This window comes from Apteryx mantelli, chromosome 3, assembly GCF_036417845.1.
Source record: "Apteryx mantelli isolate bAptMan1 chromosome 3, bAptMan1.hap1, whole genome shotgun sequence".
NCBI lineage: Eukaryota > Metazoa > Chordata > Aves > Apterygiformes > Apterygidae > Apteryx > Apteryx mantelli.
The window spans coordinates 84,044,809-84,116,897 of record NC_089980.1 but is presented as its reverse complement, the minus strand read 5'-3'; the positions used below and the strand labels follow the sequence as shown (position 1 = coordinate 84,116,897).

The 72,089-nt window shown below is 39.2% G+C and overlaps 1 protein-coding gene across 1 annotated transcript; it reads left to right on the top strand.

Annotated features, from left to right (window-relative positions):
* Nucleotides 1-11,640: 11,640 nt before the first annotated feature.
* Nucleotides 11,641-52,222, top strand: RFX6 (regulatory factor X6). Its single transcript, XM_067294795.1, has 19 exons — nt 11,641-11,945; nt 12,180-12,339; nt 14,071-14,194; nt 15,694-15,755; nt 23,505-23,582; nt 27,401-27,428; nt 32,367-32,474; nt 35,365-35,442; nt 35,536-35,649; nt 39,042-39,091; nt 39,905-40,064; nt 40,970-41,114; nt 42,383-42,492; nt 44,591-44,708; nt 45,817-45,939; nt 47,328-47,537; nt 47,876-48,385; nt 50,028-50,246; nt 51,432-52,222. The coding sequence occupies exons 1-19, from the start codon at nt 11,747-11,749 to the stop codon at nt 51,596-51,598; spliced, it is 2,763 nt and encodes a 920-aa protein (XP_067150896.1). The 5' UTR covers nt 11,641-11,746; the 3' UTR covers nt 51,599-52,222.
* The last annotated feature ends 19,867 nt before the right edge of the window (nt 52,223-72,089 follow it).

The following is a 72,089-nucleotide window of genomic DNA, read 5'->3' as shown; positions in this document are numbered from 1 at the left end:
AATCTCTTGTGGAGTATTGTGGAGAATAATATGAGGGTTGTATGGAAAAGCCAGGAAAAACTGTGCTTATAAAAAAAGGAAGGACTTCTTTGTCCTGGGCAAAAGAATTGTAATTGCCATTTTCATTGATATCATCATGTATTATTACTGATAATACTTCAATAGTTTGAGATTTTGAGGATAAGGCTATAGCATACTAGGCACTACGCATAATAAGAAACAGCTCTTGCCCCAAAAGATTTACAAGCTAACTGAACTCAAGGAACTATTTAACTTTATTTTTCAGATAGAGCAGGTGACTTTTCCAAGGGCAAATCAGACAAGCTGAAAGTAAGCAATACAACCTGTCTGTTCTAGCACCCTTTGCTGAGTACCATCATCACAACCCATCCTTTCTTGTCAAGCAACAAAATTATCTCTATCAAAGCACTGTCAGAAAGTGTATGGACAGATAAAAGTTTGGGTGAATCACTGCTCATATGCAAACCCATTGTAATTTTGTGCACTTTTGAGACTTGGGTCAAAACAGTTTACAGATCACTGCAATAATTCAAGAGCTGAGGTACAATCAAACTGCTGCAAGTGCCTTGTTTTGTTACGAGGTAGATGCTGAAATGGAAACAGAAAAATACTTTAAATCACAGTATCGTTTCAGATGCCATTAACTGGAGAGTACGTAAGTTCAAATTGCAATGGGATGCACTGCTAAATCCTGCACAAATGTTCTATTCACTTGTTTTGTTGATAAGAGACACAGCAAAGACCTCACCGATGTTTTCAAAACATTTCCCAGGTTGAACAGGTGGCATTGAAGGTGTTCTAGGTAAAGGAAAGGACTAGCTGAGGCTGGCTGAGGCTGAGGAGATATTAAACCTCCTGGTTTGGTGAGTTGAACAGAGTAGGAAGTAAGCAAGATTACCTAGCTGTCATCAGTGAGGTGGCTAGTGGCCTGCCTACCAGGAGTCTGAGCATTACTGAACAGATGCCGTATCCCTTTACCAAGCCACCAATACCAACTCAGACCATTCAGTGAGGCTTCACGCAGAAGAAACTATGAGCTCTCTCTCCCTGGGCACGACCAGCCTCCTGTTAATGCCCCCAGTATCCCAAGGATCTTGTGTTTTGCCTCTATTTATGCTCAGAAGCTCTGGAAGCAATGTGACTTCCTTGTGTTTGAAGATGAGAGATCTCTGACAACAAGCAACATCTCTTTTTTGACATGGATATCAGATTCCATTTTCTTCCTGAAGAGATTCCAGAATCTGTTACTAGTGAGAACCTGTGATTTTACTTAAAGTGCAATACTTCTGTGACTGTGTACCTGAACTGAACTTTTATCTATTATTTACTTAGCAAATAAGGGCCTAATCAAGGACCCATTGAGATCAGTGGGAAAAATAATATTGCCTTTGGATCAGGCATTGAACTGCTCTGACATTACCTATCTGTCATTGAATATAACATATATAATAATCACTTTTTAAAATATTGTCCAAAGTTACCATACAGAAAGACATCATAATTTTCTCTCTTCTGTCCCAGAATTTAGCAATAACTGTCTACTGTACATGCATTTCTGGCAAGCTCCATTGTGTTAGTGACAATCAGTGACAGATGATAACAAACAGTTGGTCCATAACCTGAGAAAAGTCTTGATGGAATTATCACAACTCAGAGACTAGCTACTGCATGAATCTCCTTCCTTCCAGGAAACTGAGATTCAAAGCCCAAGCCCTGCACCAGAATACTGAGCATATGCTACCAATGGGAATATGCAAAAAGGGAAGCAAAGCACGATGGTGCTTGTTTTCAGATTAATCCAGGGCCTGACCAAATAGAAGGCATTGTCTGTCCCTGAGTTCAATAGCCTTTGAGTAGACTTTGGCTAACCAGTTTAAGGAAAAAATTTTTTTTTGAGTAACGAACGTATTATTTAACAGAATTATCCAAAACAACAGGACACCAAACTTAAATATAGCCAGTCATACCACTTAGCAGGTTCCTGATCCAGAATGCTCCTGTTTGTGCCTAGCAGCAAGAACATTGATAATATTCTGTAAAAGAGAGAAAGTCAAGCTCTGGGATAAAAAGAGGTTAGTTACATATTACAGAACTGTAACATGCTGCACAGTATCTGTGTGATGTCATTTGTTCAAAGAAGGCTGCATAAGTCTTATAAGCATCTTTTGCCAGATACACATCACCAATTACAAGTGTGAATGGGTCTGCAGCTGCACAGGCAGGTAAGCAGATCTGACAGTCTGCTGCTGCAAAAGGGAGGAGGACTTGCTTCCCTCCATTCTCGCATGCACACTCCATCCTCTGTCCTATTCAGTCCTCCCTCCCTTTCCCTCAGTTCCAGCTGCATCATCCCACCCTTTCTCTGGCATTCATCACACTCACTGGCTGATTTAACTCATTGAGATGTCACAAAACTGTTCAGTGATTTTCCTGGGTTTGTCTTCTGTAATTTTAGTGAGTTAAACCAGCTCAAAGAGGTATCTGACAAGTGCTGAAGTTGTCACAAGGTTAGTAGCAGGAGCAAGTGGCTAGGAGCAGAGGGAACAGAGAGACATAGAAAGGGAAAGCACAACCTCTATTCTCAGCAGTGGTGGGTTGTCTGTCAAACACAGTGCTTTCAGGGAACTGTACCCAACTGGTGGTAGAGCCCTTAGGACCTGGCTTTACATAAAGAGAAGAATAGTCCCCTCACTTTAGTGGTTTGCTTCTGTAAACACCTATTTAGCAATTATTTGCAGATAGGCTAAATATACAAGAACAAGTGTTGATAATAGAGCTGTTCGGAGTATCTGCAAAAACTCTCAAAACCACTTTTTCAAGGGTGAGCATATCCTCCACCTCAGCTCTATTCTTGGATCATTCACAGGGAAACTAAAGATGTTTGTATAGCTGCCCAGTGAAAAACTCAGCTGGCCTCCTTACTTTTCTTTCCACAAATGCTGTCCACCAAAGCACAATGCAAATACGTGAATAGTGAAGTGGCTGTTCAGTTTTCAAGCTTGTAGGAGCATGTACTTATGCCATGAATGCAAACATTTTCTCATAATTTGGCAAAGGAAAAAGAATACATTTCCCCTGAGAAAGAAAAAAAAAAAGAAAGAAAGAAAGAAATCAAGAGAAATAACCTGAAATAACTGTCTTAACAGAAACTCTTTGGAGAGGTAATCAGAAGCAGTTTTTACTTCCATGTAGATACATAAGATTAGACTACAAGCTCCCTACCTGAAGTTTATCTCGGTTACTTATGGACTGTAGAACCTCCCTATGCTTGTAGAGGATGGAGAAATCTGAACTGTGAAGGGGTAACTGTGATACAAATATATAATAATAGTTTGTTTATTTTGCAGTTTGCTCTTTGAATGGGGAGAAAACCAGAAGTTCCCACTTCTATATAAAACAGAATGGTTTTCCATTTAAAGATTGTAAGAACAGGAGATAAGTAAACTACCCAAGTACAAAAAGAGGCAGACAGACATATCTGGCTTTATCAGCCAGAAACAGAGCAGGAAATACATTATTAAATATCACCATCTACTGGATGTCAGCCTTTATTCCTCACAAATGGGATTCTTAAGCTTCTGTGGTGAGTTAACTTGTCAGACAAGCCTCTACTTCTGCAGATCTGACACTGCTCATATAATAGTTAGCAGGCTAAGGTTTATGGACCTTTTCAGCACCAGGTTGGGAAAAGATTGTCAGCATAATGAAAACAAACACAAAACATTCTGGGTGGTATAATACAGACTATGAAAATGTTGATAAGCCACAATGACAACTTAAAAAAAAAAAAAAGTGGGGGTAGTCAGGCATGGGGGCAGTAGCATTTTTTTGTTAATCAGTTTGCTTGTGGTATGTGTGCGTAGACACACACACACACAACATGAACTTCCCCCACTAGCCACTTGGGTGGCACATACTAACTGTTATTCCATGGCTGTGAATGCTATCTGCTCCCTCTTTTGGCTACATATTTGCATATTTGTGTGATACTACAGCAGCTCTGTTAGCAGCAGGGCTTGCAGAGCTTGCTGATGGCACAGGGCACTGACAGGTTGCACTCCCCTTTGCAGCTGCTGGGCTGGCCCTGCTGGGCAGTGAAGGATGCTCCTTCCCTTCCCTATGGAGGGCAGAGATCCCTGGCCCCCCAGTGAAGGACGGCCCTGTCCTTGCTAGATGCCCACACTTTGCATCTCTCCTCACCTTCTTTTTCCTTCAAGCTTCAGAGGAGCCAGAGTGTAGACAACCATTATGTGGTGGCAAGGGATGATGCGAGTGTCCAGCTCTGCGGTAGTTAGAGACGTGCTAAAATGCTGATGGCCTTCTTCTTCCCTTCCCTTTGCTTTCTATAAGGCTTCATTTGGCTGCATTCACAGAACCAGTGACCCAAGCCACCACAAATAAACAAATTCTTTAGAGAAATTATTTAGAAAAAGTTGCTGAGGTATAAGCATCTTGGGAAAGATTCAAGAAAAAGCTACAATAACTGTGCAAAGGCAAAGAAAATGTCCTTATAGTAAGTGATAATCTAAAGCCATCACTACAATTACTTTATCACAAAGGGAATGATTGAATAACAATTGGAAACAATATATCTAAGTTTATGGAGGATGCTTTAATGCTTTGACCCTTTAATTCATAGACAGATATTTCTCTAAAGAAATTAGTGTGATTAAAAACGTAATTTCTGGCTATATCTCTTCGAAAGGCATTTACAGTGACAATGCTAAATGTGTATGGGTTTTTGGTTAGCACTCTAACATGAGGAAAATACTCTCAAAATGTAAATACTGAGCTGTGGCAAGACAACAAATGGGAAAACTGTCCTGGTTGAAGTGTGGGTAGTTAAAACTGTTCCTTGTAATTTGTTATAGGAAATCAGAAAGGAATGGATCTTGGAAAAAGCTAGACTCATGCTATACTGAGGCAGAGAGAATAATAAAGACTAGTATTTTTAATGAGAAACTACTTTATTTCCTCATGATCTTCATAATGTTGCAACTCTAACAAATATTAGTTATTTTGCCTGTATCAATCAAATGCTGCTTTCTTCCTGAAATGTCTTCAAGCAGTGGAGAGTGAGTTGAAGAGACACTTAATTTGCTCTGAGCACCAGGAACCTGAGACTTTTATTTTAGTTCCAGAATATATCATCTTCCAGCCAAAATATGCCATGCTGGTGGCTTTTCCCCAGCCACCTTTCTACATGAAAGCTGAAAAATGACTAGAGGTGGCTACTGTAGAACTGGTAGCAGTGACTGCTGGCACAGATCAACTGCTCAGTTAATACAGCTCTCTATAAAATGCTTTACTATGTATTGCTGGTTTTGCTTTCTGTGGCTTGGTTTCATTCCCGATATGCTGCACCACATTACAAGTCCCTCCTTTCTTCCTTCCTCCCTCCCTCTCTCCCCTGCTATCTTCCTTCATTTTTTTTATTTCTTTTTTTGAGCAAGGTGATATGGTATCATGAACAAAAGTTCTGGACATGAAGACGGCTATCCATAATTTGCTTTTCTAATACCTTGAATGCCATGTGGCCATTCTCAGGTGCCCCAAGTCTAACCTGCTTTCATTTTAATTCATAGGACATTGCCAAAATAGGATTCAAAGCACAATAATGAGACCCTGTCTCCTGTTCATGTTGATGAATGCTGAAGATGTCTTCACTTTGAGATCTACAAGCTAAACACCACCAACAAAAAATAAGCGTAGCCTTGTGGAAAGACCAACTCTTCCTTAAGCACTCACTCTCTTTGATCAACTGCATCTAAATAACTGGCTAGAACTTCTAGTAGTATAAAATATCAAACATCCATTGACAGCAATGAGTTGCATCAGTTTATGTCATTGAGGATCTGGCCTTTTTCTTTAAACATGCAGTTAACATAACACTCACTAGTATGTACATCAAAAGATCTGTAAGTGCATTTGGAGAGAAATAGGTGTTAGAGTATACCAAATAATCCAGACATCAACACCATATCACAGCCTCTGCGTAGCTGATTTGTTTGGGGAGGATCTGAGATGATACAGTTTCCAACACTTACGTCAACATCATGAAGTTACACAGGAACAGATCAATAATAAATTGTATTTCTATTGCTTCATTTATCTTCAAAATATTTTTCAGTTCAACACGCAGAATCCCTCATGCTATTGTCAAGTCACACTAGTATAAATAAGACTGGAAACATTTGGTTTCTATGTGCTGTTTTGACAAACAATAAAAAAGAACATTGCAGCAAGATGAAATGGTGTAATACCTGACTGCAGATATAAAAGATATTTCACATGTAAATTATGGACAATTATTCTACTATGCAGCAGAGCACATGTATCTGAGTGTTTTATCCAGGTTGTATAAAAAAATCTGATGAATGTTAACGCAATTACACCATTACAAAACTCATCTTAAACCAAGCAAGACTTCCTAGGCTCCCACTACAGACAAGGAAAAGAAACAGATTCTCAAAAGGATGATTTGTTCCGGTTGGGTAATGTAGCTGGTATGATTTATCCCTGCGAGACACCTTTTTATCTCCTCTGATTATAAAGGGAGATTGAGGCAACAAAATTAGTCTCAGAAATCTAATTCTGAGACAAAGTTAGACAAGATATATCCCATGCTTCATGACCAGGGACAAAGCAAATACCATGACTGCTATAAAAAAAAAAAAATGCAATTTTGGATAGGAGAATAAAGAAACAGATTCTGTGGATGGATCTGGTAGAACAGTTCTTTTTCAAATGGCATCTAGATTTCACTCAATAATGAGCAATATGCCAGTATCACGGTAGGCCCTGAGTTCTCAATGCATGCAATGCCAAATGATACTATATTTCCTAGGCACTCACAATACTGGATGTCTTATCCTGTATGGCTCCAACTAGCCGTACTCTGCATCTGCCCCCCTCCCTGACCTCTCTAAAAAGGAGAGCGCAAAAGTCATGCCTCTTGGGTAGACTGTCCACTCCAGCAAGTGGGGGTCCAAAGGGGCAGTAGGATGCCTGCTCATCTCAGGTTTTGTGCCTCTCCCTTGCTTCAGCAAAAGCAGGAACACACAGGGCTGCCACTCAGAGGTGGTACAGGAATCTCATAAATGGAGTGGGTGAGGAAAGGTTTTGTGCTGAGCTAGCCAGTCTGTTAATCCAGAGGATGGGAGAAGAGGAGGAATATGTCCCAGTGCCCTCTGGTTCATTTTATTCTGCAGTGTGCACCAAAGAATAAAGTCACCAAGACCTCAATGTGGAGTTAGTGATGAGAAAGACAAAAATAATACCCTAGTCCAACACAAAGCACCCTGAGCCTCTCTGGCCTCATCTCCAAACAGTAGAAAAACAAAAATAATACCCTAGTCCAGCGCAAAGCACCCTGAGCCTCTCTGGCCTCATCTCCAAACAGTTTAGCAGCATACAGTACTTTCTGGTAGTAGTGTCAGGAAATGTTCAAATAGTGTTTCCCATCACTATGCCTCAGGCATTGTTCATCAGAAACTAACATCTTGACTAATGTAGGGTGTGAGATCTCTATGATCCCAGCTACCTGGAAAACTTAAAACCTAGCTCTTCTCAGCTATGTCAGTAAATGTTTGAAACACAGATGAAATAGTCTGGTTTAGCCTTTGGGAAAAGATTTTCTTTCTTATTACATCACTTGCATAAATATCTACATTTATGCAAAATATGAACTCACATGCTCTGAAATTCCTGCCTCCTTTGGTTTCTAAGTCACGTATAGAACATCTACCTGTAATCAGCTAAATAAAATAGGATATTCCCTTCCCACCTGTTGCATTATTTGTTGAATGCTGCTGTGCTCAAATTTGTCCACAGTGCAGGAAGAGATGCAGTCCCTGCTGCAGAAGTCCTGGAGTCTGTTCTTTTAACCATGTTGAGGCTATAGGTGGACAATAGCTTAAAACTTGAGTTAGATTCTGAAGATTTGTTTCTAGCATGAAATTCATTTTGAAAATTTTGGTTTATCAGTTCAGAGATGCATTTGCTATAAAGGACTCAGAGCACTTTTCTAGACACAATATGAGCCTTGGAAGAGAGTACTAGGGTAAGAATGGTAAGCGACAATGAATGCAGTATGTTTTGTTTATGTGAAATATGACCTTTCCATCAGGATGAATGCTTCTGAGATTACATCAAACAAAAGAGAACTAGTAGTTAACTCCTGGAGGTAAAAAGAATAGCACACGTGTTAGTCATTTTGTAAGAGACCTCTTGAGTTGTCTCAAATCAACACTTCTCAACAGGCAGGCGCGACCACTTCTCATGTTTAAGGTCCAGTAAATGGAAAGTGGATCTGAGATGTTTTGCTTCTGTTGGAATAAGTGCTTCAGAATGCATTAGAAAGGGAAGCTTGCTGCAGGGAAGTGAGGGAAATGAACAAAAATGATAACAAAGATGCCATAGAAAGCGGTGTTAAAGCAAGAGATCTCTGGCTCAACAGACTCTGGTAAATGGACTTGAAAATGTAAGCAGTGTGGAGGAGTGGTTTCTAGAGTGCTAGGAACTGGATGGATGCAGGAATGGTCCGAGAAAAGGCAATGAGGGTTGGGATAAGTAAGATAAAGTTGAAGGCCAAACAAAGGCAACTGTTTTAGTTCAAAAATGTAAAGGTATCCATTTTTTTTAGGAAGTTTACAAAATCTTGGCAGCCCCCCAAGAATGGAAAAAAGCAAAGAAAATTAGTTGGAGACTGCAAACTTGTGGACAACTACCTGAGCTTCTTGGCTGGGGTTGGCAGTCCATGTTGGCAGTTCCATGATGCCACTAAAACACCACAGATTCACCATGCAGGTACCAGAAATAGGAAATTTAAAGCTACTCTGAGAACTATGGCTGCCGAGAAGATATACTCTGAGGAATGAAAAAGAAATCTTCAGCAGTGATACAAAATGGCAAAGAGGAAAGGTAAGCTCAGGTTCCACTCTGCTGATTAAAGCACTATCAGAAAAAAGGTCTAACCTGTTGGGAGAGAAGAAAAGGATATTGAAAGGTCCTTTCACCATCAGCAAAGTAATGGCAACAGAAACAATGAGATTACTGCCAAAACTATCAAAAGTATTAGGAGGCAGGAGTAACACTGGAAAATGCAATGAGATGGGAGGAACTGGTACAGTCAATTTAATTTTACTGGTCATTTTTTATTAATGAAACAACAGGAAACCAGAGAGGAGATGTGATAACTGTCCTCAAATGCCTAAAAGCTGATGAAAATAGAACAAGAGTAATCTTTTCTCCATGTTCTCAGGTAGACAGAAAAGAGAAGCAATGGACTCAAACTGAAGGGAGATTGTTAGACACTAGCAAACCTATTTTGCAGATAGACTAATAGATGATCTGAGTATGATGGCACTCTCCATCACTGGAAATCCTTAAAAACAGGTGAGATGCACAGCTTTGGAAATAATATGGGTATAATTATACCTATACATAATCCTGCCTTTGTTCTGTGGGAATGGAGTGGATGGACAAGATGATCTCTTCCAGACTTTTAAGTCTTTCAGCACTGTATTCCATGATTCTGAAAATGAGACTGAGTGAGAGAATGGGAGAATAAGGACAAGAAAAAATTCAGGAATGCCAGCAGAAATGAAGTAGCAGATGATAAGATACAGTGCAGGCTAACCTGAACTGGAAGAAAATGTGTGCACACTGCCAAAAGGTTTTGCATACTGTAAAACTATGAGTAGGGAGAGACACCTATCCCTCCTACCTATCAGTAGGAGAGACAGGACCATAATGACAAGAATTATAGACTCAGCTGAACAGCAATCCCTGTGAGTTTGCAAAGAGATCCAGTACCAATCTCAAACTTCACAAAAAGTAGACTATATAGCAAAAGGATTTGCTTTATTGCCACAAGTAAACAGTTCAAACTACCAGAATTTCCCTTCACTTGCCAGGATTATCTTTTCCTTTTATTACTTTCATTGTCAATGATTTCATACAGAACCTTGTTGAAACATTTTGAGTTTATTAAAGAGCACTATCATCAGAGGAGAATAATTTACATTTAATTTGTTGTATGTTACTTATAAAAACTCTCACTTACATCTATTAGTTATAGAACAGATATGTTTGCTCCCATACTGTGGCACTGGATGAGGTACCTGTTCTCATGCACGCTTTGAACATTGTGTGTTTACTTAGGAGCACTGGCCTATCTGCTTTTCTTTCTTTACAACTGCAAACATATGCTTAGTTTTATACAAAGCTGGTCACAGCACACGGCAATCTTTTACTGGTTTTGAAAGAACAAGTAGATGACTGTTTGTATGAGCCAGAAAGGATTACTAAATCCAGGCAGAACTATGTACCAAAAAAGCTCTTAAAATCATCATTAATTTTAGGTAAAGCTAATTAGAGCAGTGCCTGGCCCTCAGAAGGGACAAGAAGGGACTACAAATAGCTGGTTACCCCAAGGTAGAAACCAGCTGGTCCCTGGACCAGACCTCTGATTGAGTTAATCTCTGTGTTGATCATGGCTGTAATTCTGTTAGTTTCAGTGGAGATATTCTGAAATAATAGCAAGGGAGAATCCTGCCCCTTCACAAGAAACATTACATTTAACTTCATATTACCAGAAAAGACAATGGCACAGTAGATTCTTCTCACAGAAGATTCAACACAGCAATTAGTAGTTGGGAGGATTTACTATACAGAGGAAATACTGATCCCTGCCAGCCAGATCCTGAAGTACTCTGCTCAGTCAAAAGTCACTGAGAAGTCCGAGTCAAATGCAATTTTACAGTAACCTCAGTACAACGATGTTGAAAGCAGGAGCTGAACTGGCCCAATGAGTTATGCTGAGAATTGATGCCCTGACAGAGAATTTAGTGTCATACATGTAGTAAGAATAGGTAGGGTACATGAGAAAAATAAATGTTTGAACAGAGTAACCAGTAAATTGTACATTGTAATACGTGCTTGAACCTGTCCAGAGTTCTGAAAAGAACACAGAAAATGTCATTCTTCCTAAAAAAAAAAGGGGGGGAAGAAAAAAATGATTGAAAAATAAAGAAATCCCCATTTTAAATGTCACAAAACAATTGACCGCCGCCGCCCCCGCCGCCGCCGCCGCGGGCTGAGGGAGCCCAACGGCCGCCCCTGCCCCCGCCGCCGCCGCGGGATGGCGGGGGAAGAGTTACTGCCTCACGCAGGCGGGAGTCGTCGCCGGCGGGAGTTAATGATTAAGTCCCCTGTAGATCCGCTGCGGGCCGGCTCCCCTGAGCCTCCCGGGGCTCTACCTATGCCCCGTCCCCTCCTGGCCAGGCGGGACCGGCTCCCCGAGCTGTGAGGAGGCAGGCAGGGGACGGGAGACCTTCCCGCTACCGCGTTACAGTGCCTTCCAGGCCCGCACCGAGGCGGAGCCCCTGCGCGGGTGCGGGGGCAGCAGCGGTGAGGAGGGAGTGGCGCCGGGCGGCCGCCTCTCCCCACCCGGGAGCCATGCCGCCTGCCTGGAAGGCGCCGTAGGGCACACTTGGCCCTCGCCGCCGCCGCCTCTCCTCCCCTCACGCTGCTGGCGCTCGGGCGGCACCGTCTCCCGCCGAGGACCGCAATCCCGCACAAGCCCATGTCTGCGCCGGCGCCCCCCGCGCCCTGAGGCCCCCGCCGCGTCCGCCGCGTCCCGTCCCGTCCCGTCCCGTCGCCTGCCGCCGCCCATGGGCGCCGCCTGCACCGCGGCGGGGCAGGGCAGGAGCCAGTGAGGAGCATGGCCAAGGGACCCGAGAGGGAGGACGCCTTCCTGCACCTCCCGGCGGCGCAGGGAGTCTCCCCTGCCGCCCACGAGGACTGCTACGCGGACCTGCTGGGGAGAGGCTTGCTGCCCTACGCCGAGGAGGGGCTGTGCGCCGCGGCGGGCGCCGAGAGGGGGCTCCCGGAGCCGGCGCTGCCCGCCGGCATCAAGTCAGGTAAGGGGTGCCAGCGGCGGCCCCTCGGCTCCCCGCAGCCAGGCTGGGGCGGGCGGGAGCCCGGGCGGCCGCTGCTGCCTCGGGAGCCGGCGGGAGGCCGCGCCCTGAGGCCGCGGCGGGCAGCGCCGGTTCAACGGGCGCCTGGGGGGCCGCGAAGCGTCGGGACGAGCCGCCGCGCCGCAGGGCCGTGCTGACGCGCTTGGGTTTCTCTTCTTTTCCCTCCCTCACGCCCAGAAATACATTTTAACAGCGAAGTGCTCTCCTCGGAGGAGGAGGAGGATGCAGACACTCCCGACGGCAAACTAAAAGCCGCAGACAAGAGCCCGTCTCCGAAGAAGAGCATCACGCGGATCATGAAGGACAAGAAGAAGCAGACGCAGCTCACCCTGCAGTGGTAGGGCTCCCGCCGCCGGCTCGCGGGGGCGCCGGCCGTGCCGCGCAGCGGGGCGCTCCCCGTTGGCCGTGGGCTGCCAGCCGGGGCAGCCGCGGATAAAGCCCTGCTCGTGCCGAAGGGGACCTCTGCTTAAGGACTGAGGAAACGAGAAAAATTACATCTCATAGTTCCTTTAGAAATATTTGTCGTCTGTTTTGTTCGACAAGCCTCATCTGCAAATAAGGGCCCTCAAATTTCTGTTTCTTTTTTTTTTTAAGTTTTATTAACAGAGGTTTATCAGTTAACACAGATCTGTCAGGAAGTGACGGTTCTCACAATACGTGGCCATCTATGGAAGCTCAAACTTATTCAAGCATAAAGTCACTAAGTATCAGTTCGGTACCTGAACATATAGTACACGTATCTAATATAGAATTAAAATTAACTTAATATGTCTTCCTGATTGTGCAGGAATACAATATTAATTGGTGTGTATTATCAGTTAACTGAAAATCTTGCAAAATGTAGAAATGAAGCATTACTTAAGATTTAAATTTGTAAATGGATGTTTTTAATTATCCTTTAAGACTGTAACTGCTAGTATTTCATGGTCTTATAAATTTTTTTTTACATTACGTTCTGCCATCGAGAGAAGTCCTAAACTTTACTTCATTTTATCTGGGCAAAAATTAACCAAATATGAGGTCAAATTCTGCAGACATTAATTGGTAAAGGTCCCTATTAATGCATTCTTGAAATTAGGGACCAGTACTGTTGAATTAAATGGGAACTTCGTTACAAAATGCAGACTGTAAATCTAGATTTTTCCTTATAACTGAAAATCGAGAGTAGTCCAGATTTCCCATTTTTCCAGTCTAGTTTACATCTGACTTATTAGAGCAGAGAGTAAATTCTAAGGAGCTGAGTCTAAGGAGTGAGTGCAAAATTATTCCATATGCAGTGTTTACTACACAGGGTTCTCTTAAATGTTTATGTATTTTGAGAAATAAATTAATTACACATCTTTCCAGCAGCAGCAAATAATGGAAACTGATAAAGAAACGAAACAGGACAAGAATGAAATTCCCAGCCATTACTAGGAGTTCAGTTCAAGTGAGGATAGCTAGATTTTACTTCAACTTTTAAAATATCATTTTAATGACCATCAATAGCCACTTGTAACTTGTAAACTGTTTAGGAAGCTGTATACAAAATGCACCCCCTTCAAAAAATGCCAGTTCTTTGATTTTCATAATGGTTTGGTCAAGAAACAGCTTCAGGTCCAATGTGAAAATTAAAAAGCAAAAGTAGGAAGAAAAGAGACATTAGCCCACGTGTTAACAATACAGTGGGACAGAAAATGTAAATTCAAGCCTCAGCTCTATTCAAGCAACAGATTTAAACCCAAGTCTTTCACAGTCTAGTTAATGTTCTTATTTTCAGTGCCAGGCTAGCTCTTAGACAGTGATCGTTTAGTTATTTATAGAAAGCAAAAACATCCAGAAATTTTAAAAGACTGATTAAGAAGAGGTACCCAGCCCCAGTTTTTCCATATTTTGCAACTATCCTAACCACCAAATGTGGAGTCAGTATCTCTCTAGTGACTGTCTTGTTTAGTAGGAACTCATCTGTGTGCTGTCATGGAAATTTTCAGTAAAATGAAGAGAGAGAAGTTGCAAACAGCAGAAGGAACCTAAAATGGGGAGACACACCATGTTGCTTCTTACTCTGGCAGACTCTTTTTCTATACAGGCTGGAAGAAAACTACATTGTATGCGAAGGAGTTTGTTTACCAAGATGCATCCTTTATGCACATTATTTAGACTTCTGCAGAAAAGAGAAGCTGGAACCTGCCTGTGCTGCAACTTTTGGGAAGGTAAAAAGTAAATGTCTTCATCATTTGTTAGACTAATTTTTTGATAATATCACATTCTAGTACGCCTGTGTCATAATGGCTCTCAAAATCACGTTTTCTAATGTACATGGAATCAAACCAAACTACACTTTTACATATCAAGGGATTTCATGATGACAACTTTTGGAGAAAGAAATTGAAGTTTCCTTTGATTTTCAGTGTGAAATAACAAAAAGGCATTCTCTCCTAGAGCTTTTATTTTACAGTGACATTGGTAGGGTTCTTTCCACAGAAACAGATCTGACATGGAGGACACTTTTAATTAAACTAAAGGCTGTGTGTAAAGTGAGAAGTCACACAATGAGCAATACAGAAGGGGAATAAAAATTGATAATACAAAGAGCTCCTGAATGAAAAAATGTTGATTCATCCTCTTTTCTACCCTCCTCAACAATTAATCCTGAAATCATTTAATAAAAGTGAGATGTGAACTCTCCAAATTAAATCCTGAGTAGTTAGTGAAACAGGAAACCAAAAATGCTTCAAGGATCATCTTTTCTGAAACACTGCTGATCTATTCATTGTTCATAGATAGCAAAATGCATTAATTTAATTAAATAATAATAATGGATTTAAAATCTAGTTCATAAAATGTTCACTTACTAATTTTTTCCTCCTGAACTGGATATACTGGAAAAGTGTGTGTCTAATTTTCACTATACAGTTTAAGTATAAATGAGGAAGACAACAGTTTTCCATTTTAACAGTGCTTTGATTGTGGTTTATCTATTAGATGTGTCTATTAGATCTGCCTCTGTTACTGAATCAGTTTTTTTCTTCATAAACTTTTTGCCTTAAGCAGCATTTTTTACAGGAAGGCCAGGATGATTTTAGGGCACTAGCCTCTACCTCAGTGACAGACTGTTCTGCTTGACTTGGATTAAATCACATAGCATTAATTCTTAATATGTGAAATAGCGTTAACAGAAACTTTTGTTTTCTGCATGCATAAATATATTAAAGACTGTGCAGCGCTTTGATAGTGGAGGACACAGAAATACCCATGAGGTGCATATTTGCTTGCCTTAACCTTCAGATCACACTTTTCAAATAAAAAAACCAGTTCATTTTTAGTTGATTGACCTTGAAAATGAAATAGCTGGAGGCGAAATCTTTTCCTGGTTCTCTTTAGATCTCTGGAGCAAAAGATACAGTTGTACTTTGGGGGCCTGTGTGGGGCAGCATCCTGCTGAAGACATGTAGAATTTGTGTTGTAGAAGTGAAAATGGAAAGGGAGTATAAGCTTTATTTTAAAGGTGGGAAAGCTGGAGGTACACAATGAGATCAGCCAGGATAGAAGTACCCAATTCTTTATATTGTCACCTATATATCAAAAATATTTATTCATGGATTACATTAGGCCCTATGTTTATTTATTTATATATTTACAATTTTTTCCACAAGAGATGCCTAAGGAAACATACCATTGTTAGAAATTGATATGGTTATTTTCTCTTCAGACCATTCGTCAGAAATTCCCCCTCCTTACCACAAGGCGGCTTGGAACAAGAGGTCATTCAAAGTAAGGCACAATTATCTATACATCCATTTACAGAAAATGTTCTAAAAATTGCATGTGTTTCAATGTCTGTATAAAATACATGAACTGACAGGAGGGTTTACTCAGGTAGCAAGGTATTTGTGGTATCTTTCATGTACATGATGAAACCGATACAGGGTTTGAATTTGAAAACATTACTGCAGGCATATTTTCTAAAATTAAACTGATTAAACTTCTAAAACTTGTGATTATAGAGTTGTGAACTTGTTGGAATGTATATATACACACATATATAATATTTAGTCATTTATTTGTTGCAACTGTTAATCTTTCTATACACAATGTGCAATTTAGCTATGAATTTATTTGCCTTTTTGCAAATCTGTCAACTTTCATTCTGTTCTCTCCATAACAATATAGGTTTCTTTTTGTTTGCTTTTTTTAACCTTAGAAATATCAGAAATAGCTAGCTGAGGCCACCCTAGTTTTGCTGAAGAGTGCATTGGAGATGTTATTCACAAACTTTAGCTTTTGTTAGGGTTTAAATGAAGTTGGGGAAAAATTTCAATTCAATTTTTACAAAGATGCTCTGTTTCTTGACTATGTTCAAGTATTTATTTTAATAATTATTAATAAAAAATCCAAAGGAAATAAAGCCCACATAGAATAATTTCCTTTTTTAATCAAATGACATTTTTTTTCATAGTTTCTGACACAATCTTACAAATTCATAATTCACAGAGTTTTTCAGGGGAAACAGAATAGACATATCCTATATTATATAGAGGAAAACTGGAACTGAAAGTCATTTTTCCTTTTAAAGATGACCTACAGATACTGAAAAGAAGGTTTTAGAGCAGAGTTACTATTAGAAAGAAGCTCTGAATAATTAAACATCTTTTTGGGGGGGAAAGAGGGATTTCATTCATTGCTGTTGTGGTGAAGTTCAGCTATGGTTATAGGTACAAGCCGATGTAGTATTAGCCAGCTTTGTAGCTGGACATTTTCTGCTGGTATTGTGTTTAGGTTTTGAGGAGATCTGGCATTCACAGTATGTGCAGGAATAAATGATAACTTACTAGTTCACTAGTGTCTCAGTTAAGTCTTATTCAGGTTCATAACTGAACATATTTGGAGAACCACTTTCAAGTTATAATGAATGAGAGAATACAAGAAAAGAAGTCCTCTGAATGCTCCTTATACTTTTGATCTGATTTGTCTAATAAATTGATAAGCAAGACCCAAACAGAATCCAAACTTCCAAGATGTATCATGTATGTGAATAATTTAAAACACAGTATATCAATGTACGTTAAGGTAAAGGGGTATGTTTCAGACCTAATAAACATGGGGATGTAGCCACAAAATTAATCAGGTCAGGACCTGCATCACTATCTGCCCCTTTTCTCTAAGACATTTAACAGTATTAGCACAGAAATACTTCACATCCAGCATTTCCTCAGCAGACCCCACAGCCCTGCTGAGCTTGATAGTATTAATGTGTCATATTTTCATATGGATTAGCTGTTCTTGAACAATTTCTTCAAAGAGATGAGGCATCTGCAAGTTTTGTTTGAACATCTGGCATTTGTTTCTCTTTTTTTCACCAGACTTTTCCACAGAGACTTTTCCTCTCTGACTCACATTTCCACTAAGGTACATTTACATTGTTCTGGCTGTGCAAAAAAAGGGCCTCACAAGAGGCATAAGTGACAATAACTCCAGTTCAGAGACTGTATACAGCAGCAAATAGACATAGAGAAGTGGCAATATAGATAGTAATCAGGATCTTCAATGTTTTGTGGACCATATTTTCCTCAGAACCGTATACTCACTCAGGACCACACTCACTTCTGTCTTCATCAGGTAGCAGTTAATCACACAAGTATCATTTACAGAAGTATTTCCATTAAATGAATGAGCAAATTAATTGACTGTTCACCAGTTTCAGTAAATGACTAGTTACACTCTGCCCTTGAGTCAGCATGGACTCTGAATGTAAAATGATTCTGTGTTGAGCAAAGCTGTGTTACTGTGACTGTTAAAAGACACTAGCATTTAAATTCTATTTTTTAAGCATGGTAGTGCACTGACATTGTTTTATTTCTGTTATTGCTGTCATTATTTGGACATAATATTAGTAGGAGCAGTAATAGTCCTAACAACTATTCCCCACAGTGATGCTTTGTATTGTGGTATTGCCTAGGAGCTCTAATCATTGTCCAGGGCTTTACTAAGTTAGATGCTGCAAAAGCATGAAACAAAAAGAGAACTCCTCTCCAAAGAAATCATCATTCTCACATTGAAAAAAAAAAAAAAAAAAGGCTAACTCCCCAGGAATAAAGTTTGTTGCTGTCTACTACATATCTTATACTCAGCAATGCATTTTCAGAGCATGGGCATGGTCAGAAGGCAAAGAAAGTCAGTTCCCTTTTCTATCAACGTCAAGGTGGCAGAAATTATTCTTCAACACTGAAACTAGCTTGAAAGCTTCAACTAGAACTAGCTGAAACACTGAAACACTGAACCAGGCCCTTTCCAGCATTCTCATGAGCATGGATTGTGTTTGAGAGAGAGTAATTAGGATGCAGGTCTAAGCTGTGAGATACACAAATTTTAATTCCTCCTCTTCTTCTGAGCAGTGTTTGTTACCTCAGGTTCTGGGCAAAGGAGGGACTAAAAATGTGTCTGATAAATCCTAGAACTTTGATCTTCAGAGTCAGAGTCTCTGTATGTTACATCCAACAAACCATCTGTACTAAAGTTTTTGTCAACACTAAAACATTTCTTTAAAACACTCCTCCCCCTTGGAGAAGAAGGTACAACACAGTGGACACAATTTTGTTGGATAAACAATATTCACTCATCTCTGATGCCCATGCTAATCGCTCCAGATTGCTGAATGGTAGAGGAGGTCTTCTGTATCCCTGTTAAGTGGGAGAAGGCCCAGCACAATAAATACTGCAAACCCCTCTCTTAGATTAGTATTTCATAAGCACCAGCTGTCTTTGGAACAGGTTCTGGATCTGCCTTTTTGCATAGGTAATATTGTACATACTGCAGCAACTACTAGAATTCAGTTATAATCGTCATAGTCCATGAATTACCTGAAACAGCTATTTGGGAAAGTGTACTTACTGCTCAGACCATACACAAAGAAGGCTTTTTGAGCTCAAGTTACAATTTAATTTCTTTGTAGACTTTGATCAATGCTGAATCTTAGCTTTTATCCATCATGTCTGAAAACTATTATCTTATTTATTAGGAGTGATTTAGTGGGTTAATAAAACTGATATGGCAGCTGGCCCTCTGATAACAAGTTATTGCAAGTCCCTGAACAGCTTAAGCCTATCATTTCCTTATCAGCTATCATTTGTGTCAGTGTATGCTAAAATCAGGACTACTAGTTGCATAGGAACATATGTTACAACAAACCACTGAAATTTAAAGAGGAAAGCAGTTCAGTTTGTTTCTTTTAAAGGTTTGTTAAGAAAATTGAGAATAAGTTCCTTTTCATGACTGATTTCATTTCATGAATTATGTGATAGAAATACAACTTAATAAAATACATATATACTGTACATGCACATACGTATATGCATTCAAAGAGACAGAAAGAGGATACCTGAAGTTGTGGGTTAAAGATGTTATCAGTGTGTCTGGGATGGGTATATTACTCACAATAGGGATCCAAAACAAGCTGTTCAGATAATTACTTCAGGTTATAATAGAATAAAAATCTTTATACCTTAATACTCCGTAAAAGTATGCCAGATAGAACTTGAAAAGTACAGACTATGATTTTTTATTGGTTCTGTGTCATGACTGAAAAGCTGGATTTTTTTGGTACTATAAATTCAACTACACAAATCACTAAATGAAATTAGAAAGATAGTTACCACGCCTTTACGACAAACTGAAAAGGTACTGAAAATATCTCTTCTTTACATAACAAAATGTAACAATGTTAAACTCTGATATCTTGGGACATTCCAGAGCAGGAACAAATATTTTGCCTGCCACTGGAAACCTGAGAATCCAAGTCATATAGCAGTTCCCATTTCTAGCCCAAATATGGTGATATTGAATATCAACTCAGATATTGAATAACCCAGATATTGAATCCTAAGCTTGTGAAGAAGTGTTGCTTTTCCTTGGCCTCTGGCACACTCCAACTTTAGCAGTAGGGAATTACAAATTTGTGGTGAAAGTGGGAAGTTTTACTTCTAAATTTTAAAAAATAACATGTGATTGAAACAGAGATGTGGGAAGCTGGAATGAGACGTAGGCAACTGCTTGCTTGCATGGGCAATGAGAAATATAGCACTGTGCATATAACATTTTTAAAGAAGGGATCATAGCTCTACCTAGTGTTTCATCCAGTTCAATGCACAGTTAATGTTTTTTTAGAGAATCCGTGTGTGTATATTTCCAATACCTCTTATGTCACATTTAAAATAACTTAATTTTGATGAAAGAAAAAAAAATGCTCATGCCTTTAGCATTTATGTCAGAGGTCTGTCTAATATTAGGAATTTTCAGATGCAGGTGTTTGGCCCAAGCCCATCTGCTTAATGGCCCTAAACCAGGAGTAATGGATGAAAACCTTCATGACTTTAATTCATAACACAGGTGACACACTGCTGTATATGAAATGGAGAACAACTGCCTAGCATTATGACATTTAATGAAAGGTCCCACTTGCATCCTAACACCTTGAAGTGTCACTTTGATTTGATCAATCAGCTCTGACTTTATTGGATAAAAAGGGAGCTGTTGTGAGCAGATGGTCCTACTTCTGAGTTTTAACAGATATTTAAAACTAGTTTACTGAGGTATACCTCACCACATCAAAATCCCTCAGAAAAATGTACTTATGAGAAAGAACTGATATTAAAGAAATAGGTGAGAAACTTTTGGTCTTCCTAAGGGTCACCAGGTGCCACTCGACTCACAAATTTCAGGCAAGCAATAAAAGTAGTGATATGTTTGACAGTGGCCACTTTCTGTCACATTTTCTTAGCTGTAAAATCCTGAATGCACACAGCAGGCTGCCCAGAAGTAGAAGGACTACTTCAGCTGAAATTTGCAAAGCCACCAGGGCAAAGTAAACATATCACCCTAATAAAAATTTTCTTAAATATCATTAGTATCTAATGCCTTTAGTCAATTTTGGAAATATAAAGCATTTGAGTTTTTTGTTCTTATCTATGTCTATCCCATACAAGAGCAAGCAGTAAGCTTGTTATTTTTTTGTTAAAATGAGCATTACTGGAAACACTAGAAAAGAGCTGAGAATGTTTCTTCATGTGTTCTATGAACTGTTTGCTGGAGGCTTTGTATCTTAAACATGCACATTTCTTTAAGCTTTTGAGTAGTTTCAATGAAGTCAGTGCAATGACTCTGCTTTTAAGCATGTGCTTAATTGTGATGCTGGATTAAGGCCCATATTGTGTGTCTGTCCACTGTATGTTAAGCACATCTGAAGGCACAAGTGTTTCATTTTTGCCCATGTCTATTTTAGTTCCTTGTTGGTTCTCTTGGTGGCAACTGATTCAACAGTGAACTTCATTACATTGTCAGTGTCTAGGGCTTTTAATGTACTGTCATTGCCTAGGTCTGTTATGCTGAGGAAAAGAGTTCATTTATTTCTCAAAAGTAATTCTTTGTAACATTTCTATGATCCAATAAAATAAGAATCTGTTATGCTGGCCACAATTTTGATTTGTTTCAAAGCACATGGTTCTCTTCCTTTTCTTTCCTAGGTTGATTTTTAAGCTTTCCTTAAAAGTGATTTTAGCATGATAAAAAAGATAATATCCTTAACCAATCTGGGGAACTTGCAGCAGTACAGATCAGGAAATACACCTTAGTTTGCTCACTTAATTTTGTTAGGTACCTGACTCACGTGAAATCAGTGCCTACAAGAGCCAATGTGGTCTCAAACTGGGTTAAGCGTCAGTGAGACACCACAGAAGAGGGAGAAAAATGTCCAACGGTATGTGGTGTAAGCCTTTTTTGGGACAGGCTCTAGGCCTTTTTAGCACTTTCTCCATTGACACTACAAACTACACGCAGGTGTTCAATGCTGGTAGTCCAACAAGGGCCTCAGGGCTGTTCATAGCTCCCCCACCTGCACAGGCAGAGAGCTTGACTCTGGTTTCTAATTCAGGGTCAGGCCTATCAAAAAGACACATTAGATCATTCAGCCTCCCTGCCAGTGTACAGTTGTTCTCTCTTGTACTGTTAATCATTTTGGCAACTCTGCTTCGAAGTGTGCCCAAAGGTGCGAATTTTCACACTTGGATGATTTTTAACCATGTGCTCTGGGACACTTCTGTTCTTCAGTGATTTTGTAATTAGACAACTAGTTTGGACCCAAAGGAATTTCTTCATCAAAATACCCCTCCCTCTAGCTGTATCTTCCTTTAATACATTAAAAGTTTGATGCTGAAGGGGTTAATATGGAGAGTTTGTAAAGTGGGTTATAACTCTTTATAACTCTGTGATTTTTCTAACCAAAAGGCACCATATAGTCTCTATATTTTATAACCAAGAAGATGATATGGATATAAGTGGCTTTTATTGATGGGTTGTTTTTAAAATCTGTTACTACATTTATTGTTTTCATCTAAATTATGCAGTCAGAGTTCTCAGTTTAACTGATCTTTCTGGCAGCCTGAAGTGACTCCACTGCATTCAAACTGTTATCTTATGTATGTTAGACCTGGTTTACATGTCATGTACTTGAATTAGAAGTGTTATTTTAAAGCAATTCAGTTATACCAATTGGTGTGGTATTTTCAAGCTGACTTCAGTCCAAACAAAATCATCCTTAATACATTGTCCATAGTATTCTTAGAACAACTTGGTTTAACCCAATCAGTTTTTAAATCTATTTACTTGAATTTATAAGACAAGGCTTATCACCTTTGACAGATGAACTCAAGTAAACTTTGCTATGACCAGTCAAGAAGTAGCTGCCCCCAGCTTGCTATCCTGGCCTACTTCGGGAGATCACTGCTTTTGTAGCAAAATCAGTGGAAAGCAATGTCTACCACACGGCCAGTTTCCTTAGCATCCTCCTACCTTTTTTAGTGTCTTGAATTAAGATGCTGTGCTGAGCACTGCAGAGCCTGAGCCATTGGCACATTTCCTTCTTCCAGCTCTGTTTTGAGGGAGTAAACTCCAGGAGAGCAGCAAGGGATACAACTGAGGCTTAAGCAGCTAAATAATTCAGCAGAGCCAGTCAGCCTACAACCTAAGAAAAAATGAATGAATGACATGCTAGCGTTGCTAGTCATAGGAGGCTGAACACTAATTCAGAGGGGAGATAAGTACTGTTGAGTTATTTTCAGCTTAACGGTCCTTTATGGGACTGTCTAGATACAACAGTGGTAAGCCTGATAAAATAAACCTAGATGGATGAATCAAATCCAGCACCTTTCCTATAAGCTGAAAGGAAAGTGAAAGAGAATGCACATTAGGGAAAAGAGATGCAATATGATTCTGGAAGATTTGGTATTCCAGCTATATTCTTGTAAGAGAGAAGATGTTTTAAATTCAAGGAAGATGCTAGCCAAAGATTTTGGATGAAATCAGTAACAATATTGTTTTCTATGAGACCAGAATTTGTTCCACCTCAATGAAAGGAATTAGTAGATACCATTAAGAAAAATTTTCATAAGGCATTGAAAATCAACTTGACAAATAGTTTTCTTTACTTGATATGTCACCCAAAAATATAAATAATTCTCTTCTTTTTCACAGGTATCACTATTATGGAATTGGGATTAAAGAAAGCAGTGCCTACTACCACTCTGTGTATTCTGGAAAAGGCTTAACCAGGTACAGTAACATAACTTCTGAGACTTAGCCTCTGCCAATGCTTTAGAAAGATGGTCAGTGATTGTCTAACCTTAACCTTCCCTGAGGAAGGTGTTTGTAGGACACTGATTGCTTTTGATACCAGAACTAGTATTGCTGCATATCTCAACATATGTTATTCCCAGATTTAGGCAGCAGTTTTCTCCCTAAGGACCCGTATTTTGTTTTAACATGTAATCTAGATGTTTGGCTAATATCTTCCAGTATGGCCGCACTGCAATCAGCATAGAGCTGCATCAGTTTACACCAGCTGAGGATTTGTTCAAGTGTATGGCAGCAAAACTCAGTTTTCAGAACGCTTGTCTCATTTTGTTTGCATGTGTGTCACCCTCTGAGTGCTTTCCCCAGGACAGCTTCCCATTATGAAACATCTGGAGAATGGTGTGAAGCTGGCACCTGTGGGCAGAAGGGAGGGGTCAATGTAGATTAATATTTACTAGTCCTTTGACTGGCTAATATCTGTTTAAACCTAACCCAGGAAGCTCTAATTATATTTATTTAAGGGACAGCTAGCAGGATCAATACGTTACGATAGCTGCCTGTTGGTTTACCAAAGATTAATAGTTCGTAAAACAAATGTCTCTGTTCACATATGGCTTGAATGGCGGCTTTCATTGTCTACAGCAGTATACTTATATAAGTGGGAACTCTGAGAAAGGAAAGGAATAAATGAGTTTATGATCACACACAGAAAATTCAACCACTGGCAGGTTCAGGTTATGTCCAGACAATAGGGCAAGTGTAAAAATTGAGCGTAATGTTGGCAATGATGCTGAAAAAGAGGGATCTTTCCACTGCAAGACTTAAGGTTTAATAGACCTGAATATGCCATTTCCTTATTCAATATTTATCCAGAACTGCGGAGGTGTTGGTAGTACACAGCTAGATGAGGTTCTTTCATAATACAGAATTATCTTGAACAAATTGCTCATTTAATTGACTAAAAGACAGTTAGCTTCACAAAAGGGGATATAATCACTCTTAGCCCTCAGCTTTATCTCAACCAGTACCATTTCATTCAGAACTCTGTCCTTGTACACTCTAGCAATGATGAGTACAAATATACTAGAGGGTCTGCAAAATTCCCAGGGTTGGATTTCCAAGGGTATAGGGTCACATGAAGATTCATGTAGATACCCTCTAAGATTTTCAGGAACAGACATATTGCTGACAATCATTACTTCATAGCAATGAGATATTTGGGCACTTTTGAAAATCCCACATGATATATATACGCATCTTTAGGCAACTGCTGCCAAATCCACCCGGGGACTCCCATCTGGCAGTACCTAACTTTTAGGTGGTTTGTTTCTGAGAGAAATTTATAGCTTAATATTAGGTATCACTACAATGAATGAGAAGTAAGTACTTTAAAATGAGATCCAGACAGATCAGAAAATCGAGCAGCTGAAGGACCATCTCAGGTGCATCAGTAGCAGTCTGACAATCTACAATAGCAATCTGATGCTGAGGCACCTAAGCCAGTTTAGTCCATCCCAGACATGACAGCACAACTTGGTATGAGGTATAGGACCCATATGGGAAGCCTGCTCTGAGTTCTGGGCTGCCATAGTTTCTACTGCTATCATTTCTGTGAGCCTAACCAAACCTAAAAAGAAATATGAGAAGAGGGACTAGATTGTCAGCTTATGAATTGTTTGGGTTTCACTAATTATGAACCTTTGCTTGATGTTAGGCTTCATGCTGTGGTGTAGGAGGTGTTGAATTTTCAGGGTCCAGTATTCAAATTACCTTCCTGTCTGATTTAGAGTGGAAGCTCAATTGCTAACTTCACATAGTCTGGTCCCTCATTGTGCTTGGGTATGGCTATGCGAAGAGAATGACTCAGTAGCATGGGGTTAAAATTGAGCTCCTGGGGAAGAAGAGAGTCTAGCAGTGTAGGAATTCAAACTTGAGACTTCCACGTGAGTGTCACAGTTGCTGGCTGCTGAGTATTATGAAATATCTAAATATCTCCCCTTTGTCTGACATATGATCTGATAAGTGAGCTATAAAAATGGTTCCTGGACCAAGCCTGGGGCAGAAATAGGCAGGGAAAATGAGTGGTTTGATAATGGTGTCAGATCACACCATGCTCACCAGCACAAATAATATAGGCATACAGAGATCTTTACCATAGGGCTTGCAAATTAGAGGCAGCTTGTCAAAAGATTAGAAGGGTCAATGGGCCTCAGCCTAGTTGCCTAAATATATTGCCCTTTCAATTGCCCTAAGATATCAAGCACACCTGAATGCGACTGGCAGATATGACATTGTGACTTTGTGGAATGTCAGCTGGAGGGCTACAGCATTTAATTGTCATTGATATATTAATATTTAGGCAATTGAGCTGAATACAATAGTCCCAAAATATTGGATGCAGATGTCTGAATTCCTAAATGCCACTGAAAATTTGACCTTCCAATCCTTTTAAATACCTGGCTTTGCACTGTGGAGGAAGCATACCCTAACAGCAAAAATCATTAATATAGACAGCATTGAGAGAAGTATAGCTTTAGCTAGTGATTAAGGCCCTGGAGGACCAATGCTAGCAGAGGCTGCCTACTGTTTTTGCAGTAAATTAATGTCCTCTTGCCACTCAATCCATGGTCCATAAGAAACACACCTAGCTATGAAGCCAATTAGCTCTACATTGTAGTCAACTGATTTACACCTTTTCTCGTGCTCATCTCTCAGCAGACAAGGGAAGTCTATATACTAGATCGTCACGTGACAAGATCTGTCACTTGCCTGTGCCTGGCCTGGGCAGGCAGAATTCCATAACTGCTCAGCCACTGGGTTTCTTTCCCGCCAGCAAAGCATCTCAACAGCATGAAATCACAATATTGCTGCTAATAATTAAAACACTTCATATTGCCCACAGAATCTTATCACGGGGCAGCCAGCAGAACAGGAAATATCAATAATAAAACAAGCTGTAATTAACTTATGCTGTTATCATTTTACTGATCCATATAAAACAATATCCTTAGAGATTCTCTGGTTTAGTAGTTATAATTTAAAATGTGTGTTTTCTAGTTTCTGCACTGTAGAGTTGCCTTATAATCCAATGACTTCATTGGGGATCTTTGATGTGGACTATTAATAGCACAGTCAGTACACTGTGAAACATTTCTGACAGTTAATGAAACTTTCATCTCAGAAGTGCATTTCACCTGCATCAAAATAATGTTATGGTTAAAGAGAGTGGAGAATCATTATGCTTTCTTCATTCTCCTCAAAAGGGGAAATTCTAGATATATTTTTTCTATTCTGAATTTACTCAGCCATATCTAAAACATTATGGATTTCCTGGTAAAGACCTCATGGACTTGCACCTATGCAACCCTTTTGACATTTATGAAATTGCAAAGTTCCAAAGAGAAAACTGAAACTGAGTTTTGTACTTTACTACTTGGTCAATGATCTAAATTCTCATTTTTTTTAGAAGTCATCTTCAGTAGGTTCCCTGATATCCTCAGGCACTTGCAAGCTAATTGAAAAAGTTAAGAAAAAAGCCTGATTTTTATTATAATTACATTTGGAGGAGCACATGGTTATTTTTCTGATCTATTTTATAAATATATATGTATGTGTGTGTGTATATAAATTATAAATGTGTATAATGATATATTATCTAAATGTATATTATATTGTTATTATAATATTAGATATTAGTTTATATTAGATATATACTTTATTTTATATAATTTATATATATATAAAAACTAAAAATGCTTTACTTATGAAAAAATAAACAAATGTGTTTATTTTCAAAGATTCTCTGGAAGCAAGTTGAAGAATGAGGTAAGTGCTATAGTCTGTTTCCTGTCATTTCTGTCATAAACAAAATAGTATTTGTGACCTGTGGTCTTCTTCACACTCATTTCTTTGAAAATTACAATAGTATTTTGCATTAAAAACTAGACTGCATAATCTTTCTTCATGATGCTGAGTATTTGCTCCTCTAAACAGTCAAAAGAGCATAAGGTTGGAAGGCATCTTCTGGGGTCCATTTTCCAGGCCAGTTCCCCATAACCACAGAGACTTGTAAGCGCCTCTTAATAAAAAGATCAAGTTCTGGCTTGTTAATTTTTTGCATCCATTACTTCTATAGAAGAGGACTTTTTCAGAATCTCATTTCTCTGTTTGGAAGCCAGAAGATGTTTTTTAATAAACTTAATTTTATACCTATTTTCTCTTGTCCAGCATTGTCTTTCTATATTTTTTGCTCTTTTCATGGCATTTTCCTACATGTCTTTTCTTTACCTTTGCTTGCTAGCTGGAACAAACAGCAGCTTTTCAGTGACTTCTGAGCAGCCTTACAACCTTTCACTGTACTTGCTCCAAGCTGAATATCTTTCTAGAACAAAGATCTTACAAAAGTTTTGTAAATGGCATGTCTCCAATTTCTATTGGAAATATCCCTTCTGATGATCCCTTCCCTAGGACTGTGTTTGTCTTTTTCATATATTCACAGCTGTACTATTGCTCACTGTTGTTCTGGTCACATTTACACTAGAAAATTATGGATTGTTGTACTACTAGATGGAGAGTTAAAGATTGCTCCTAGGATTGCTTTTTGACACTTGAGTTCAACTGCCATGGAATAGCCTGCATCCATATTATTAAACACTCTAATCTTACATAACAAGATAGGCACATCTAAACCACAGTGCCAGGGAAGTAAGTCCCTGGCATGCAGTAACTGTTGAAGCATGACCAGTAATTGTTCGGGAGACTGTTAACTGGCATTGGCCAAAAGCATGTCACAACCCATTCTGAATTTAATTCTCTATTTAATTTCCTGGGAATGTTTTCTGATGCCATTTAATCTACCAGATTAAATATAGCTTCTGTGATCAACTGATACACAACAGGTCTTTCTCCTTCCTTTTCAGTTCCAGATAAGCAATTCCTAACTGATAGCAGAAATTCTTATTGGTCCCTGGGAGTGCAGTTTTGTGCTATTGATTTTCATCCCCTTTTTTACCATTATCTCAGAACCATCCAGATTTTTCTATGTGACCTCTTGGTCTTCCTCTTTATTGATGATTTCATTAACCCAGGTCAGCCAATGTCATCTATGAAATGCTCAGTAAGACAGTCCCAAGTCTGATCTTTGAGAATCTTCACTCCAATCCCTTTTCAACACAATAGTTTCCTTGTCAACACAACTGGTTATCATTTCAGCTGGAGCCAGTTCCTTAAACATTTTACATTCTTGTACTAATCCCCATTCTCACCAGCATAACTAATCATTTCCCATGGTGACACCACATCAAGTGTTTTACTGAGGTTCAGACAGATTAGATCCACTGCAATTTCCCTGTCCAGATAATCAGTTGTCTTATCATAAAAAGATAGTGCTATGCTATGGGATATGCCCGACATATTCAAAGATTCATGAGCACTATTACAGCATTCATTCTTTAAGAGTTTTGGGATGGGAAATTACTGGTTCCCTTGATTTAAATGAATGCACACTTTACTTCCATCTCAGGTGTGGAATTCCCTGTATCTGCTTTGTTTCTGCCCCAGCATTCAATATCTTGGTCCTCCCAGAAAAAGAATCCCAGAGATGTCAATGGAAATAAGTGGGAAAGGACACATCAGTATGAGGTTTCTATTGCCTAGCTCTGTCTTGTCTGAAATTATTCAGGCAGGTCTTAAAACAAAAACTGGCTTTCATGATCAAAATTGAATTTTAACAATTTCAGTTTACTGAAAGTTTCTATTAAAATGAACAGATGATATATCATTATTCACTTGCTTGAAAGTATATATAATTAGTTATTCCAGAAAGATTTACAATGATTGCATAAGGTGTAATTCTCAGTAGAAACGTAAAGACATTGAAAAGATGTTAAAGCACTGATTGTCTAAATATACTGAGTAAATGGCATTGAATGAACACTTATTGAGTGCCAGGGACACTGTTTACTTCTGGTATGTTTTATCATGTTTTTTAGTATTCTCTCTGTAGGGGGAGATACCAGCAAATTCTTTTATCTAAACCAGTTAGTGCACCATTAGAGTCTGCATGGTTAATTAGGCAGATAATATTACTGTCATTATCTTAATGTTAAATGGCCATTAGAAACAGATGGCATTAAATTGAAAGGGCAAGAGGTAGTGGGTTAAAATATTAAACCTAGAACTGAGGCACAGTCATATAAGTCCATTAGCAAGCTAAAAAACATTGCAAATGATCTCTTCTTAAACCTCCCACCAACATCACTGCCTTCTTTTAAATGAACTAATTCCTTTTAATCAGAGCTTTTAATATATTTCATGGGTAATTGCATAATGAAGTCATCCAGATTACTCCTGTTGTTAAGAAAAAAAAAAGAAATTCCTGATACTGATAGATAATTGTAAAATTGCAGAAATATTGACACAAAGAAGTATTAATGTCTCTAAATTTCTATCATTTCTTTGACTTAGAGCTTTTTATGTATTTGAATAGTAAATAGTGTAGAAAAAGTGTTGTTTACATAATGTATGTTTTCATTCCTTGCTGTCTGTTTTGGCAGACATATCACCCTTTAAAAATCAAGGATATATATATGGTGAACAAGTCAGCTACAGCTGTAATTTTCTGAATTCAGTGTTTGAGAAACTGGCCTCCAATTGGTGAATCAACATTTATAAGAAAATACTCTCTTTTGCACTCCTTTACACTGTATTTATCTATACTGTTATTTTGACCTCAGTGAAATCTGACTGTATGCAAAGGGGTAGAAAAAGGCCACTTTAAGTACTGTTCAAATTCCTGGTGTATAGCCATAAATGCCATGCACTAGTGAAACGGAAATCTGTGCAGAAGTAGTGGGTTTGCTGCAGGAATACACAGAAGACCTGCTCAAGTCTCTGTGCACTGCCTTCAGACGAGTACTGTGTGGGCTAAAATGGAACAAAGGGTTTTAGCCAAATAGCCTGCTCTAGGTTTGAATGCAATCCCATGGGAATAAGCACAATTCAGTCAGTAAGAACAGCAGCATAATACAGATTTTACTGTTTCCCTGGAGGATGAAGGGTTTCATCTTAATTATATCATTTTAGAGTGTACTAAGTGTAATGTGGTGTGCACTATAAATATAAGCATAGTAATATTATATCACTACAGAATGTTACTGTTCAGCTTTGCAGAAAAGTAGACTAAGCCAGGTCTTTGTGAAAATATTAAATTAAGAGTCTAAATCTATAGTGGATTTAGCATATTTTGCTGCGTGGTCAGTATCCACACCTACAAGATCGCTGTTGTTTCATCCTTTGCAACTCCTATCTCTCCAAAGGCTAGCATCTTAATCCTTCTTCAAAACCTTTTTTCAGTCTGTAACTAGTATGAGATTTGTCTATGATATTTCAGATGTCACAAGCTAAAGAGGTTTAAGAGACAAACTCTAGGAACTGCAAGGAATACTCAGATCAGCAGAATTTAGTATAATTCAGGAGGAATTTGTCTTATCTTGAGGTCAATGTTGACAGTGCATCAACAAAGTAGCTGGAGAACACAAAACCTCTGGGAATACCATCCTTTACTGAAATGTAGTATTGAAACCATATTGTTAGTAAATGCCCTTTCTGTTTTACTTCCCTTTTTTGTTGTTAAAGAGTTAGCCCTAGCATACTGGCAAAATTATGTATTCCCTTCCTGTAACTTCCCCTGGAACTGCATTTCCTCTTTCCAGGACTGAACTGCTGTACTGGACTCTGTATTGTGTAGATCCAGCCAAGCATGGAACAGAGTTTAATTCACATCTGTGGAATCAAGTATCATATTATACTTGAGTCCTCTGCAGACAAATAGGTTCCTAACATTAAAATGAGCTGTTAGAAACTCATAGTTTTATCCTGCACTTATGAACAAAAGCAAAATGCTCTAAAAATGTTCACAGAAACAAGCCTAGTCTCTCTGAGGTGAATGGCCAAACTCCCAGTCATTTCAAGAAAGTAGAAGGGAGGCAGCTAGAATCAGTGGCATGCTCCAGGTGGGCATGCAACTCAGCATTCTTCCTTTTTTCTACAAAGCTCTTGGAACATGTGTTTATATGTACATCTATTTCAATACAGTAGATCATAGAAACACAGGAATTGAGATTTTCTGGGGCTTCATGTCAAGTCTTCCACAATCACAACTATATAATAAATACATAGTCCACAAGTGTCCACAGACCCTACATACCATCACACCCATAATGCCATAAAATTTTACCTAACCTTATGGTTAACTAAAATAGTGGTCACTGTAGCACGACAGCAGAATTGTCTACTGTAGTGCTATTAGAGCAAGAAGAGAGCAGGGGAGAATGATAGTATCACCAGTGTCCTAGATCCTTGCACTAGAAAGACACAGATTAACTAAAACTTAGGGTTGTCCTAAGAATGATATTGCCATCCATACTGTGGAGGAGGGCAACAGATTATATTCTACTTTATTTTTTAAACACAAACTAAATTTGAAGCTAGAAGAATTCCATGAAGTCATTTGGCTTAAGGGTTGCATCGTTCTGAAAACAGTATTTGATGGAGTTTAGATCTAGGCACATATTTAACTACCTTATGGAGCTGGAATCCAGATCTGGATATAAGTATCAATATTTTGGAAGGATTATCTGAATGTAAGTATTCTGGAACTTTGAGAGTCTCATGAGATAAAATACCGCTTTAGTGTGAATCGTTGTTTTCAGTTAAATCTGTATTAGGCATTTCAATGTTACTGTTTTTCCCCTCGCATTTCAGGGTGGTTTCACTCGGAAATATTCTCTGAGTTCCAAAACTGGAACACTCCTTCCAGAGTTTCCAAGTGCTCAACACCTTTTGCTTCAAGGGTGCATTTCTAAAGACAAGGTAAAATGTGAGCTATTTCTCTTCTGACTTTCAGATCAAAAATTGCTACAGAATGTTTCTTCATATCTTAGCCTTTGAGGTATTGACATGAAAGAGCCAGAAATGTCCATAATCAAACAGAGGTGACTGATTTATAGAGGGGGCAAACCTTTACTAACACCGATTAACTGGCTCTCCACTGGAAAGGTTGTTGAATTATTTACTTATTAACTGACCTAGCATTTTACAAACTGATGGTATGTAAGACGGGGAGAGCAAAACAAACAAATAACTGAGAGGTGTATTCATTCCAAATGCCTTTGGATTTAAGGTAAATTTTGTTCTGATTAGATTGGAGCATATAATTCACAATAAATAATTAGATGAATTTTACTCTCATTCATTAGTTGTCTAAAAAGAGACGGAAAATCTGAGTATAAGGTTTCTTTAAAATTAGTTATTAATTCCTTTGACAAATATCATTTAGCCTGGATATTATTTGAGTGGGGTATTGTGGAGTGTATATTCAAGAATAATATTGACAGTACATGATCAGTTTTGTGTATCAGTCATCAAAAACCAGAACAATACCATAAGACTTACATATCTGACACACAGTGTATCCTGTTAAATTGTATTTCACAAGTCAATACACACTACTGTTCATCCTAAGTTAAACTGTTCAGCTAGAAGTATTGCTGGTGTGTGTGTTGTGTCTTTGTCTACTTGTCTGTGTTATGTCTGTGTTATGTTTCTGATCCCTTTACAGGTCCTCAGGCTGCTACATCCCTGAGTTGGGCTAGATATCTTTTTGGTGCAAATTGTGAACTCTCCGGTTTAGTCTCCAATAAGGGTCATGATATTGGCTCTGCTGACATCTGTTGCTCTAATGCTTTTTTTTTTATGAGCCCTTCCTCTTAGGTTTGCTCTGTGAAAGTAATGAAGACTAGGATTCCTACTGTGAAAAGCTAAACAAGAAGGAGCCATCTGTAGTGCACAAATCTTAACAGCAAATCTTACAGGTCCTAAAGAAAGCCGAAGAACATGTGTACTCAGTGGTGTGCACCACCTGCTGTTATAGTGCCCCTTAGTAAATTGCTAGGCATGAACAGATATCTCTCGTATATACAGCATTCTCGTAACATTTAAGTTTGAAGAGTATTAGGGGTTTCCTGCAGACCCAAAACAGCAGTGTAAACAAAACTGAATTTTACCACTCCAACAATGAAGAAAAAGATGCAACTCATTTTCTCTTCATTCTTGGGTCAGCAACATTTGATTTTTCTGATGCTAGGGAAGGAGATGGAAGGGCCCACCAGGACTTTGGGGGTGACTCAGTCTGGGACAGACTTCTGGAGTTATGAAGAGACTGGGAAGAGATAGGAGTTTCTCTGTGTGTGTGTCCCTCTCTTTCTTTTCTTTTTTCTTTCTTATTCCTTTTCTTATTCCTTGTTTTCTTTCCTTACTGTCTTTCCCCCCAGCTTATCTGGCCAACAGATACAGAACTCCCTCCCGTAGTCCACACTCATGCCTTTACTTAACTGTCCCATCCCCCATGCAACTGTCCCATCAGCCTCCTCCATAAGCCCCATAGGAGCTGTCCACACATCAACCCCTCTCTCAGTGGTAGCCAGACAGGCTTTCTAGAGCTATAGGGTAATCAAAACAGTGTAACAGCTATTTTGCAGTATTTGTCAGTCTTCCTCTCTAAGCACCTGTCTGTGTTGCCTCATAGCTTATTCAGATTCTATTCAGCAGCTTCACGACCTGATTTGGATGTTTTGACAGAGTTTTATAAGCTGATGCATCACAGCCTCACTCTTGGAAACTAAGATGTATCCAAAACAATATGATGATTACAAACATTTTTACAGCTCTAACAGAGGACAAAACTGAAATTACCTTTCCAGGCCTTTAAAGTAGAGGAAGCTGGAGGTTGCATAGATATAGCAGTCTGCACTAAAATAGATTGATAATTTCTATATTTTCTGTTTCTGAAGAAAATTTACCCAAACTTTAAATTTCAATCAACCCCTTACAAAAAAAATTTTTTTGAAATGTTCTTGAATTTCACCCTTCCACACACTGTTTTTCAAAAATATGTAGTTACAGAAGCAGCTCTGTGCAAGTCAGCAAGGACCATTTCCAAAGAAATCTATATGCTAAACCTAATGGGAATCTCTGTTGAAATAAGGTTGTACCAGGTTCATACAAAACCTTGTGTTGGTTTGATGAAAAGTTCACAAGCCATAACAAATTTTCTGTGCTTCTGGATCATGAGACAGGTTTTCCGAGCATACAGCTTTCTTTCTCTGGAGTATTTTTTAAAAATTCTTGTTACAATTTACGACCGTTTTTTACAAACTCTTGTAATACCTCTGCACAGTTATTAAAATGAAGGAACACTCCACTGAGATAAATTAGCTTGATGAGATGAAAGGGAGTTATGCTTTGTAAAGCTCAGTTCTTGTAAGGCAGTGATTAAACTTTGACCAAATGACTGGCAGCTATTTTCTCATTTGTCCAACTAGATGATGTTTCAGAACACTCATAGACGCCTATAGTAGCCTAATCATTAACTTGCACTACTCTTTGGGATTAATCCTAGCTTCAGAAAGATGAATTTACCATTTCACTGGCTAATCTAGCTTCTGCCTTACTTTGATATCCACATTTTCACAATATATACAGCATCTAATAACAGCATTGAGACTTAAAGATGGTGATAAAAACTAGAGATGAGTGACCTCTTATCACCTCTGGATATAGAAACACATTTTAAAATATGCATTGTAATACGGTTTATACTTTATATTTAAATAATAACTACAGAAAGCAGAAACCTAGATCACTATAGCAGTAAAGGAGAAAACTAAGAAAGTCTGTTTAATCTTTCTTTCTTCCAAAATAGGTAGATACTCTTATCATGATGTACAAAACACACTGTCAGTGTGTCCTTGACAATGCAATTAATGGGAACTTTGAAGAGGTAAGGTTGTTTGAACACACATTCTTGGTATATATGCACAGGGATCCAAGAAAGCATTATTTATGTCCATGGTTTTGGTTCTTACCCCTTTAGATTCAGCATTTCTTATTACATTTTTGGCAAGGAATGCCTGATCATCTTCTTCCCCTGCTTGAAAATCCCATCATTGTTGACATCTTCTGTGTTTGTGATTCAATACTGTATAAGGTGAGTTAAGCATTTAGTTAAATGGATACTTTTTGACACATTATAGATTTTGTTTGTGTAAAAACAGTGTTGAGGTTAGAATAACATGACCCCATGACTGTTTTCTGCCTCTCACCTGTGTAAATCAGCAAGAATTCCATTGAAATCAAAAGCATAAAAATGGCATACGTAAGAGAACTCTAGTCCCAGCTCTGCTGCATACTTGATCTGTGACTACAGGTAGCTCACTAACGCGGAAGTCTTGACCTGCTTGGATTTTACTAAAGGAAATGCCTGTGAGCTTCCCTGGCAAGGTTGGCTAAGTTTAAGCCTGGATGAAAACTGAAGCCTTTTTTTTTTTTTAATTAAAAGATGCATTGCAATTTCTACCAGCAAAAAGAGTCCTTTTGGCAGTTCAGTAAGGTATTTCATCTACATCTGCTAAAGAACTCATTTTGTTAGAATAAGGCCAGTGTCATGTGTAAAGTACAGGAAAGAAGATTTTGAAAGAACTGCCTCAGTTATGCAATAATGCCCCTGGTGTTGCTGTCAACCTTGTCATAAAACATCTTTCATAAACTGATCAAGCCTTATCTTAAAACTGATCAGGACTTTTTACTTACACAATTCCTCTTGAAAGGCTATGTGAGCAAACATTGCAGTATGTATATCTATTTAGGTGTGGATAAAGTTCTGCCAGGATAAAAACACTGACTAGTACAACTTATTCATTTTTTATCAAATTTGATTTAATTGTGTGTCTAACAAGGTATGTATGCCAAGTATTTTATTTTATTTTATTTTATTTTATTATTTATTTTTTTATTTAAGAATCTCTTTAATTGAAATTGCTAACTCTGTAGAAAACCTATGTATACAGAATTAGGCATCTGGTCTCACTCCTCCACATGTGAATCTGCTACTTGCAGGTTATGTCAGACCATGGTTTCTTGTTACGGAGAGCTGGAACAATATTGGGTTAAGACATTCCTGCTCCTGCCTTCTACCCTTCATTACTGTTTCCATAGCCTTAGATGTACCAGCAAAACTGTTTATTGGGCTGCACTCTGAACCAGTACAGGTTCATGAAAAAAATCTGAGAAAAATTTGTTTTGCAGGGTTTTTATGCCCTGTCAGCTCTTTGAACCAGTTCATGGCATGATCACATAAATAGTCATGCCAGTAAATCTGAGGAGTACTGCAAGGTCAGGATTCAGGGATAGAGAATTGGGGAAGAAATAAATTAAGGAAGTAAATGCCACCAACATTTCCTGAGTTTTTTATTTGGAAAATCAGATCAGATCATTAATTAATAGCTGTAAAGTAGTTTCAGCTCCTCTGATAAGTCATGCCATATAAATAGAAAAGGACTGTCATCTCTCTCTGACATATTTCACAACTACATATTGATGAGGGGAAATAACTATTGGCATAGTAGCAAACATAAAGCAGTTAAAGGAGGAGACTCTGGGCTGTTTAGCACCGAGTGTCTCATTGTCATGTATTTTTAATACTTTACTGTACAAAAGTATGGCAAAAATCTACAAAGGAAGAAAATATGTATTTCTCAGAAGCTTATCAAGCTATAAAGTAAGAAGAGATATTTTAGTTAGCAGAGTGAAGTAAAGGTGTTTAGCCTAGCTGAGACATTAAGCCTCATTTACTTGTATAGGTTATACTGTGCCTTGAGTTTATGAGGCTTTTCTGCACTAAACTTGCTTTCACAATAGATTCAATATTAACTTTATTTGTAATAACTATTTGATATGACAAAAGAAGAAGAAATACTGCAGGAAAACTTAATTAGAAATTTGACAAGGCAGAATTTCTTAAGAGTTCATAAATATACTATTGTGTCTTTTCTCTGGCTCTTTCATCACACAGAATCACAGAATGGTTGAGGTTGGAAAGGACCTCTGGAGATCATCTAAGTCCAACCCCCCTGCTCAAGCAGGGTCACCTAGAGCATGTTGCACAGGATCGTGTCCAGGCGGGTTTTGAATATCTCCAGAGAAGGAGACTCCACAACCTCTCTGGGCAACCTGTTCCAGCACTCTGTCACCCTCACAGTGAAGAAGTTTTTCCTCATGTTCAGATGGAGCTTCCTGTGTTTCAGTTTGTGCCTGTTGCCTCTTGTCCTGTCGCTGGGCAGCACTGAGAAGAGTCTGGTCCCATCCTCTTGACACCCCCTATTTAGATATTTGTATCCATTGATAAGATCCCCTCTCAGCCTTCTCTTCTCTAGGCTAAACAGGCCCAGCTCTCAGTCTTTCCAGTCCCCTAATCATCTTTGCAGCCCTTCGCTGGACTCTCTCCAGTAGTGCCACATCCCTCTTGTACTGGAGAGCCCAGAACTGGACACAGCACTCCAGATGTGGCCTCACCAAGGCTGAGTAGAGGGGGAGGATCACCTCCCTCCACCTGCTGGCAACACTCTTCCTGATGCACCCCAGGATACCATTGGCCTTCTTGGCCACAAGGGCACATTGCTGCCTCATGCTTAACTTGGTGTCCACCAGCACTCCCAGGTCCTTCTCCGCAGAGCTGCTTTCCAGCAGGCCAACCCCCAACCTGTACTGGTGCATGGGGTTATTCCTCCCCAGGTGCAGGACCCTGCACTTGCCTTTGTTGAACTTCATGAGGTTCCTCTCTGCCCACCTCTCCAGCCTCTCCAGGTCTCTCTGAATGGCAGCACAGCCCTCTGGTGTATCAGCCACTCCTCTCAGTTTTGTATTGTAGGCAAACTTGCTGAGGGTGCACCCTGTCCCTTCATCCAGGTCATTGATAGAGAAGTTGAACAAGACTGGGACATTTCGCACTTCTAATCATATTAGATGTTCTTGGCAGCACAGATGCCAGAGAAATACTGTGTTGTCAAATCATTCACATTATGAATGGAAACAGAATTTTTGGATATATGGTAGCTAACAAAGTCAGCATTTACCTAACTTTACTGTCCGCAGTAGAATCCCCAGAAGCCATGAAAGTTAGCAGAGTTTTTGTCAAAGCAATTCCACACCACACATAACTATAGGGGGTTTATTCTAAACCCTGAGCACCATCAGTGCCACATGCACAGCATGGCAGAAAGAAGAGTCAAGTAGCTAATAGCACTCCCAAGGACTTGGGAGACACTTGAGTTTCTGCTTCACTAAGATTCTGTGTGATGCTAGGGAAGTCAAAGTGTTTAAGCACCTCACTTCTAATGATTTATCTATTATAAGACAGGAGTGTTCATAGCTTACAGGGACATGAGATATGTAGGTATATAAATATCTAGACAATAGGCTGAATGGCTTTATTCTGTATAAATTCCCTGTCCTTATCACTTTTCAATCTAAGTAGACAAGACAGGTATGAATGAATAAATGGCCAATGGAAGCCTGATATCATTTTTTGTTACCTTTTTAAAGGTTCTTACAGATGTACTCATCCCTGCAACAATGCAAGAAATGCCAGAAAGGTATGTATTTGACACTTAATAATAATGCTACATTCTGATTGTTAGGCATGTTCCAGGAAAATACAGAGTAAACAACAGGTGCTACTTCGGATAACCTATATCCTAGAGAACTTTTCTCACAGTATTTATGTTCACTTTTAAAACACTAGAGTTAGCATGGCAAAATACCATTAGCTCTGAAGACAGCTATAGAAGTAGAACAGCCTTAAAATATTTCACCATATTCCAGTGTGTGGTTTGACTGGCTTATTGGTTATCTTGATTTATTTTATTTTTTTTACATTAAAACCCTAGGAGATCCAAAAAGAAACAAATATACTTTTGTTGTTCAAAGAAAAACAAATTTTATCTGTTTTTCAGAATACTTTTGAGGTTTGCATTTTATGCATTACCAAAATATATAAGCATTTTTTCCAACAAAACATTACGAAGAGAATTTTTTTAAGCTACCTCTGAATCTTCTCACTCTTCCTTTCCCTTGGAGGGCATCATGTTTGGATTTTTATGTCTACAGCCTTGTGCTTTAGGTATCTCTAATGGTTCTTGGATTAATTACGGTTTATGCTTAAAGCTAGCGGGTTTCAACCTATTTCAATTGGCAAACTGCTCACATTTTTTTTCAGAGGAGGTACACATCAACATATAGTCAATTTTAGCCTTTTGATGCTAGGTCAACATTTCCTGTTTCCTTTTGGGAACACCTGAGGAGTAATCCACAGATCTGCTCAGGAGTCCATGACTGAAACCCAATTATGTAAACTAATGCAATACAATATTTATTGATGTTTCTCTAAAACACATTTTTTACTGTAGTTTATTGGCAGATATAAGAAATTTTGCGAAAAACTGGGAACAATGGGTTGTTTCCTCTCTGGAAAATCTACCAGAAATCCTGACAGATAAGAAGCTGCCTATTGCACGAAGATTTGTTTCTTCCTTGAAACGACAGACATCATTCTTACACCTAGCCCAGGTGAGCAGAATTGGACTATATATCAAAAAAAGTTGTAAATTAAACTTGTACATCTCTCTGGTCATAGGATATAATGCATTATTTTTTTAAAGGTTCAATTTCAGCTATGGAAGACTTAGATCTTGCAGTTTTCACCATGCAAGAAGGAAGAGGTCATAAATTGATCTGATAAAAAAAAAATTGTAGTAGAAAAGAAGACCATACTTATAATGAACTACTATCATAGGGATTGTAAATATGACATCTTTCAAATTAAAAACGCTCTGCTATTCTTTAGTACTTCTCTCTGCAAGAACTTCTGGCAATCAAATGATGAAGTGGGATATGTGGATATTTGTTTAGTCCCAAAGAGTAAAATATCAAATGAGCCTCCTTGCCTGACAAAGGTTCACTGTCTTGTCCATGGCATCCTTTATGTCACATTCAGTGAGTTTATTTCTTCCTGAGTTTGACTGAAGTGAATATATCAGAGTGACAGCACAGGACTCCAAGGCTGTATTGACAGGAACAGGTATCTGCAATTAGGAGATACCTCCATATTGTTTGGGAGATTATACCAAAGGATACATTGCCTTTCTGGGAGCTTAAATGCTAACATCTTGGGCTCTGAGAGGTAGCACTCATGAAAAACTGTAGGTGTATTGTATAATTCATCTTGACTTAGTTTTCCCTTTCATAAAAATTAAGACAGCAGTAGCATATGGGTGACATTGTGAAAATGATCTGATAGGAAGGCACATTAGAAAAGTATTAGAAATCTAATGGAAGGGAAACATTGCCTCATCTGATCTATGAAACACCAAACTGTGAAAAGAAAATTAATCAGCACATGATTCTTCTCCTAGGAGTTATTCATTTGGTCCCACAGTGTGAGTCTTAGCATTTTACCTTACCTTTTCTTACAGATTGCCCGGCCAGCCCTTTTTGATCAGCATGTGGTGAATTCCATGGTGTCTGATATTGAGAAAGTAGATTTGAATAGTATTGGCTCTCAGGCGCTCCTTGCAGTCTCGGGCAGCACAGACTCTGATGGGGAGGTCTACACTGAATGTAAGTAAGTCCTTGGTGATATATTTGTAACATTAAAAGAAATTCATTCATTCCATTCCTCACGAGTATACTTGGACTAAAAAAAGGCAGACATAGGCACTGCATTCTCTAATCTAGCTCAGTGTTAACTTCAGTAGTTTAAGAAAACCAATTCCTTGCTCTAGCACATCCTACAAGAATAGGAACTTGTACTGGTCATCCCAGCTGGATGACTTTTAAAGGGTTGTTGAAAAAATTATCTCCATTTCAGCTACTGATTTTAATAAAATCCTTTTTAAAATTTTGTCCTTATGATATGGGGGTGTTAGCACTGATCAACTCTTGAAAAAGTCTCAAAAAGCATATGTAATTATAGCTTAGTTTAATGGAAATTTGAGATAGGTTACTTTTTTGTATATAAAGATTTTTTGGCTGAAAGTTGATCTTTAAGAAAATATGTAATTTTTAATATGAGGTAATAGTTCTTTTCATAAACAAAATAGAGAATGGAGCAAACTACAGATTTTGGAGGGTTTTAATTTTTTTATACGTTCCTATACATACCTGTTGTTTAGCCATCTTCTCTGTTAAAAAGGTGACTTTTGTCATAGGAAGCATGTTGAGCACAGTTTGGAGAGCTGAAAAGAGAGCAACAGCAACTTGCTGTCTTTTAAATGTTGTTACTTAGGTCATGAAAGTTTGTTCTCTTAAATAATGGCTCCAATCCTGTTCACATTTTCATATGAGTTGCCCTTTTCTTATTTTCCCTGTAATAGTTTTCTATTTTGCTCTTGCTCTTCTTTCACACTGGTCTAAAAAAAGAGGGGGGGAAGCAAGAGAAATAACCCACCATTAACCAAGCATTTTCTAGAAAATAGGAAATATTAGTAGCTTAGTTTTACGTTATATTATGAGAACCTGGGAAGACATAAGGAAAACCTAAGGCAGCATACAAGTCACCCATCTCTGCCACATTTCAGATAAAACTGTTCTACTAACCTTGGTAATAGACAGGATTCCAAGGTTGAATCTCAAAAGGGAGAACATCAGAATATTTTTTTGCAAAACTTCATTGTCTTACAGCCTGCAGAATTGTAATATTAAAGTAATTCAAATGCGTGTGTGATGAATTTGTGTCTGCTTACTTTGCTGAGGAATCGCTCATTTCTTTACTGCTCTAATCCTTTGCCTTTCCTTTCCATGCTACAATATTGTCATATGGCTGGTGAGTGGCTTTTTCTCACATTCAGAATAGTGTGCAATGATATGTTTTCCTTTTTACATGGTAGATGACTCTATTACAGTGTTCCAAGAACTGAAGGACCTTCTAAAGAAGAATGCCACTGTGGAATCGTTTATTGAATGGTTGGATACTGTGGTTGAGCAAAGGGTTATCAAGGTACCTTTCAAATGTTCTGCCTGATTCAGGACCAAATCCTACTCCTCTTACTCATGGATGCAGTCCCATTGACTTTCCGCATGGGATTCTCACCTCTGCTCCCATCTCCCTCTGTTGTAACAGGGGAGTTTTTCATTTGATGTGAAAGGTTCCAGCTAGATTAGTTCTAATTAATCTCATGCCAAGTGCTGTTGAACAGTCTTACGTGTGTGAAAAACTAAGCAGTATCTTAACTAAGACATCAAAATCAGCACTATTATAAAGCTGTACATGAAAAAAAAATCCACCCATCCATCACTATCTGAGCATGCAGAATTATAGGGTGATTGCCCAGTGAGTAAGGTGAGCAAGAGTTGTTCCTTAGATAAGAATATGTAATTTTTTATGTATTATTTTGATGGTGATGCATGTGGTATAGATTAATGTAGCAGATAGGTTCAGAAGTAGCTAACCTGCAGGATTTCTACAGGCCAGCATGAAAGATATCCTCTTATATTTTTATAAGATGTTTGGTGTGTAAAAAAACCTTTTATTTCCTGATTTATAAGATGTTTTATAATCACAAGTATTTTGTATGCATGTAGTTACACTAGAGTTATTACACTATAGTTCAGAATAAAATAATAGAGATGTAGACCTCCCATATCCCTTCACAATTGCGCTCGGATTTCTGAGTTATGGCTCAAGAAAGATATACTAACCTAGTTTATGATTCTGATGAATGAAAACTAGCAGAAAGAAATGTTTTACGTGGTGGTGTTTTCCAGAAGCTCTGAACGCTGGTCTTCTCATCAGGTTTTTTCTTGTTTGAAAATGCATTCATGTACCATTGGTGCAATGATGGGATGTCTTACCCATCATTTTAAGGAGCACCTTGATATAAATCGGTGCAAGAGAGGTGGTACTGTTAGCTTTGATTTACTCAGGAAAAAGTGGTTCTGCCACTTACAAAATAACCATAGGCATGTCATTTTCCCTGTATTCACCTCTGTTTTACCAACTTTAAATGGAGACAGTGATAATTCCTTTGTTTCTAAAGCACTCCAGTTTTACTAACATTTACTGTCATGTGTGAGTAGCACAATGAGGTGCTTTGCTGAATCAGGGCAGTAGAGCTAAAGTGAGTCCCACTTGCTCAGACACAAAACTCCTACTGATTTAACAGAAGCTGAGCAATCCCAGTTCATGGTAGAACTGAATGGTTATGGTCTAAAACTGATTCTACAATTTCAAAAGACAATCCCTGATAAACAAGCCCCTCAGAAAAGGTAAATCACTCTCCCATTCAGCATCTACTATGTAATACTGTATTAAAGCTAACAGCTATGGTTTCAAACACTGTTTTCCCATGGTTAGGGGTAAGAAATGCCAGCAAGTCCTGATACCAGTTCAGATCAGCTAAGTAGGAGCTAATCATTTACAGAACATGTAATCCCTCCATTGCTCTCTACCTTCTGTTCATGTTAAAGTGCGGTTACTGTCAAACTTACACAACAGCTTCTTTCTGCTTACTGTTTGAGAAAGCTACATGGCATACTGTTACCACACGAACAAAGTACTGCCAGAGCAAAGTGACAGTATGAAGTGAGCAGTATTAAAAGCCTCAGTGTTACAATAGCAAACATACCATTTTGTAAGAGAAAGAGTCTGGCAAGCATTATGCAGATTACATTAAGGTACAGAGACTAATTCCCACTCCTTATTTATGTGGAATAACATAGTGCCAAGAGATTTTTTTGTTTCTTCCTGTACAGCTGCATATTTACAGAACAATCTGGCACCTTTAAGACTAGAACATGAGCTAATTTAAACACCATCAGGGCACTGCAGAGCTCAAGCAGTAAGCAGTTTGCTTCATCAAATACATGATCAGAGCTCTACTTTGGCTGCCCTGAAAGAAGTGAATGCTTCTCCTCTTTATCACTTTAAGGACATACATTATGAAGAGAGTTTGAATCAGGCAGCTTGCCACCTTGCCACATTAGTCTGAGTTAAGGACTCCATGAATTCTCAAGCATCCTCAGTCCTCCTTTCTTCTATTCTGTGTGCTGAAAGCAAGTTAGCATACTTACAGGATTTTACTACTTCTCTCCTTTAGGCAAGCAAGCAAAATGGGAGGTCATTAAAGAAGAGAGCTCAAGACTTCCTTCTCAAATGGAGTTTTTTTGGTGCTCGAGTGATGCATAATCTCACCCTAAACAACGCATCGAGTTTTGGTACCCTGGGCTTTGTAAAAACCCTCCTACTTTGTGCACGTGTGCTGGCACTAATCCCACCTTTCCACGATTTCCTCAGTAGAGGAACCTGTCCGATTCTAAAGATTCTTTGATCAAAGCCACAAATACTGTGCAATGTGTTTTTCAAACTAATGCTTCACAGAAAATGCTATCAATAATTTGTTGGTGGCCTGCGTTACATGTTTATTTTCCAAAGGTGTCTTTCTTCTGAATTGCTGTTTGCTACTGCTTTGCTATTTAAGAGCTAGAAGCTGTGCTTGTTTTGATATGGCAATGAAACCATAATTACATATCTCAATATATGAGACAGAAGATCTAAATTATTAGCTTTACATGTGGATCAGTTTGATAAAAATTACTGCTGTAGAGAAGATTTTGTGTTGCATGTTTTCATAATAGCAAAAGGAATTTGACAGATCACCACTGTTACTTAATTCTGCGATCAAGAGGCATTCAATTCAATAGTGTGTTCATGACATTTAAATATTCAGGTTCACACACCCACCTTTAGAAATATTTACATTTTGGGGAATATCGGAAAGAATATCCTTTAAAATAGAAAATGTTAGAGCAAATGAAATTCATTTTAAATCCAGTACATTATTTCCCAAGTTATCTCAGTAGTTGTAGGTACACTGTTATCACAAATTCAGAGGCATTTGGAATGGCTGTAAGGAGAGACACATTTTTAATGTGATATATCCTTGAAATAAGGTCAAAGACTTCACTAGTTATTGTCTGGTTATTTAGCACAAGACAAACAGAAATAGAGCAGAGGCATTCTAGCAGACTTCGGCCTTATCTAGCTCCACTGTGTGCCCTCTTCAAGTATAAAGCATGTCTCACTTTCATCAGTATTTTTCTTTGATGTAATTAGTGGTCAAATAGCCTACAGGACAGTAAACAATTGAGCTAGGTGGGCCAGTGCGAAGAGAGATTAGAGCTAGAATTTAGGCACTATTCCTTATTGGTCTTGCCGGGTCATTTAAAGTCCACAATTATTTGTTTGTTTCACTTGCTTCTTGTAGAGTGGTGAGAGATGGTCACAAAGATAACTCAGGTACTCTCTCTCTTTCTCTTCCAAAAGGTTCTTTTCATTTGATCCGCATGCTACTAGATGAGTACATCCTGCTCGCCATGGAGACACAGTTCAACAATGACAAAGAACAAGAACTCCAGAATCTACTGGACAAATACATGAAGAATTTAGGTAACTGGAGCTTGGTTCTTTTGAATGTATTCTTTGATTTTTAGAAATTTACATACATCAGAAGCAGACTTTCTGTCAATCAGAAGCAGACTTACTGTCTTCTGCTGAAGGTATAGTTACATACAATATTGTCAAATCCATCAGAAAAGCTTATGACCATCCTCTCAGTCATTCATTCCCACTTTCCTAACACAGTTCACCTAATGACATTTTGTGGGAAATGATCTGGGATTCAACAAACACTTGTGCTGATGCAACTGCAGGGCCACAAACTGCAGTGTTTATGCAGAAAGAGGTGCAAGTAGCAGAGAGAGCAGGAATTCGCCATCCAGTTTTTCCACCAAAGCTGAAATATGCAATTACACCTTGAATTAGGATGTAATAAAGATTACCAACATACAAAGGTCCCTGAAGGGTTGGAACCCTATTCAGCCTCTGGGCGAAGTACTACCATGTGGAAGGGAAACAAAAAAATTTAAAATAGTCTCCTGAAAATTTTCTAGCTACCAGGCTTCTTCAGGGTAGGCAGTTTGAAGTCATACATTACAGGTCCTTTGCTTTAAAATGAATGAAGATTAAGAACTGGCATTTGGATCAAATTTTGGTCTAAGTTAATTCCTAAAAATCCAGTGAAACTTCTCTGAGTCCTTCAGAATTATTTTTGATTTACATTAGTATCTGAAATCAGCCTTAATTTTTTGGTTGTTGCTACTCCAAACCTGCCCTTTGCTCCAAGAAACTGGCACTGAATTTGTCTGAGAGTAGATGCTGTGCTTTTTTTAACTCAGTCTTCAGGAAAAGCCTTGTCCTATGTAGCAGTTGCCTTCTCCTTAGACACTTAGATGAAGTACTTGAAACCATAAGATGAAGTCATGATTCCACTGAAGAATAGCAAATCTTCCACTAACTTTATCAATCGTCTGCAGAATACTGAAGAAGTACAGGATAAAACAAATACTTTTTTCTAGGTTTCAGTATAAAAATAAATCGACTTTAAACATTCTAAAACTCCCACTGTCAATTCTTTAGGTTGAAGTGTTGTAAGCCTGATTCATTCTTAGTGCAATTTAGTGGACTTCATTGTTGACATTTACTTCAACGGAATAGACCTGACCCACTATGATGTCTTCAGTAAGGAGCTAATTCTCTGTGATATAGATCTGTGGTCAGAATATGATACAAGCAGTTTCATTGGAAAGATTAAGACTAGAACAGTATTTGTATTCATTGGCTACATGCAAAATTTGGAGGCTTTACTGGGTTTTTAAAATAAGTAACCAAAGATATGAACAAAACAGGCAGCTCATGTGCTGTCTCTATGCTAATGGTGAATTTATGTGCAATGAACATACACAACAGTCACCAAGAGTTTTCACTTGCTATTCCAGATGCAAGCAAAGCCACCTTTACTGCATCACCAAGCTCTTGCTTCCTAGCAAATCGTAACAAAGCTACTCCTCTGCCCAGCGACCCTTCAGTCAAAAATGAGTGTCTAGCAGAGCAAACCTATGTGTCCTTGTCAGCTAACCAGCCTAGCAGTGTACCTTCTGGTCTGAACCCCTTCTCCACGGGAGACAGTGAGAATATGCAGTTGACAGGTATGTATCAGTTCTTCTACTCTCTCCTTCTCTAACAATGATAAAACTATCTTTGTACCTCTTGGCTTGGAATAATCTTCCACTGTACGGAATGAACAGTAAGATCTACATGAGACTTGTAACTGCTGGAATTTCCCACTTAATGTGGCAGTCTCCAAGCTGGAGAATGAAACTGGGAACCTTTATAGCCAGAAGCCATTGATTAGATGGGGTCCAATGTAAAGCTTTCAAATGATAATGCAGAATTCACATAGAGGGTTAGTGTTTTAACAGAGTCCACTCTATTCAGCAGTACTACAGTATGAATGCTGACCACAACTAATGTTTATTTTTTCCAGGTCAGATGGAGCTCTCTCAAAGCACTGGCCACTTGATGACTCCACCCATTTCACCAGCCATGGTCAGCCGAGGAAGTGTTATCAACCAGGGGCCAATGGCTGGGAGACCTCCAAGTGTAGGCCCAGTGTTATCCACACATTCACAGTGCTCTTCCTACTCAGAACCCCTTTATCAGACTTTGTCACAAACTAACCAGAATTATTATGGAACCAATTCCAATTATCAAGCCATGTTCAGAACTCAGGCCCATTCTACTTCAGGAATTTATCACCACAGAGCAGAGCACAGCCGATTCAATACCTTGAATGAACAGCAGTTCTCCAGAGACTACTTCAGCAACAGTTGCTCTGTGTCTCCATACAATGCCAGATCCCCTTCCAGCTATGGTCCCTCATCCATGACTCAGGACACACACAATATGCAGTTTCTGAATACTGGGAGCTTCAATTTCTTGAGCAACTCGGTGTCTTCTTGTCCAGGAGCAACATATCCCCCTAATGCTTCCAATGGTATTAATATATATTAATATATTTTTTCTTTTTCTCTTCTGTTTCTCTTTCCTTGCCAGAGTAAACCATTCTTTCTCTGCTTTTTCCTATGGAAGATTTGTTTATAAGTTCGTGTTTTCTACTTCTTGGATGACACACATAGATTGTAAAGCAGCTTAACAAGCTACTTCAGGATTGATTGATTGATTCCTCTGAGGAATCCTCAGTTGACCTCAAATAACCTTCCTTTGGCATCATCACCCTGTCCTGCACAATAGAAGCAAAACAAGGATGACTATGATTTAGCAATCCTTCAAAAAGCCACCAAAACATCTACTGTAAAATATAGATGGCATAAAATAGCTTACTTCTGGGAACAGTATAGCAGGCCATTCTAATCACAGTGTCAGGATGGTGAAACAAAAGCATATAAAAATGCGGATTAGCATTATTTTAAGAGGTGGCCCTAATATATTCTCATACTTCAAGTGTAAAATTGCTGCCATGTTCTACTTTAGATATATAGTGGGTGAAATTATTGCTATATATCCTATAGTTTGTAGAAACATTTATAAAACACCTTCCTCTTCTTCAGGAAAGACACGCAGGAATACTGCTTGTATATATTCATGTGTATATGCCACACATATATATTATTATATAGATTTTATTTCCATGTATATTTTCCTTGATTGCTTCCTTGACAGAAGAGAGCACTGAACTGTGGGTACAAGTCCACATGGTGTCTCCTCTGGCCACCAGCTACAATATTACCATTTGATTCTGAAGTTAGAATGGAAATTTAATTCTGTACTGAAGGCTTGACTGCACTCTTAGGATCTTTTCTTTCCCTCATTACCACCCCGCTTTTGGGTCCGTCACTGCATATAATCCTTTAATGTTATTAGCCTATATGTGTACATAAATAGCCTTATTCTCAAGGAACTCACCCAGTAACAATTACCTATTGTCATAGATTATGATAAGCTCCAGTGAAATGGAACATGTATGTATGCATTTGATGGCATTATCTTGTCATCATCCAATCACTCATCTTTTTACTAGCCTTTTAACGATCCTTTTTTAAAATATTTGTATACAGTCAAGAGAGCAAAACTACAATGATCATATTTAGACTGAAGAGGTGGCATCTGGAACTATAGCTAAGTTTTTAAGTTTGAAATCCAGGCTCTATGAAAGATAGTGTCTATACTCTCATTGCATTACTGTTCTCATTGGCTTTTTTCACACAGCTTGATTGCACCAAGAAAATTTGCCACCTCTGATTTTTTATTTGTCCAAATTTGGAAAATAAGATTTTAATTCTATATCCTCTGATGTGCAGAGGGGCTCATTTTCAAGAATGTGGTTTTGACTTCACTGCTTTGCATTTCCCTCTCATGAGCTCTTAAAGTCAAATCGCTTTGCTAGCTTTAAAGTAATTTAAGTCATGCAGCATAGTAGGAAATAAATATCCTCATGGCATAAAGAGGAACTGAAAAAGAGGAGTTAAATAAGTGCTGGGTCACATAGCTGTTCACTAGCAGTCAGATCAATAAACCATTTTTTATAATTCCAACCCCTTCCCCACACTCCTACCCTACCCCTTCTCTTCAACAGCAGTTTAACTCTGCTTTCTTTTTTCCAACTCTCCTGTCAATAGACTATTACGGAAACAATGTAAATTACCCAGAATCTCACAGACTTGGATCAATGGTGGATCAACATGTTTCTGTGATCAGCAGTGTAAGCAGCATTCGATCACTGCCATCATATAATGATATTCATGATCCACTTAATATCTTGGATGAGAGTGGAAGAAAACAAACAGGCTCATACTATACAGAGTCCTCATCTTCAATTGTCTGTCGGACTCCTATGCGTAAGTACAGCCAGTGACTGAACAAGAGCTAGGAACTTTTTAGCATCTTAACAGGCGCTTAGAATTATACTGTAGCTCACACATATAGTACATAAGATGCAAGGGATAAGTATTCTGGTGTAATATAGAGATAAAATAGGTAAATTCCTAGGATATATCATATGATGTGGTTTCCTTAATATTTCAGGACAATGGGTTTAATGACTCTTTGTTCACATAAAGAGGACTGTGATCCATTGTCCATGATTTGCCTGAAATGCAGGAAAATCAGTATTAGGAGACACTTTCTAACTGTTAAGTGAGCTAGTGGGCTGGAATCCTCCAACATCCCTTAAGGATCCTCACATAAATCAAGTGAATCTTTTGTCAGGCACAGTTTAGATATACTTCATCCTGTGGACTGCACTAGTCCCTTCCTGTCCTGTGCTTCAACAGCTGTGTGAATTAGGCAAAGCTCCTACTGAATTTTAGGGGAAAGACCTAACCCCAAGGTGTTTGCTTTGGTGTATGTATTAATCAAATGGCAGCCGAGTTTGGTTTCATATTCCAAAAAACAGTCATAAGTATTGGATGGAAGATGTAAACTAGGGCACAGTTTTGGGTGTTTATCCATAACCTCTTCCTATTACTTCTCTGTTAACCTTGTGCAGAAGATTGGTTATTGCTTGTCTCCTTTAGGCTCTGCTAGAGCTCAATGTTTAATTCTTTAAGTGAAGCTAAAGGGGGAAGACAAGCCAGCACCACCGCTCAGGGATTGTACCTATCAAGTAGCTTATGTATTCCATATTGACATGTGCCTCGTGGTAGGCTTGACTGTATGCAGAAATAGTGGTACCATCAGTGAGTATGGGATATGGAAAGAGGAGGAAAACAAATAGAATAGTTTCACATAGTTTTTATAGAAGATGGTTCATATGTAGGCTGTAAGCTTCAGGCCCATAGCTGTATTTTTAACAGAGTTCACTGGTATATGGGTTTTGAGCTATCCCATGATAGTGTAAGGAGCCACTGAAGAAAAGTTATAAAAGGATAGGTAAATTGAGTAAAGTATAGGAAAGCTGAAATTTCAGTCTTTCACATGGTGTACCTGGTAGATTAAGGGTTTCCAGCAAATGAAAGTGGATTATATTTTAACAAAATACTAAACAGAAAACTTGCAGTGATGATTACCTTTTGTTTTCATAGCTTCAAACATGCAAACTACAGCTTCCTCACAGTGTATGTATGGAACATCTGGTCAGTTCCCTTCCCAGGAAAATCTGGAGTCCCACGGGCCACCAAGCAGAGATATGGTATCATCTTTACCACCAATCAACACTGTCTTCATGGGAGCAGCTGCTGGAGGGACCTGAACTGGCAGAGAAATGCCACTGTTTTAAACTTACTTTCCAATTGCAGACATTAAGGATCTGATAACTAAGGTTATGATGACTTAAGTGAGTGGGATAGAAAAGTACTGCATATAGGTGTTAAAGGAGCTGTTTTAGAGCTATTAGAACTCCTCCACACACACACAAAAAAGCTATATTCAGATTGTGCTCTGCTTGTGAATCACTCAGAATTGTCACCACTATATGGCTTTCCAGTCAGAAATTCAGGGTGAGAAGAAAGAATCAGTGATTCTTGCAAACATGACTAAGTTGTAAAGAAATTATTACATCTATTCCTAATTTATTAAAAATGATATTTTAGTCTTTCACTTATATCTTTTTGTATAAAAAATGTTTATTTAATGCCTGTGTTGCTCATTATTTATTAGGATTGCAGAGTCACTGTTTACTTTCTCTTATTTGACAGATTGTCAAATGTATGTATCCTACCTCCTATGGAAATGTTTACAAGGTCAATTTTTACTGTTTTAAATGAAACTAAGCCAAATTCTTAAGTTTTTTACTGTTGTGCTTTGAAAAGTCAATTTCAAATGTTTAGTGCCTGCTTGTGTAAGTGAAAGTCCTCAGGAAACAAATAAAACATATTGTGGGAAATATTTTCTTTGAAAATAAAACCAACAAAAACAAGTAAATATCATAAGCTAACTAATTTCAGTTGCCTGCTACTGTAGCTGGATAACTGAAACAAATGAAACTATGACACAAAATGTCATGGGATTTCAAAATTACTTCTGGTATGAGCCCAAACCAATTGCTGGTGGAAATCCACAGAAAGATTTCCATTAACTTTCATGGATTTAGGGCAACTGTGTATATTCAGACTAAAAGCAGAAAGTTGATCAAAAAAATTTGCAACCCTTTAGATCAGTTGTTTTAATAAAAAAAAAAAATTACAAGTGCCATGATACTCTGTGTATAAACATTCATGTATATATATTTCTGAAGAAGCCAGGCAAAAAAAAATTTACTTAACAATGTTAAAGAGGACAGAGAAAAGAACAGACTTACAGAACTAGCTTCTCTTTACACGTTCATGAAATAACAGATGTTATTCTGTAAACAGATGGTCCTAACAGCAGATTCAGATTTGGATTTAGATCCAGTTTTGTGAACTATTTGAAGCTATTTGATATCCATGTTCTCATTTAGGCCATTGAATATATGCTGGATCTATGGAATTAGATTGTAGGCCATTTTTGGTGGAAGAAAATAGATGATACGAAGATTAAATTTTTATTTCTAATCCTCTATAACTTTATTTCATCCTTCCTTATAGTATTTTCTATTATGAAAACCTGACTGCAGCAGAAGTATGATAAGTAGCATTGACTGGACTAACTCATGAATCATTATTGATGTGAAATATTTTATGCAGAAATGAGACAGACACCACAGTTCAAGTAGCTGAGATGTAGGAGACTCTAGGTCAGTTGCTTCCTAAGTCAGAGTGGAGTCTTACATTGTGACCACAAATGGAAAGTTTTGATTTCAACAAAAATTCTCAATAACGTGTAGTGGTTATACAGGCTGTTCAGACAAATATCCATTGGGCAAGTGAAATAACTACAGCAGAAGAGTTATTTCTTCTTAATTATTCAGGTTAGCATATATATTCCCCTAAAATTGGTCACTGAAAAGTCAGGTTTCTCATCTAAGCTCATCACACAGATTTCCTCTATAGTCGGTATACAGAGGAGGGTCCCTCCTATTCCAAATGAGCTGTCTAAGAGGGGAAAGGGGCAGAAGAGGGATAAGTCACCATCCTGAAATGCTTGGTCCTCTCCACTGACAAATGAATTGGCCTAAATAATTACTTTAAATTTTGAATTTAACTTCCATATTTTTGAAATTATGTGAGGTCACCCCCGCAGTGTATAATTAAGAGGAAGTAAGCAGCCATAAACGGGCTTCAGTGAGTAAGGTCTTGGTCATCAGGTCCTACCACAGTTGGTGGTACACAGTGACTCACGTATGTTTTGTGTGATTTATATATATCATTCCCAGTCTCTTTTTTTTGCATGTGAACCATTTCACGCTGGGGCTTTTGGGGCATAAACTGCTTTGTCTGCACTTCATCAGATATAAGAACCAATATTCCATCATCAGATGTGCAGATTGTCATGATGGCTGCAAAATGCAGAGTAGCATAAAGTATCAAACTGCTGTAAATTACATTTCATTATCAAAAGCAAAGGACAGTAAAAATATTCTAATATTCAAATAGCTAGTTAAGCCAAATCTCTCATGGTATTGCATAACAAGGCAAAAACATAATAATTGTATCTCAGCAAACCAGCTGAGAAATGTCCATCTTTATGATCCCGTAGTTCAGTCAAATATGTGGTTTGATGAATTCGGTGCTACATTATTTACTATGGTTTCTTAAAATGTCAGACTAAGTTTTATCTGTGGGAAACCAAATCACTCATAACTTTTGGAGATATCCCATGGGAAGATTCGTACATTTAGTAGTGCAGCAGCATTACAGCAAATAATTTTGAGAATTAATGGAGTCACCACTTGGTGGTTGTGTATTACTCAGTTCAGTTGCATTTTTGTGTATGCATTCATATATTGTTTCTAGCACATATATGTCAGAAAATAAGAGACAAAAAATTGAGTATGATCAGTGCCAAATGAATGCTGCCAAAGGAAAAAAAAATCCAAGAAAGAAATATGAAAATTATCTATTTGTCAATATCAATGAATTTGAACTGGCGCTAGAAAAGGCAGAATGGATGGATGAACAGATCAGTTGTGCTGTCAGTTCTAAAGTAAAACAGATTCTAATAGAAACTGGACCGAGCAAGAAGAAGCAGTACTGGAGAAGGACCGATTATCTTGTGGGTTGTAATTCTGTGCTTAGCAATGCAACCAGGAAACCTACACAATCAGGGCTGGAAGAGAAGTGTTATTCTTCTAAAAAACAGTCTAGATCATAGGGATTTTGTTCCAGACTCAAAATCAGCAAAATAAAGTTTGTCTTTGCCTTTCAAATATATAGTGAAAGCAAAGCAAAATTACTTTTTGAAAAAGGTAGAACTGCAAAGATGTGGGCCTGAAGTCCATGCATTGAACACTGGTTTGGCACAATCAGTTTCTACTTTGCACTCCACAATAAACCTGTGTACTATACTATGATCACACATGCTAAATGCATTTTAGTGGTCTGATCAGCTTTCTGCCAGCCATCTCTGTCTAGCATGTGGAATATCACAAAGAAGAAGGGGGTCTGCTGTGCAGCAGGTAGGCATGAGCCATTTAGCAGAACCTTATATTCAAGGCAGACTATTAGAAGGGCATTGCCTAATTGCAGGTATGGCAGAATGAGAACAGAGGCTTCGTAAGGTATAGTGCAGTGCTATTTCATTCAGTGTGGGATCAGAACTGAGTAAACTTCAGGCTTACAAATAAATTGGTCCAGAGAAGAAACAGCTGCAAAAAAGCATTCTTAGAGCACTTCAGGAAAAACTGCAGAGATGCCATTACTGTTGAAAGAGCAGATGGCACTAAAGAAGCTAAATCTGTTACGAACAGAATCAAAGATCAGGCAGAGAAATGCACGAATCTGCAGAAGCAAGAGAAAGTAACAATACAGGTCCGTATCTCTGGGACAAATAACAGTATATACTGCCACAGGATGGGGTGTCCCACAGTAACAAGTACTACTTCCAACTTAACACCCACTAAAATACCCCACTCACACAGCAAAGTGTCAACAAGGGACATACATAATAAGGGGAAGAGGGGAAATTGAAGAAACCAAGCCAATCTCCACATTGCACACAGACAACAGAGTCTAGTGTGGCAACAGCGATAATTTGGAGGCCACCAACAGATGACAACCATTACACAGGTACCAGGTTCCACCAATATCTCATCCTTGTGATTAGAAGAGACAGTACCACAGTGCCTAGCAAAACCACTTCACCTATGAAAACCAGTCATATCCTAGCCTACTGCTAGATCTCAAAGGGACTTCAGCAGCTTTGTTCAGTCTGGAGTCTAGCAGTAATTGCAAAAGGTTTGGCCTCAGGCTCAGATCAGGGTTCAATTTCTCACTATAGTTAGTGCATGGCCCAGAATATGCCACTTAGCCTAGGGTGTGGGAACAAGAGAGAATTCAGGGAGAAAGATAAGGGGGCACACGGGAAAAACAGTACGTGGCAGCCAAAGCACACCACCCTTTTGCAACATGAGTAACGAACTAGCTGGTGAAGGCCAGACAGTTTGTTCCAGCTGCACGGCAGAGGAGGGAGCGATATGGAGGTATCACGGTCCGCCCCTGACCACAAAGGGTTGCATCCCAAAAAATAATTGCTGCTCACAGACTAACTGTTGACCTATAGTACCCCCAGCCTCATTATCCCTGCTTACCATATTAAAAATCACGCCCTTTGCTGCATAACAATACGTAAATAAGGGGGGCATACCCCCAACAACCATGCAAATGGCAATCTGGCCAATGAAGTATGTCTGCCGCGCTTCCACATCCCACCTTCAGCAGCTATAAAAGAGAGAACAGCTCACTAAAGTTTTTGGAAGGGAAGAAAATTGAACCGCCGACCTGTTCACCGGAGATTGCTGACGAGCGAGCCTCCTTCTCCCCTCCCCCAAACAGGGACGCCTCTTTGGTAAGACTTGCACCTCCGACAAACGTTGGATGTTACCCGGGAAAATATATTATTATTGAAAGCGCTTAATTGTTAGTTTGAGCTCATAGACAGAAAATTTGTAGCAGCAAGTGCATTTATCAACGGCAGTTCCGAACCTGTTGTATCTGTCGCTTTAATAAAATCTAATTCTTTTTACTTTGCGAAACTGACTCAGAGAAAGTCCTCACACAGGGGGGCTCTGGCAGGCAAATGTAAATTACAAAGATTCTTTTTACTTTGCGAAACTGTCTCAGGGAAAGTCCTCACACAGGGGGGCTCTGGCAGGCAAACGTAAATTACAAAGATTCTTTTTACTTTGTGAAACTGACCCAGGGAAAGTCCTCAAACAGGGGGGCTCTGGCAGGCAAACGTAAATTATAAAGATAAGGAAGGGCCTTCCGTCCCTCCCTTTCACGCGACACTAGGGTAATGATAAGTCTAAAGGGGGCCATAAAGCTAGATTTAAAATTGTTGAGTCTGCCTGCTAGTGATTAGATCTAGGAAAGGCAGGAGGCCTCACCTAGATTTAACAATTGGAAAGAAACAGATTAGGGTTAGTTTGGGGTCTATTACACCCAAAAGGCTGTAAGTAACAGCCTTTTATAAATAGTTTTGGGCTAAGGTTTAACTGGAATCACTAATCTAGCTTTAGGGATAGGATTAGATTTGACAGTAGGTTTAGGGCTGGAATCTGGGCTGGTTAGTATGGGCCCTATGACTGTTGCAAATAAGTGCCTGTAGAGCTGTACTTAACTGTCAGTCTGAAACAGGTCACAGGCCTAGTTTTAATGACAAGCTTGTGTCTGCTGGATTTGGGAACAGTTATAGATTTGGGAGCAGTTATAGTTGGGCTCAAGGGTTAGGATTCAGGCTGGTATGCTGGATGAGCCTGCATAAAGCCTTAGCTTGGTTTAGTGCTCCTGCCTGTAGGAACCATGTGGTATGCTTAATTTAATTTGGGAAAGTTTGTTGGCTATTCTTAAAGATGTGCTTAGGGTGAAGCTTAAATCTGAGTTACTTCTAGTATTACGATTAACTTTAGGGGTCAGGTCAACATGAAGTTGAGACCATGAGTCAACATTGGATCTAGAAGGGCCCATCAAGCTCTGCTTAATGTTGCTGCTTACAGGGATCCCCGAACTATGCTTACTTTTAGATGAACTAGAATATAGAGACACCAGTGTAGGTTAATATTACAGTCAGAATTAAAATTAGATTTTTCTTTGGCATGAACTGCTGAAAGTGGGATGTTTCTGCATTTAGCAGGGGTTGTTGAGCTAATATAAAAGCCATTGCCAGAGCAGGTCATCTAGTTGTGATTCTTTCAGAGTCTAGTCTTAAGAGTGGACTTAAACTTGGTTTTACATTTAGTAAGAAATGTAAGAAAATGGGCCAGTTAGGCTAAAGCTGAATTTAAGGCCTACAAGGATCTACGCTCATTCTTGAAATTTATAAGAGTCACCAACATAGTAATTAGCCTCAGCTAAGAGTGCGAATGAAAGGCTGGGGCTGGGTCAGTAATGGTGTGAGCCAGGATCAAAAAATGCTAATCCTAGAAGACACTGTAGAAACGAGAGAGTAGCTTCCAAAATCTGAGTCTCACAGTAACTCCTAATGCTATGGTTGGGCTTGCGACTGGCCTTACATTTAGATAGGCTTAAATTTAGCATTAGGTTTTAGGCTAGTTTAATCTGGTGAGCCTAAACTACTTGCAAGTCTAAAAGAGGCCATCAAGCTAGGATAAGGGCTGTTGCCAATGTGGCCATCTAGCTGCATACATCTGGCAGGGTATATAAGCTTACAACAGGCTATATGGTTAGGCTTAGTTTTACAATCTAACCTTGATAAAGTTTGGATTTTGGAGAGAGAATATTGACTGCGGATCTTGGTTTTTTTTCTTATTCTGAAGTGCAGACAAATTTGAAGGTTTTTGTCTTTGAATGTTTTCAGGGTTACTCAGCACATTTCTAAAGGAGCACAGTGTGTTTTGGCACTTGCCTGGGAGTTGTAGCTGGAAAATGAAAAACAGTATGGGTTTGTAAAGCAGCCTTTGTACTGGTTCTTCATATAGAGTTCAGGGAAGAAGACAACTGGTCATGGGATGTCTTCACACGTCTAAGCAGTCATTAACTGAAACCACGTTGTTGGAAACAGATGCATTTTCCACAGCTTAAAATCAGAATGATGTCCCTAATGGGAGGACTATAGGCATCTATAGCCTCTAGAGAGATCCTTGTGTCATCGCTAATGATTAGACCCCAAATAATCAACATTACTGAGATGGTAAAAGATCAGGAAACTAGGAGATCCTACCAGGAACTACCTATGCTGCTTCCATGGTCACTAGAAATTTGCAGCAATTATGAGGCTGGGCAAAATCACTTCTCACCAGGACCCGAGCCTGCCAAGGGACAAGCAGGCAAAGAGGAGAAAAGCAAGGCTGGGCTCTAAAATGGAGGAAGGCAGAATATCTTGTTCATTATATAATTAACAACACCATTGAATAAGTAACAACACTCCATAAGCTCAATACATTTCATATGCATAAAAGATTCCATTTTTCTGCATTCTGGATTCTTTGCTATTTGCACTTTTTTCCCATTTAACAATGGCTGCATGTTACAATTCTGCATGTAACAATGGTTACACAATTAGAAACACGTAAAAGATTATATTAAGCGGTTGAACTAGGAAAATCTACTTCCCTTCCTTTCAGCTTAGTTGATTATTATCCTTGATCAAATAAAAGGCCACATGTTCATACTGCCCTTGTGCCCTGGTTGCTACAGTAAAAAAAGACATACAGTGAAATTCTACTTTAGGAAGAGTTTGATATTGTATGTCTTTTTTATTCTTGCCATGCTTACTTTTCTTGTTGTATCATTCAATTTTGTTCAGAAGCTGGCTTTATTAACTGTTTCTCACCAAGATACACAGGAATCACGAATTAAAATTTAATTAATTAAAATTACATCTTTTAGAAAATCTACATTACAGAAAGGTACTGATTATATATAATACAGGCATGTACAGTAAACAGCCCTTCCTTTCTTTCTAACATGGTCTTTACCAAGCCTCATCAAAGTATGATCAGCCCTCAAAAACCAGCCCAGATGTGCAGCATCCTCTAACAGCATCTTTACTTTGACTCTACACATTTCTTTCAGAGGCAAATGTGTCATCCACTGACTGACAGACTGTATCTGTCATCCTCTGCATCCAATCTACAGAGACTATGAGCTTCTGACAGCCCCTAGCCTTTAGTTCTGGGTATTTTAATTTTAGAGATTACATGGTCAAACCCTAAACCTGCTCAAAATAGTAGTTATCCAATGATAGGCTTCATGCTGTTGAAAAAGAGCTCATGGACTGTTCTCAGTGCCCTAGCTGAAATGGGTCTCTTTCAATTCTATATCTGAAACTACCAAAATATCTGAGACTGTATAGTTGATAGTATGAGTAATTTTTAGAGAGTTTTAGAAGATAATCTAAGAATTTATTCATACTCTTAATTTCCTTCTAAATTTGAAAGGTTAATTTCATTTTAAATGAAAGGTACATAGCAGATTCTAGGGAAATAATAATGAAAACACTACGATATGAGACTGAAGATGAGACTGAAATGCACTCAGTCCATGTACTGGAGATGTTACACTTTGCTTAAATAACTAAATATGAACAGACTCAAAGATTAAGTTAGATATTGAGCTACTGTAGCTGATCATGGCATTTGCTTGTTTGGAAGTATAGCAGATCTCTGGGCTTGCTCCAGTTAAAGTATACTTATTTACATGAAGCAGAACAGTGCCAGCAGGAGAAACTAAAGGTGTGTGTGTACTGTCAGATTGGTTTGCCCCCCTGCTTTGCACTGCAGTCCTAATCTCCTGATTATACAGTCGACCCTGCATAACCACTGGAGTACAGTCTGGCTCCACTTTGGAGCCAAGCAGTTCCGTCGCCAGGAAAACAGTATGAATCCAAAGTTACTCCAGTCCAGGGTCTACATCTGCTCTACATCATGGATATGAGCTTCACCAGACTTTACTCCCCAGCCCTTTACAATCTTCTAAGGGTATCCTCACAGGTCTCCTGCTGTCTTTGAGGAACTGGGAATGAGGTGCACACTACTGCCAGCAGTCAAAGCATGACTTATCCCTGATGAGTAAAATGCTCATGAGACCAGGACAACAGGGACATGAGCAAAGCTGAACTACTTAGGCCAGGAACTGTGGTGTGGCCCTCTCTCTTCTACCTCCCAGGCAATGGAGTTTGGTAGCTAGCTGTCCTTGACAATGTTTTTGTTCAGCAATTTCCTTTCCCACTTGTTCATGCGAATTTTGAGAGTCTTGTCTCTAGGATTTCCATATGAAGTGCATGAGCCACTCCATGCAGTATATGGGGATCCAAGGCACCTCAGTTGAGGCTGAGAAGCCTGGTTGGCAACAGGATACACAGGAGTTATGCTCACACAACAAGCTTTAAGGTTCCTTGTGGCTTTAGGCCCTGGAAGTCTGAGGGCAATCTGGGAGGTTGGGGCCAGACAAGCATCTGCTTGGGCCATGCTGTGAACCTCAGCCCCACTATAGCCCTTCAACAACACAAGCAAGGAGTGCAACACCAGCCTCAAAGAAACACATAGTCACTCATCTCAGCACGTTGAACTGGGCCTTACACAGCATCTGAGCTGAAACTGTCTCATATCCAGATAGCTTGCAGTGGAGAAGATGTGTTTTGTCTACATTTGACTACAGGTTGTAGGTCCTACGGGGTTAAGCTGAAAGATGGCCAGAGATGAGCTCACAAGTGCCCAAGCTGCATACGAAAATGGACTTCAGAGTCTAACTTTATCAACATTGATGGGTGTTGAGAACTTTTGATACGTATGAGGATCTAATCCTTTATCCTGTAAATCACAGAAGATACCTTCTAAAAAAATCTAGATGTCTAATCTATATAAGATTTACTTCTCAGTACTTACCTATCCATCTTTAAAGAAACAGACCTTCACCCTTGCAATGCTGAGCAGAGCAACACTTTAAAACACCTTGAAAAAAACATGTGAATGTGCGTCCAAAGCCTGAAAATGCAAGCCTTGGTTCTTTCAGTTTATTGACAATTGAAAAGGTAACTCAAGGCTTCTACATCTGCATTTAGTTTCTTAAGTAAGCAAACAGTTTTTCTAAAGTGTAGCACACTCAGCAGTTCCTGCTGACTGGCATTAATAAAATGGCTTTTCCAGGGAAGTACATGTTGAAGAGCCATAGAGCTCACAAACAAAATTCACAAAATCTGGGGAGGGAGGGGTCTTGCTTTAAGTTACGTACAATGGCCTACAGTAGTATTGGTCAAAATACTACACTTATTCACAACTACTATAGCATGACACAAGGGTCCTTGTTTTGAAAAGGAAATAATAGAAGCATGCCATTTGTTTACAAGGGGAGTGAAAATTAGTGAAACCCAATATCATTGATTCCAATATCTTTAGAGCTAAACTGGCTTGTGCGGAAAAGTAGCCAATGAATAGTTAACAGTGGTTATTGTTTTCACATGGGATTAAATCAGATCTAGAATTTCTCATGTATTTACAATCAAGCTGCATTGATCAATTTACTTTTGGCCTCCAGGAATCTTGAAGAAATTTACATTTTCATGAGAAGACTTTTATGTGCGTTTGTGGGCCAGCCGATGTAAGATACACCAAAGAGCAACCAGCCCTCTATCTCTACAGCCACAAATACAGCTTTAGAATTCCTACTATGCTTGCATTGTTTAACAGTAAAAATCTGTCTCTCTTAAGCACTCTTTTATCTGCTGTCCTCAAAAAGAGCTTCAGAAGCTAAAATTCCAAACAAACCTGGGCTGAGATCAAAGCATAGGTCTACACAACATGTGTGACCAGTACAATACGTGGGAGAACAACTGGATCTTATATTCAGGTATGTAGAGCATTTGCTGTCTACTTTTAGCACTTTCATCTATTCTGACAGAAAATTCTTCTTTGCTTGGCAAAGCAGAATGACAGCAAAAAAGTGAATTCTTTTCAAATACTACTGAGAAGATTCCCTGCCATTTTAATAAAGCAGTAGCCTTTTTTTTTTCTTTTTTTAATACTTTTGGTTTCTGTAATAAGATGAGAGTGTATTTCTCTAGTGTATTGGTCAAAACAGCTGCATCTAATTGTCTGGCACTAGAAAAATGGTGGTCAATCCACAAAACTGGTGTGAGATGAAGCACAGCAAAATGAAGAGGAAAAAATATTTTTAACTATGAGGTGCAAAAAGATCTCTGATTTGTGTTTTACATTCAGAGCAGCAAACCAGGAATGAAGAATTCAGACTTCTGATTAACTTTGCGTGTGTAAAATAGGAAAAACCCTACTTTATCTCAGCACACATTAAGCACACATTTAGTTCTGCTGATACTGCAGACCAAGCAAATAAGGCGAAACAAAACAAAACAAAAGAATCCTGTGCAGGTAGGAGAAAGGAAGGGATATCGTTAGTTTGTGTAACAGATGCAGAGAAAGATAGCTCAGGTTTTAATATCTAAAAGTATTAGCATCATAACTATTTCAGCTAAGACTATCTTTTTTGCATTGGCTTAATTTCATGGTATAAGTCCATAATTTTACAATTGCCAAGAGTCCAGCTCATTTCTTTGGGAATGCCAAGTAGTTATACCCCCAAAAGGTTTGCTGTGGCTTTCTCCATACTGACATAGTGCGATTTGCAGGCGTAGACAAGTCCTAAGTGATTTGCCCGAGTTTTTACAGGCAGTGCTACTTTCTGAACAGTACTGAGAACCTCAGAAACAAGATGCTGGAGGTACTGGTCAGTGGGAGAGACACACAGGTAGGTCAACAGATGTAAATGGCTTCACAAAATCTGCCGTTGCCCTGTGTCTTCCTCCTTACCTCTATCTTCTGTTTTCTTTCCCTACACAGGAAGAGCTCGGTGGCTCCCCGCGGGAGCAAAGCTGCTCACCTGCTGCTGCCCTGAGGAAGGAGCAGTAGAGCTAAGCCTCCATCCCCTTTCCTTACTTCTCCCAGTCAAATTCTCCAGCTAATGCAGGGTAGTCAATCAGGAAAGGGAAGTGTCCCACTAAGAAGTCATCTACTTTGCTCCTGGGACCTGGGGACAGCAGGAGCTGGGAGAGGAAGGTCCTACATGTACCTTCTCTCTTAAGTAGAATGAGTGAAAGCTCCATGAGCTTCTGCGTGTTGTCTTAGAAAAAGGAAATTATCTTCATTTTCCCTTTCTACCTCTATCATAAGAGAGGCTGTGAAGTCTACTGCTTTGCAATTAAAAACATTATGGCATTTTATTCTCTGAGGGGAGGGGTGGGGGGGGTGGGGAAATCACCCAGGTACCATAACAGATGGTTTAAGTATGGTGATTACAAAATCCTGAAGTTAAAATAGTTTAATTACAAAGTCAATACTGCCTCCAACCTCTGCTAAGCCTTCAGTGTAAAAACAACAGACGGTATAGTGCAAACGGTAGGACAATATTTAACCAGAACTTTGCATTAGCTACTGCAGTACAGCTCTCCATCAGGCCTTCAGTAAACGGAAGATCAACTGATTTTCCCAGCTTGTATTTGTTAACCATCTCTGCTTTAGTATCAATGGACGGCTGTGAAAGAGTCACAAACAAACCTAAGGAAACAAACTGCAATACTATACTGCAAGCTGAGGCTTAGCGAGACTGTATGTAAAGCCCAATATTGCAAGTGTAAAATTGAGACAAATATTAGGGCCTAACTAGGAATTAATATAGAGGTAAAACAGATGAGCAAGTAGAGCAAGTTATTTATATATAAAAAGAAAACACGATTTGGTGTTTTAAGGTGAAATAAGGAAGCTTTTATGTCAGACTTTGGATTTGATGGAAAAAATAACAGGATATGGGAAAGCATAGAAGGAAAATTGGGGGATGATTTCAAATGGCACAAATTTGATCTTTTACATGCAGGGAAAGCAGCAATTTTATACATCACGTTCTAGGGAAGTTTCACTAAGCTGTGCTCACGCACCTGAGAACCTTTGGCCTTGGTCTTTATTGGGTACGAATGTACTGCATGTATTTTTTAATAGTTACAGACCCTGCCTCCCTTGCCTTGCCTTTCTTATAAACATCTTGAACATGCAGCCAGAAGAGTCAGAGGAATTTTTTTCTGCTTTATTAGCAATAAGATAAAATCTTGTCCCATCTACCTCCACCATGACACAACCTAAGGTATTCACCATTCAGTCTGTGTGCAAAGCACCATAAGGCACTGCACTGTTACTAGACTTGAATGATAAAAGTAGTGTCCAACAAGCTGGTTGCAAGAGATTTGGACCCATGCAGGTAAAAGGAAAAACAGATAAATGTGAGCTAATCTTCAACACTTCTTGCCATCACTGATGCTGGTGAGACCTCTCACAGAGAGAAGCAAATTCAGAACATAAAGCAAGAGGGGAAAATGGGATTCAACTACAACACAGATGAGTTCTTCTCACAATTATTTTACCCCTCTATAGGTTTTTTTTTACAGTTTTTGAGAGGTGAAGAGAGTCTTTGAATGTCTGCAATCACATTTGCTAAATCAAATACAAGTTTCAAGTAACTGATCTGTTTCCCTCAGATTATTAATAAATACCAGCATCAGGGACACAGGGACTTCCTGGACTGTTAAAAGGTGGGGGAAAGGGACGCCCTTGGGAATCTAAAGGAAATGCCCATTAATCTTGGGGTGGAGAGAGGAAGCATACCCAGGGCCTGATCCTGCAAATTGCTGCATATTCCTGTCCTGGTTTTATTAGATTAACTTTATATATATATATATATGAGTAGCAGCATTGACTTTCAATTAAGGCTAAGTGCAGGCTGAAGTACTTCATTTCATTAGAGTGGAACTGATTCTCTATAATACCAGAAAAACATAAACCAATGCTCTATTGGAATTCATACCTGGTCTCTGGCAAAGCACCAATAACATGGTAGTAGTTTGAGTTCTTATTTTTGTAAATGAATAAAAGATATACATATTCTTTCCTAGAACATGAGAAAAAATGGCTTTGTTACAATATATAACAAATAGCCCTCCAGAGTGCACTGTAGATTGAGTTCTTCTGAATTTCCAGTCATTTCTTCTATTTTCAGACTTGCCTCCCTTTTTTATCCTAAGCATATATTTAGCAACCAGGATATAGATCCAAAGGAATGAGACATGATCATATCACTTTTAAGTACCTGGGCCCAGGGCAGAACCCACAAATTTGTATTAGAACTTTGTCTCTTCCCACAGCACGTGTGGGATTGAATTGCCATTAGCAATCCCCAGATAACTCTGATAAATATTTCTGTGAGGGTGTGGATTCTAGGTGGATTCTGTACATAGGGGAGTTGGGGTACTTAAAGTCTAGCTGGGGTTTGGTACCTAATTTCTCCTACTCTCACCTGAACTAACATTTTACAGCTGGCTTCAATTTCCTCCCCCACTCCCCCAATATCATTTTGAATGATCACCGTTTGGAAAAGGTGTTGCATCCTGAGCAGGGTATGAGTTGAGTGATATCAGCTTAGAGTAGATATTGGTAACCAGAGGCATGCTATGAATACTGTAGTTCGGCTGGGAATTTTGGCTATTATCATTACTAGATATGTATGCCACCAGAAAAAGCATGCTAACATGACAGTTATAATGTTATTCAAAAACCATTGCTCTTTGGAAGAAAGTATTTTGGGGGGTCAAGTATAATAGCGCTTTTAAGACAGGATGCCAGACAGTACTTATGGCACAATTATGTACGCACTAAGGACGTTCAGTATAAATCCTGAGTTTGCCTGCCACATCATACTTTGATTTTAGAGGGGATTTTACAAGTAGATCAGGCAAAATTTGGTCCTGAATGATAGCTGTGTTGACCTCACATGCTTACACATGAGATTATTCCTGCAGTAATAATTCTTTATGAGATCTTTGCACTCTGAAGACAACTGATTTCACTCTGAATTCACCAGCAAGGCTTTGAGTACAAATTGCCCATACAAGTATCATCAATGCCATCATTGCTGTTATCTGTATTCTCAAGGTACTTAGCGACACTGCCTGGGAGTAAGGCGCCATTTTGCTGGCAGGTGCCCAGGCACATGAAGGAAGTAAGCTAGTTCCCATCACGCAAAGCTCAAAATCTGAAAGATGGGAGTGAAACAGCAGCACAGAATTGTTCAAGGCCTCACAGAAGAACATGGGATCCGAGTTCAGCCTGCAGTATATCTGTGCATTAGAACACAAAATAATTTTTTCTAAAAGTTTAAGTTAATCAGTGGAAAAACTATTTTTCTAGGCCTGACCCTCTTTTCCCCCAATATTTACCCAGGATTGTCCCATGACTTGTCCACTTTTATAATCCATTAGAAAGTGATATTGTTGCATGACATGCTCAAACAACAAATGCTGCAGAAAGGCCATAACAGTATCTAAAAAGCCTTTGCTTTGTCAAAGCCTTTCACTAATGCTGGCAACAAAATTATTGAGGTCTATAATAGGCTGATCTCATGTCAAATAAGCCTTCTTATGAGCAGTATTAAACTTTGTATCTGCTTTTAAATTAAACACTTTGGGTTTATTAATGTTTCCTTTCCTCTCCAAATTTCTTTGTTGAGAAGAGGTGCCAGAGGAAATGTACTAGCAACAGTAGGATGTGAAGTATAGTTTAGAATACATTAAACATATGTTGATGGGGCCATTAGCACAGTTTATAGATACCACCACCTGTCTCTTATACCACTTGCCATTACTTTAGTGACTGAAAACATACTGTAAGAGAGGTGGTATGCTACCATTAAATCTTTACTACTGTATTAAAAGGAACACAAGAATAAATTCATGCCATATTGCTAAAAAGATTTTCCAATAACAGCTCACTTACTGAGATAAATAAACCTAAATAAATGGGGGGAGAAGGAGGCAAGCTTAACAAATATCACTCTGGTTTTGGATGCAAGAGAGCCAATGAATAACTGTGCTGGAAATACTTTGCCATTGTGAATGTACACCAAGGTAGTTAACATTTTACTTGTTCCTTTCAAGTTAGGAAGCATATTCCAGACACACTCTGATTCCTTAAAGTATTACTGTAAAACGCATTCCTAGATCTACCAAATGCTAACATTAGTGGTAAAATGCTATGCTATGAAATCCAAAAGAACTTTTTCCATCTGGCAACACAGGCAGTAAGGTTTATCTCTTTTGGACAAGAAAAACATTGTAAGGCCAGCAGTTTCCATTTGACAGACTCACCGGGGGGCAGGAACAAAAAGATTATATGCCAAAAAAAAAAAAAAAATTGCAAATTGATTTTTTTTTTTAAATCAATCCAATGGGCACATACAAGGATAATCTATTTAAATGACCTCCGATAAGTCTGGCAGGCGCTCCTCGGCCTCCCAGCGGCGTGTGAAAGGGGCTGAAGCAGCATGAGCGACGGTTCCGTGCAGGCGGGTTGGTACCAAGCCCGGCCCTGCGGCGCCCCCTGGCGGGCGCGGCGCGGCGCAGGCGGCGCGGTGCGCGGCCGCCCGCGCAGGTGGAGGAGCGGGCGGTGGGCTTATGTGCGGCAGGAGTTTTTCTAAGCCTGCGGCCGGGGGAGCGTTTATTAACCGTGGGTGCCGGCTTGCGTCATCTTCCCAACGTGACCGTTTGTTGTTTTTGCTGCAGAAGGGTGAAGCAAAGAAGCACCGTTCTTCTCGTGAACGAAAGGGACGTCAGCGGCAGCAACGTGGTCACTCTGCCCAAGGGACGTGAGGTGTGCAAGTGGCAGAAAGGCAGCAGGTACATTTAGCCTGTAGGGGAGGGTGCAGGGAAAAGAAAAATGTGACACCTCCCCACCACTCCCAGCACAGAGATGGGGAAGAGGAGCAAGGATAGGACAAAGACTGGGCCTCAGAGTTGCACCTCGGACAGGGACATGTAGTAAATGCATCAAAAAAAGTTGGGTCTGGACATGCCAAAAGCATTCATAAAATCTACATGGAATTAAAAATTACATTTAGAGAGTGTTCCTCAGCTTTCCAGAATGGGCAGAAGAAATGTGCTTGGCTGGAAGCCACTGCCTGGCCTTTCCCAAGCCTGCTGGAACAAGCTGGGCAAGCCCTGAGCCTGGACCTACCAAAGGGCTCTATTGCTCCTCTTAGCCCAGGCTAAGTGCAGCTACTCACAGTTGTGAGCCCTCTGTAAAAATATTCGTGCTAATCATAGCAAGTGAGGGAAAAAGGAAAGCGCTTTACTTTCAGAGTAAGCATTGGCACAGGTAGAGGTAAAAGGCCATTCATTGTCCTTTCTGGAAAGGAAGGGAAAAAGGATAGTTAGCCTTAGTACCAGCCAGCGTTCAGCAAGAGCAGCATCAGATCTGATCAGGAGGTGGCAGCACTATCCTGGAAAGCTCGCAAAACTTCTCACACACACTCCCTTGTAAAAAAAATCCCAGGCTCGCCGGCGGGAAGTACCCTTGTGCTCGGGGGAGGAAGAATTCCAAAGGCAAAATGCGTGCACATGTCCAGTAAATATTTGGAATGAATTGTAAAGATCCCAGCTGAAGATAAAACTGAAATTGCTGTTTTACATCACAGGAATCGTTAAGCAGGATGCCTGCAGCACACCCTTCTCCAAAATGTTGCAACCTGCCACAAAAAAGAGGAAAAAAAAAAAAATCCCTCCAGGGGAGAAGGGCCAGAGATGCCTTTGGAGACTTAATTGTTGCTATCAATTTATATGGAAGCATGCACATATCACCAAGAGAAAAATAAAACTTTGTAATAGGGAAGACAGATAAAATGTGAAATTCCCCTTCCATGTTTTCAAAAGTTTATTTTAAATGGGTGAGAAAAAGGATTAGAAATTTGCCAATGTGATAAGCGTGGCCTTAAGTCAGTTTTGCAAAGAGTCTGCTGCATGGTGCTCACAGAACTGACATAGTATTGCTATAATCTTTGCTTATTTCATTCCAAAAAAACCCCCAAACCTGTAGAAAAAATAACATACCTGTAGCAAGTCTTTTGTAAAGCCACAAATAAACCTGAGCAAACCTAAAGTCACTCCAGGCAGGTATGTTTCTGACTTATTCCTTGATGAATTTTCAATACTAAGCTGAAGGTAGAAGTACTGTTTTTAAGCCATACCCCATGTGTTGTGCTTTTGCATTGCCTCAGGTGCTAGGCTTGGTCAATGTGTGACTGAGGAATTCATGGTCCTGCAGGTGTCACCAGGAAAAAGCCCTGCAATTCAGTAGGTGGTGCTGAAACACTTTGCTGGAAGCACCATCGTGGTGACCCTGTCTGCATTTTCTTGACCTGGCCCATCTGAGACCATAATGAGGGGAGATGCTAGTGGAAAAGCTGCTTGGAGTTAGTTTGGCACTAACTCTGGTACCCTAGCTAGATTCAAGAGTTTTTGGTATTCATTCAATACACACATCAGTGCATGTAACCCTTTTTTTGGCTCTGCAACATATTCGTAGATCCATCTCATTTTTTTGACACTTTATTTAGTATCGGAAACATCTGAAGAGCATAACAAATAGAAATCCAGGATTTAGCCAAACTCTATCAATTGTTGGTATTGGAACATCAATGGAGCTCAAACAAGTTTCACTTGGCAAGACAACTGCACAAAAGTATTTGATGTATAATCGCAAGCTATTTTCAAGGTTCATGCACACAAAAGGGTTCAAATGTAAGCAAATTAAAGTCCCAGAATTAATGAAATATGTTCTGTTTCCCTTCCACTTGCCAACTATTTAACCTGGTCAGAAGATAAATTCACATGGAATTAATTTTATTTAGCCTACCTCAGACTCCTCCTGGGCTTTCTTGAAATGAGGTATTCTTCACTTCCTATCCTGCACAATTTTGTAATGCAGCTGCACATTGTTGAAAAAGTGCCACAATTCATGACGAGGCCGCTGCACTGCAGGAAGGAGTGTGGTTATTTAGAATACATATATCTATATTTGCATACTTATAAAGTTTACGTGTCTGGTTTATTAAGCTCTAGGAACCTCCTTGGTAGATGATACCATGATACACAACTGAGAGCAATTAAGCCATTAACATGAGTAAAGCAAGGCTGATTCTCAGCCGAGTGAACTCCAAAGGAAATTTAAAGTATTTTTGAAGTTCAAAAGGACAATGGCTCCTGCAGAGCCGAAAAACTTGTAGAAGATGAAAAAGGGGTCAAAATCCTCTCCACCATGTTTATAACCAAACAAAGAAAACGGGCAGCAATGCCTGAGTGCTGTGCTGTCCAGGGGTCTCCCATAGTGGTACGAATTTCCTTACCCATTCGAACACCCCGCTGCTCCCACGCTCTCTGGGAGCCCCCTGATACCACTACAAGCAGAACGTTTGGCCCAGCGACGTAAAGGAGAGTGTAATATCAGGACCTTCTATTTTGGAGCAGGATGAGAAAAGGGAAGGAGACACAGACATGGTGACTCCAATTTCAGTACTCCGGTCTTTCTCATGAACTCAGCCACAGACCTGCACTATGAAGTGAATGCAAAGAAGAGAAACGCTGAATCACCCTCAGGAGCGACCACAAATACAGGGGAATGAGGATGGGAGTCCCGCAGTGTGATGGAGGGATGATCCTCAGGGATACTGAAGGGTTCAAGGAAGCCTGAATGACTTTTACTCACATGTGTAAGGTGTGATGTTTGGGAGAGAGAGGAGCTGATGTGCATTCAAATTCACATCGGATTAACTAAATATCTGCAAAACAAACTTATAACCCCCATAGCTACAACACAGGGGTATGAACAATTAGGTTCAACAGCTGGCTGCTGACACACTGATTGGAAACTGAGAAGGTGTCTCCTTGCAATACTTAGTGGCTAGCATAGTAGCATGTATAGATTTGCCTTTTTTTTTTCTTAAATGAGATTTGCAACCTAGTGAATCCCACCACAGAGTTTGAAAGATTTCTCCTCCTTAAAGAAATGCCTTATTGCCTCACAGATGCACTCATTCTGTAAGCACTTTTGGTGCCCTTGTGCCTGCACAGCTCCTGAGAAAATCATGGAGCAGGAATCCATGCTCTTTTCACCTTTTTATTTAAATCTAAGCTGTGTGTCCAGCAGTGCTCCAATGTGATGAAGGCCTCCTCCAAAAGGCCAGAAGGGAAGTGCCCACAGATGGCCTGATAACACTCGTGACCTTCCCCACAGCGCTGCCTGCAAAGCAGACCCTTTCCATGACTGGGTGAGGGAATTTATCATTTCTGTGGCTGGACGGTCCCCATGCCAGTGGAGTGGCCGTGTCACCCCGCAAGCCATCAGCACAGGAGCTCGGAATGGAAAACAATTTCAACATTCACAGCCTGGAGTCCTGCCCTTCGCAAACACATTTGATGTTCATACATGGTCTCTTGGCTGCTGCTGCTCAGGACCATCTGTTGGGATGGCTTCATGCCTGATCAAGTGGTGGGATGCCAGTTTCACTGGGACATAAAATAGATGCCAAACAAAACGCCTCTGGTTTTACTTCTATTACTCTGAATTCAAAGCACATGCTAAAACTAATCCCCATTTTAACACTGTTGTGGTGCCAGTTAAACCTTCGTTTTTTTCCCACTATCTGCCAGATTTCTACCATGTATTTAGGCACTTAATGAAATCCAACAGCAATCAGCACTATTAATTTCACACAAACACGACACTGTTTGGAGGGTTTTGGTGAGACGTGTTAGCACTAATGACAGAGGTGAATGCGTGAGAGTTTCTTATACACATAACACAGGATCTTTGAAGGAGC

Bases quoted from the DNA above. Each gene is read 5' to 3' on its own strand.
- RFX6 (XM_067294795.1), top strand. From the start codon at position 11,747: ATGGCCAAGGGACCCGAGAGGGAGGACGCCTTCCTGCACCTCCCGGCG. The intron at 15,756-23,504 runs GTAAGGCACAAT...TCTTTTTCACAG, and splicing joins GGAACAAGAGGTCATTCAAA to GTATCACTATTATGGAATTG. The intron at 42,493-44,590 runs GTACCTTTCAAA...TCTCTCCTTTAG, and splicing joins TTGAGCAAAGGGTTATCAAG to GCAAGCAAGCAAAATGGGAG.